The 55,745-nt window shown below is 32.0% G+C and overlaps 1 long non-coding RNA gene across 2 annotated transcripts; it reads right to left on the bottom strand.

Moving 5' to 3' along the window:
- Window positions 1-37,042: 37,042 nt before the first annotated feature.
- Window positions 37,043-42,459, bottom strand: LOC21406040. 2 transcript variants are annotated; one of them, XR_002902897.1, is made up of 5 exons: window positions 42,353-42,459; window positions 42,162-42,204; window positions 38,926-38,992; window positions 37,507-37,794; window positions 37,043-37,352 (listed from the first exon to the last, which is right to left on the bottom strand). It is a non-coding gene; the product is annotated as an uncharacterized LOC21406040 (long non-coding RNA). The 2 variants fall into 2 exon arrangements; XR_002902898.1 differs by lacking the exon at window positions 37,043-37,352 and having other exon boundaries at window positions 37,442-37,794.
- Window positions 42,460-55,745: the final 13,286 nt, after the last annotated feature.

Below are 55,745 nucleotides of genomic sequence, written 5' to 3' on the forward strand. Positions count from 1 at the left end.
AAAAAAAAAAAAAAAAAAAAACGAATAGTCTTATCACCCCCATCAAAAAATGACCAGTGCGGTGCTGATATCTTATTTAATTGTTAAACTTCTAATATTTTGCAAGAGTGAACGTATTCAACATAAATTTATGTGTTGTTAATATCCTATATATTTGTTAATTAACTTCTACTATTTTGAAGACTACGAAAATTAATAGCAATGTATAAATTAGCTGCAGCACACGTTTTCAATTAATTATTTGGTATTCTTTGTTAAAAAATATTCCAATACACACACAGATAAGTATTTATCAGCCTCATATAAAGTAATGAATGTAGATCCCACTCCAAAGTATATAATATATATATATATATTTCTTTTTTTTCCTAATTTCACCAACAATCAATTGATCAGGGGAAAACGAGGAATTTTCTATATATTTGATTTGGCTTTCAAAATTATAAGTCTTCTGATTAGTTGTTTTATAAGGTTGGTGGTTATATATATGGAATACCAAAACAAAAGTATATAATAACTTACGTCAATCATAAATAAGAGCTAATTGTTAAAGTATAAATCTATTGTTGGCCCACCTCCTAACAGCTTAAGTTTTTGGAATGAATTGGTAAACTAATATGGTATCAGAGAGGGAGGTCCTGAGTTCAAACCCCCGTAATTGCACTATTTATCTCCATTTAAATTGTCATCACGTGTTGGGTGTTTAATATATATCGGACTTAAATATTCACGTGTTGGGCTTTTCAATTAATTTACCCACACGATTACCTATTATCCAGCCCACACGTGAGGGGGAGTGTTAAAGTATAAATCTATTGTTGGCCCACCTCCTAACAGCTTAAGCTTTTGGAATGGATTGTTAAACTAACACTAATATCTTATTTAGTTGTTAAACTTCTAATATTTTGCAAGAGTGAATGTGTTCAACATAAATTTATGTGTTGTTAATATCCTATATATTTGTTAATTAACTTCTACTATTTTGATGAGTACCAATATTAATGGCAATGTATAAATTAGCTGCAGCACACGTTTTCAATTAATTATTTGGTATTCTTCGTTAAAAAATATTCCAATACACACACATAAGTATTTATCAGCCTCATATAAAATAAAGAATGTAGATCCCACTCCAAAGTATACAATATATATGTTTTTTTTTTTTTTTTTTGGTTTTCCCTAATTTCACCAACAATCAATTGATCAGGGAAAAACGAGGAATTTTCTATATATTTGATTTGGGTTTCAAAATTACAAGTCTTCTGATTAGTTGTCTTATAAGGTTGGTGGTTATATATATGGAATACCAAAACAAAAGTATAAAATAACTTAAGTCAATAATAAATAAGAGCCAAATATGGGTTTGAGAAGAATCATAATTTAATATAAATGATAGCCGGTTAAGTGCACAAATTAAGGATAAAAGGGGCGTGGGAGACGTCTATTTCACAAGGTTTTGGTGGTGTGATGTAATGATTTATATATAAAACATTTGAGTAAGTGAAGCTTAGATGGAGGATCAAATTTGTGGGTGGGGTTAGATGATTGAGATGGTGGTGATCACTTGGACTTTGATGTAATAATTAACCTAACCATGGTTCAAGTGGAAGTTGACCGGGTCTAGTACTTGAATTAATTAAACAATATGGAGAAGTTGGCCAATGGAAATAAACAATTCTTTTTAAATCATCAACAAAAACCATGGCGGAAAAATGGGCAAGTGGGAGATGATGCTACGGCGGATGGGCCCCACTCTTCTTTGTCTTCTTCACACACCACCCTAAAGGCTCCTCAACCATGGAGGCTCACAACTCACAACCCTCTCTTTGCCCTTTTAGCCACCGCTGCCTCTTTCTGTTTCTAGTCTAATCACGTTTTTGGAATTAACGGGTAATAATATGTGACCAACGTAAACGATCACATCATTGCATGTGATTAGACCAAATTTTTGTGACGTGTGGAGCAATATTATTAGTGTTTTCTTTTAAGCTTTTTCATATGTAATGTTATATAATATAAATTTTCTTGCGTAATCTCACAAATAGAACTTTATTTCCATTAATCTCATTTTGATCATTAATTTTTAAAACGTCTGAAATTCAATTTAATCTATTAATTTTAACCATTTTCATCCGTTTGGTATGACAGAGAGAATGAAATATGCATATAATGCTAACAGAAAATAACATTATATGTTGATAAAACATAACACATTATTTTGAAACATTACTATTTGAATATCATCTATATTTTCTTCTTTTTTCTTAACCTAATTGATTAAAAAGTCTAAACCTTAAACAAATTGGTAGACATGGATTAAGTTAATTAGGAAGTTTTAAACATTGGGACTAAGTGAGATTGACACAAAATTTAGGGACTATTTTTAGCATTAACCAATTTTCTTTTTAATTAGGTCTAATATTGAGACTTGACAAATCCTTTATTCAAGCTCTGATGAAAACTTGCATATATATGGGAACCGATATGTATCGTACTGTCTTACATTTTGAGTTCAAATTCAGAAATGAAATCTACTTTTACAATTTGACTTGACATATCTGAAAAATAACTCACCTTTTTTTCACTTTCATGTAATAAATTGCATCTAATAAATCAACATTATATATATAATCTGTAAATAATATTCAGTAGCGATTTGAGTCAAAAGAAATTTTGTTGGTTGAATGCCATTGTCAAAATTAACTAATTGCAAGAATTTCAGCCCCAATTATTATTAGTATGATATAATAATATGAACAACAATGCGACATCCACTCGATTTCTTTTGTCCCGAGCTGCATTAATATTATATTGCCAGATGTCCACTTATAATTATCTAGTTAATTTCACGATTGACTTAAACTCAAATGTGATCATTTTATATACACCTTTATTGTTTTTGGTTGAATCAGAAGAGGCCCAATGATTTTGCTTTATATATTTGGTACAACCAGTTACTTATATAAAATTCAGAGAAAAAAGAAAATTACTCGTACAAAAGATATCTATAGATATAGATAGACAACCAAAAAAAGGAATAAAAGAAGAATGATCGAATGTGTAAAACATCGATTAATATTTATAGATGTTGGAGTTTTCTTTATTACAACACTACTGATTGACCAAAAATGTATCTAGTAACTTATGTCTGAAATATTATTGTAGTAATTTTTATTCTCCGGTAGGCTTGGCTTATCAATAGTGTCAGTTTTTAATTGTTCAATTAAGTCAAAATCACATGATATAAAAAAATATGTAAAAAAGATAATTTTTAATGTAAATCTGATGACTGAAAATAAAAAATTACAAATAATTTATTTTTTTGATCATACTGGCTAGAAAAGCTTCATGTAACTTTTGCTTATCAGGACCACTAAACTTGATCTAACTTGACTACGTGATATGCACATGCCTAACTGAGAAAGAAATAGAATTTTTTGTACGGACATTTTTCTAAAACGAAAAGGCAACATAAATTGTATTGAAAATGAAAACTCAATTACTAGGGTGACATTAAAGACGTCTAGCAGATGAAAATACCTTTTGGTAGTGCATAATTCTAGAGATTAATTATATTTCATCGCATGATTCTAAACATATTAGAATAAGATAATGTAAGAATCTAATAAAATCTTGAAAACTCAGAATAACCCGTAACTCTTTTAAGGTGCATTTGATTACAGTGGTGGAATGATAATGAGAATGAGAATGAGAATGGTAATGGGAATGGAATAGAAAAGAAAGTTGATTCATTTGTTTGGTTGTAATTTTAAGAATTCTCTGAAATGGAACATGAATATTTTCATATTGACAAACTTACCCTTATGCTATATATAACACTAATATTTTATCTATAAATATAATATATAAAATATAATATAATATAATAAAATTATTATTATATAATTATGATATATAATATAACAATATTATTAAAATTGTTAATATAATTATAATATTATAATATATAAAATGTAATATAATATAATAAAATTATTATTATATAATTATGATATATAATATAACAATATTATTAAAATTGTTAATATAATTATAATATTATAATATATAAAATGTAATATAATATAATAAAATTATTATTATATAATTATGATATATAATATAACAATATTATTAAAATTGTTAATATAATTATAATATTATAATATATAAAATGTAATATAATATAATAAAATTATTATTATATAATTATGATATATAATATAACAATATTATTAAAATTGTTAATATAATTATAATATTATAATATATAAAATGTAATATAATATAATAAAATTATTATTATATAATTATGATATATAATATAACAATATTATTAAAATTGTTAATATAATTATAATATTATAATATATAAAATGTAATATAATATAATAAAATTATTATTATATAATTATGATATATAATATTATAATATATTATAAGATATAACTACTATATAATATATTTTAATTATATTATAATATTGAAGGGTAATAATGGAAAAAAAATAAATAAAAAACTTAGAATGGTCATTCCTCTCATATGAGGAAGGAATTATGATTCACCCAAAATGGGTGAATGCCATTCCTTTTGAATGATCATTCATTTCTTATAAATCTAACCAAACATCAAACTAGAATTCCATTCCATCATATTCTATTCATTTCTACCTAACTAAACACACCCTTAGAGAATTGCTTTTTCTTAACTTAAAGAGTCGATTTTTCCTATTATAACCTATCCTTGTCTACTGGGCAAAAAAAAAAAAAAAAAAAAAAAAAAAAAAAAAATTTTAAAAAGAAAAAAAAAAAAAAAAAGAAAAAAATTTATATAAAGTGAGCCGACATTGTTAGCAAGCAATTGCTAGCTAATCTGGTAAACTTATAACCAATTAATAATTCTATCGTTATAACCATTAATAGTACTAGTCCATAACAGTCTTTTTTTTCCCCAATTAACCATATTCTATAATCTGTGTTTCGGCCATAATACCACATCTGTTCACGAGTATAAATCTTTAGTAATTTCTAATTACTTTATTTTTTCTAAGTTTACTTTATTTTTCTAATTACTTTCTAATTACTTTATTTTTTTTCTAAGTTTACTTTATTTTTCTAATTACTTTGCTTTATTAATTAGTTCTCACCCAATTAATCCCTCAACTGCATGGCAAGCTAGATTCTGATGACTTTCATGCGATTTTCATAACTGCGAAGAAGATACTTATGTGGCTCAGATTGGTCAATAGTCACATTTTTTGTTTTTTTTTTTTGTTTTTTTAGGAAAGTCAATAGTCACATATTGCGCACTTGTATGGTATATGACTATCCAGTACATGGTATATAACTTGACTAGTCGTTAAAGGAAAAAAGTGTGAAATGGTGCAGACAAAAAGAGGCGAAGAAAAGATTTGAGGGTTAATTTCATTATCAGTCACCAAATTATGCACCTTGCCTTATTTGGACTCCTAATTTAAAAATATTACAAAAGCCTCACACTTAGACTTTCCGTCATAAAAGCATGAAAAAACTTGATGAAATTAACCACATGACTATACGTGCTTGGTTAATGAAGGATGTTAGACAAATTACACCTATAAAATAAACTTAACCCCATATGTTTGGCTAGACACTGAGCAACTGTGGAGAGAGCAAAGTTTTTTCTTTTTTATGTTTTATATTTTTAAATACACTCAGTCATGATTTGTTCAAAATACCCTTCATTTATTGGGCATATGAAAGTCATATGTTTGATTCTATCGACAAATTGCACCCCTAGCTTTTTTATAATACTTTGACCGGAGTGCAATTTGTAACATTTTGAAATTTAAGGATTAAAATGAAATAAGGTACATAATTTGAGGGGAAAAAATTGAAATTAACATAATAGATATGCCGACAACTTGTGAAACTCATGCTGTATATATATATATACAAGCAATGGAACAAGGGACGTTGTTTTGGCGTTTCATAGCCCTTTCTTGCTGTTTGTTGTGAAACTCACGCTTAAATCTACTACAATCATGCTACAGAATTTTCAATATTTTTCGCTCCTTTTACAATGACACCCTCAGAACAATTATTTTTTTTTTTTAAAAAAAGTTCTTTGGAAAAAAAAACGTGTACCATATGTCAAAGGGTCGACCAAGTGGATAACTTGTGTAGTTAGCCTCGTGATATTGACAAATCACCAACATAACAAAAATGGAAAAAACTAAAAAGAGTGCTCAAACGTACAAGCCACAAATGATCCAATCCAAGAAAATTCGACTATGAATCTAGGGAAGTTGTCAAAAGGAGGAACAGGAATGTACATTTGAAATTAAGATGGTGAGAAAGAGATATATATGAAAGCTAATAGGAAAAGGTCATAAAGTTCAAAATCGAAACAGAGGATGATTAACATGGCTTACCTACCGCATTAAAATAATATATAATCTCCCCAATAACGGTGAAAACATTGGAAAAGATACTAAAAAACGGAAGATTTTTCCACCTCTAAGTGTTAACATATAAAGAGAAAAGTAAATGATTTGTCATAATTTTGTGCTTGACAATTATTTATATCATTTTAAATAATAAAATATTATTGTGGCCTTTTATTTTTTTTTATTAATTGAATGATAATTGTGTATGATAGAATTTAGACTTCTTAAGAGTTTAGATTTCAATCTTAAAAGGTCAATACCTTTAAATGATATGGCCCAATATCTTTATTAGTTGGTGTTTATTATTGTATTCAAACAAAATGGGACTCGGGTTTCTTTTACCCGTTACGTCTTGTAAGATGGTGTTATATTTGAAGTCACCAATCCTGTATTAAATGGATTAAGCCTTTCATTTGAATTTGTTGAGCTCTGATACCATAAGTAATTTAGACTTTCTAAGGATTTAGGCTTTTATGTTAAAATGTCATCCTATTAAGTAAAGTAACTCAATATCCTCATAAAGGTAGACCTTCTAAGACGGAAGCCTAAATCCTTAAAAGTTTGCATCCTGTCTTGGCACCAGATCCCAACAAACTCAAACGTAAAAGGTAAAGATGATAATACATTGCACGGCTAAAAAAAGATGAAGGTGGGAAAACTTCTGATTCTTCACCAATAAAACTATCATTGTACACTTCCTCACGACTATTTGATCTCTTTACATCTATGTTAGCTATATTTGCACTATATGAGTAGGATTCTTCTTCATTTAGAGTGCGATAACGACAACTAGTGAGATAACAATCAAATTGGTGAATTTTTCTCGCACTAATGACAGAAATGATAACATGCTCAGGCTCCTCAAATTATGAGTTTTTTTTTTTAATGATTCAGACTTCTTAGGATAAAAAGAGCATAGAAAAATACCACTTTTGTTTCTAACATTACACTGAAGTGAACTTTCATGGGACGTCGAAAAATGAAGATGACCTTTTTGGCCATCGAAATTATAAGTGAAAGGTTTTTTGGGCATTATTTCAACTCCGTAGAAAGTCATTTTACTTCTTAGTATAACAAACTTGAAGAAGAAAAATAATTTAAATTGGTAGTGACTTTTTGTACAATAAAAAAACTCAACTCTACGCCCTTTAAATCAAATGGTAAACACGAATTTATAAGGACATTGAGTTACCTCACTTAAAAGATTGACCTTCTGATACGGAAGCCTAAATCCTTAAAAATTCTGAATTCTATTAGGGTAAGAGATCCCAACAAACTCAAACGTAAAAGGTAAAGCTGATAATACTTTGCACGGCTAAAAAAAGATGAAGGTGGGAACACTTCAGATCCTTCATCAATGAAACTACTATCGTACTCTTACTCACTACTATTTGATCTCTCTGCATCTATGTCAGCTATATCTTCACTAGATGATTTTGATTCCTCTTCATTTAGAGTGCGATAACGACCACCAGAAAGATAATAGTCAAATCGGTGAATTGTCCTCGCACTAATAACAGAGACGATTACATGATTGAGCTCCTCAAATTCTGAGTTCTTTTGTAATGATTCAGACTTCTTAGGATAAAAATAGCATAGAGAAACACCACTTTTGCTTCTAACATTACACTGAAGTGAACTTTTATGGGACATCGAAACAAGAAGATGACTTTTTGGGCCATCAAAATTATAAGTGAAAGGTTTTTTGGGCTTTACTACAACTCCTCAGAAAGCCATTTTACTTCTTAGTATAACAAACTTGAAGAGGAAAATAAATTTAAATTGGTAGTGACTTTTTGTACAATAAAAAAATCTCAACTCCACACCCTTTAAATCAAATAGTAAACGCAAATCTATAAGGACATTGAGTTACCTCACTTAAAAGATTGACCTTCTGAGACAGAAGCCTAAATCCTTTAAAATTCTAAATTCTATCGTGGAACCAGATCCTAACAAACTCGAACATAAAAGGTAAGGATGGTAATACTTTACAACGCTACAAAAAGATGAAGGTGGGAACACTTCTGACTCTTCATCAATGAAATTATCATCGTACTCTTCCTCAATACTATTTGATCTTTCTACTTCTATTTCAGCTATATCATCTCTATATGATTCTGATTCCACTTCATTTAGAGTGCGATAACGACCACCAGTGAGATAACGGTCAAAGAGGTGAATTGTCCTCGCACTAATAACAGAGAAGATAACATGATCAAGCTCCTCAAATTCTAAGTTCATTTGAAATGATTCAGACTTCTTAGGATAAAAAGATGAAAGAAAAACATGACTTTTGTTTCTAACATTACAATGAAGTGAACTTTTATGGGACATCGAAACATGAAGATGACCTTTTGAGCCATCAAAATTATAAGTGAAAGGGTTTTTGGGCTTTACATCAACTCCTCAGAAAGCCATTTTACTTGGTAGTGACTTTTTGTACAGTAAATAAATCTCAATTCCCACACCCTATAAATCAAATTGTAAACGCGAATTTATAAGGACATTAAGTTACCTTACTAAAAATGTTGACCTTCTATGACGAAAGCCAAAATCCTTAAAAATTATGAATTCTATCATGGTACCAGATCCCAACAAACTCAAACGTAAAAGGTGGAGATGATAATATTTTGTACGACTAAAAAAAGATGAAGGTAGGAACACTTCTAATTCTTTGTAAATGAAACTATTATCGTACTCTTCCTCACTACTATTTGTACTCTTCCCCACAGCATTGAGTTACCTTACTTAAAAGGTTGACCTTCTGTAACGGAATTCTAAATCCTTAAAACTTATGAATTCTATAACGGTACCAAATTCTAAAAAACTCAAACGTAAGAGGTAAATAATATAATACTCTGTACGGCTATAAAAAGATAAAGGTGGGAACACTTCTGATTCTTCATAAATGAAACTATTATCGCACTCTTCCTCGCTACTATTTGATATCTCTCCTTCTATGTCAGCTATATTTTCGCTATATTACTCTGATTCCTCTTCATTTAGAGTGCGATAATAACCACTAGTGAGATAACGGTAAAAAAAGTGAATTGTCCTCGGACTAATAACAGAGAAGATAACATGATCAAGCACTTCATATTCTAAGTTCAATCGTAATGATTCAAACTTCTTAGGATAAAAAGCGTATAGAAAAACATGACTTTTATTTCTAACATTACATTGAAGTTAATTTTTGTGGGTCATCGAAACATGAAGATGATCTTTCTAGCCATCAAAATTATAAGTGAAAGGTTATTTGGGGTTTACTTCAACTCCTCAGAAAGCCATTTTTCTTCTTAGTATAATAAACTTGAAGAAGAAAAATAATTTAAATTGGTAGTGACTTTTTGTAGAGTAAACAAATCTCAACTCCCATACCCTTTAAATAAAATTGTAAATGCGAATTTATGAAGACATTAAGTTACCTCACATAAATGGTTGACCTTCTGTGAAGGAAGCCTAAATCCTTAAAAATTCTGAATTCTATCATGGTACTAGATCTCAACAAACTCAAACGTAAAAGGTGAAGATGATAATACTTTGCACGACTAAAAAAAGATGAAGGTGGGAACACTTCTAATTCTTCATAAATGAAACTATCATCGTACTCTTCCTCACTACTATTTATCCTCTTCCTCATGAAATTGAGTTACCTCACTTAAAAGGTTGACCTTCTATGACGGAAGCTTAAATCCGTAAAAATTATGTATTCTATCATGGTACCAGATCCCAAAAAACACAATGTAAAAAGTGAAGATGATAATACTCTGCACGGCTATAAAAAGATGATGGTGGGAACACTTCTGATTCTTCGTAAGTGAAACTATCATCGTACTCTTCCTCACTACTATTTGATATCTCTGCTTCTATGTCTACTATATTTTCGCTATATGATTCTGATTCCTTTTCATTTAGAGTGCAATAACAACCACCAGTGAGATAACGGTCAAATAGGTGAATTGTCCTCGCACTAATAACATAGAAGATAACATGATCAAGCACTTCAAATTCCAAGTTCATTTGTAATAATTCAGACTTCTTAGGATAAAAAGGGCATAGAAAAACATGACTTTTATTTTTAACATTACATTGAAGTTAACTTTTATGGGACATCGAAATATGAAGATGATCTTTCTAGCCATCGAAATTATAAGTGAAAGGTTACTTGGGGTTTACTTCAACTCCTCATAAAGCCATTTTACTTCTTAGTATAACAAACTTGAAGAAGAATAATAATAATAATTTAAACTAGTAGTGACTTTTTGTACAGTAAAAAAATCTAAACTCTCACACCCTTTATATCAAATAGTAAACGTGAATTTATAAGGACATTGAGTTGCCTCACTTAAAATGTTGTCCTTCTGAGATGGAAGCCCAAATCCTTAAAAAGTCTGAATTCTATCATGGTAGCAGATCCTAACAAACTTAAATATAAAAGGTAAAGTATTATCAAGCTTCTCAAATTCTAAGTTCATTTGTAATGAGTCATAGTTCTTAGGATAAAAAGAGCATAGAAAAACGTAACTTTTGTTTCTAACACTACACTGAAGTGAACTTTTATGGGACATTGAAACATGAAGATGACCTTTTGAGCCATCGAAATTATAAGTGAAAGGTTTTTTGGGCGTTACTTTAACTCCTCAGAAAGCCATTTTACTTCTTAGCATATCAAAATTGAAGAAGAAAAATAATTTCAATTTGTAGTAGCTTTTTGTACAGTAAAAAAATCTCAAGTCCCACACCCTTTTAATCAAATAGTAAACCTGAATTTATAAGGATTTTGAGTCACCTCACTTAAAAGGTTGACCTTATGAGATGGAAGCCTAAAATTATAAATTCTTTTGTAATGACTCATAAGTATTAGAATGCACAGAGTGTAGAAAAATATGCTTCTGTTTCTGACATTACACTGATGTGAACTTTTATGAGGACATAAAAATATGAAGATGACCTATTGAGTCAACTAAATTGTCAGTGAGAGGTTTTTCATTCTTTTCTTTCACTCCCTTGAAAGCCATTTTACTTGTTAGTATAAGAAACAATCTTGACTCGCACATTTTTAAAATGCGGGAATAAACATGAACTTAAGAGGACATTAGGTCACCTCACTATAAAATGTTAAACTTTTGAGATGAAAGTCTAAATACTTAAAAAGTCAGAATTATGTCACGGTATCAGATCCCAACAATCTCAAAAGAAAATGGAGAAGGTGACAACAGTTTCCACCGTAAAGAAGAAGAAGAAGGTGGAAACACTTTTGATTCTCTATCATCAATGAAACTATCGTCAATGAAACTATCATCACACTCTTCCAACTACTATCTGATCTCTTCGTATCTATGTCAGCTATATATTTACTATATGATGCTGATTTCTCTTCATGTAGAGTGCGATAACGAACACCACTGAGATAGTAGTTAAAGAGATAAATGGTCCATGCACTAATGACAGAGAAGGTAACATGATCAAGCTCCTCAAATTCTAAATTCATTTGTAATGACTCAGACTTTTTAGGATACACATATCATAGAAAAGCAAGAAATAAGAAGATGATGTATTGAGTCATCAAAACTAAAGTGAACTTTTATCTAGACATAGAGACAAGAAGATGACCCATTGAGTCATTAAAACTATCAGTGAAAAGTTTTTTAAGCTTTGCTTTAATTCTCTAGAAATCCATTTTACTTCTTAGTATAACAAACAATCTCAAATCTTATATCTTTAAATGCAAGAATACACACGGACTGATAAAGAAATTGAGTTACCTCACTTGAAAGGTTGATCTTTTTATATGAAATTCTACATCCTTAAAAAGTTTGAATTCCTTAAGGTATCAGATCCTAACAAGCTTAAACGAAAAAGGTGAAGGTGGCAACACTTTCTAGCATTAAAAAAAGATGTTAGGAACACTTATGATTCTCAATCATCAATGAAACTATCATCATGCTTTTTGTCACTACTATTTAATCTCTATGTATCTATGTCAGCTACATCTTCACTATATGATTCTAATTCCTCTTCAATTAGAGTGTAATAAAGACCTCCACTTAGATAACAGCCAAAGAGGTGAATGGTCTTTGCTCTAATAACAGACATGATAACACGATCAAACTCCTTCAATTCCAAATTCATTTGTAATGATACAGACTTCTTAGGAAGCAATAGCATAGAAAAAATATGTTTTTGTTTCTGACATTACGCAGAAGTGAACCTTTATGAGGACAAGTAACATGAAGATTTATTATTGAGTCATCAAAATTATCAATGAAAGGTTTTTAGGCTCACTTTTAACTCCCTAGAAAGCCATTTTACCTCTTAGTATAACAAACTTGAAGAAGAAGAAAAATAAGTTAAATGCGCACTGACTTTTCGTATGGTAAAAACAATTACTACTCTCATATCTTTAAAACGTAAGAATAAACATGAGTTTATAAGAACATTACGTTACCTCACTTAAAAGTTTAATATTTTGAGATGGAAGCTGAAAGCTTTAACAAGTCTGAATTCCATCACGGTATCAAATCCCAATACGATCAAATAAAAAAAAGTGAAGATGACAGCTGTAAGGCCCTCTACCCTTATTTGTTAATTTTCATAATTAGCTTTTTCATAATTTTCATAGTTTTTGTGTGATAAATGATTTTTATAATGACTTTAATGAGATTAGGGGGCGTTTGGTAGAGGGATTCGTTCCCTGATTCGAATCATGATTCGTGGTTTGCTACAGTATTTTCTCTCACAAAAAATACATGTAAATCGGAAATGGTTCGAATCACATGGTTTGAATCCTCCAACCAAACGAACCATAATCTCCTTGTTTCACACGCAACCTATTAAACATATCATTCGCTGACATTTTCCCATGCCAGTTAAATAATTGAAGAAAAACTCATAAAATTAAATTTTGAATGGAATTTGTAACAGCATAATCTTGATCAGAATGTCGAAATTAGTTAAGAAGGAAACTTCCACAAAATTCTATTTCGGGTCAACTTTGCGAATTTGCCAAAGTTTGGTGTCGAAAATATTATTTTTTTGAAAAATGAGGTTGCCCAAAATATGAATTTTGAAAATGGTTGGGCCACTTTTTGAACGCTAATAGGTTTTGAGAAAGTTTTTGGTTGAATGATTTTTAGTCACCACCCAACACCACCAATATAAAACTATCCCACACTAGAATTTAATTAAAAAAATGAAAGAAAAGAAAGTGAGAGAACTTGTCGATACTTGAAAACTTCATCAAACTTATTCTCTCTCATTCTCACTTTCTCCCTCTCTCTTTCTCTATTTCTCAGAAAAAGAAAACAAACCCACAAGTCTTAGGAGAACCCACATAAACCCTATCAAAAACCCCTCAAAACACTAATTTTACGCCTAAATCTTCCCCCCAACACATGGGTCTAACACCCCCTTTGATTTCTTGGAGTTGGAGATGAGTTTTGAGCCCTAGAAACCTCTCAAAAATTGGGTTCAAAACTAATCCGAGAATAGGAGTTCTTGCAATCCGTTTCTCCTCAAAACTCATTTTTTTACTTGATTTCATTTGATATTTGGATTCTAACTCAAGATTTGGATGATCGTCTCATGTTTTCTAACACCACCAAATCCATCAATGAAGTGAAAAATGATTTCATTACTCCGAGTTACGAGTTCATCAACAAACAAAGTCAAACCTCGTTGTTTAGGCAAATTAATTAATTCAAAATCTTTAGTCCAAGTCTAAGCATTATATGTATACATTAGTATGTTATGTATGTCTTTCCGCAAGATTAAGCTAGTTGTTAGGCGGCGGGTCGTAACAGTTTTTGGTATTAGAGCGAGTGTTTAGCTAATTTTGTAGACGAACCCACATGTACAATCACTGCGATCACACTCTTGCCCACTGTATGTATGATTTAGAATTTTAATCGTGAGTATGATAATTAGTTAAAACAATGATTCTATCTTGTAGATATGTCGAGTAGTCAAAGGGATTCTAACGTGCCCACTGCTAGGTCACACGTCCGAATAGAGGATTGTATTGCCGCCAACCCATTAGGACTCGATGCGAGAGACTTTTATATGCATGTTGGAGAGAGAGAGTGAGAATGAGAAAGCATGAGTTTGATGAAGTTTTAAGGTATTGACAAGTTCTCTCACATTATTTTCTTTCCTTTTTTTTTAATTAAATTCTAGATTGGGCTTATTTTCTATTGGTAATGTTGGGTGGTGACTAAATTTCACCCAAACATAAACTTTTCAAAACCCATTAGTATTCAAAAAGTGGCCCAACTACTTTTAAAATTCATATTTTGGGAAACCTCATTTTTAAAAAAATCTTATTTTTAGCACTGAACATTGGCAAAATCGTAAAGTTGGCCCGAATTAGAATTTTATCTAAGTTACATTCTTTACTGATTTCGACGCTCCAATCAAGATTACAACGTAACAAATTCCATCAAAATCTAATTTTATAAGTTTTGCTCTAATTATTTAACTATCACAGGATTATGTCTGCGAATGATAACTCTAAGAAATTAGAGTTATCCACTGGTTTTGTAGCCTAAAAATTGCGTGTCCATGAGTGATTGTTCTCGTTTATTATTTGTTTTAAGTTAGATTTGTAGAGTTGCATGTACTTTGGCCTAATTCCGTATTGCTGCACCTCTTGCTGGTAATTTGGAAGTAAAATAGGTGAAAAATTGGCTAATTCTATGTGAATTCCTTGCAGGAAATTGCTAGACTAAAATGCTGCAGCATTCTGGGCGACATTCTAGGATTAGCTGGCAGCTGATTGATGTCAGCGCACTAGCTAGGCAATGCAGACAGAAAGGAATCCATGTGAGCTGGCTGAGGAGGTGTCAAATGGGTTCACTGTGCACATCAGCAGTGGCACCTCAGCCCTTGTGTTGCCCTAGAAGGGAATGTTTCTCTTAGGACAAGTTGGCAGCCGCCAGGGGGAGAAAAAGAGGAAGAGAGAGAATCGGGCATTAATATAAAAAGAAGACAGTTGCTGTTTCACAAAAACAGAGAACACACAGGGGTAGTACCAAGACACCAGAAAACACAAAAAGACACTATTCAGAGAGGAAAAAGCTTCGGAGGAAAGCTAAAGAAACCAGAACATCAAGTAATATTCATCCTAGAAGGAAAACACAGAGACGTGAGAGCTGGAAGTTGAAGGACATTGTTGGCCGGCCACAGAGGAATCCAAGATCCAGCTGAAATTGTTCTTCTTCTGATTAGCTTAACTCTTTTTGTTGTCATTTAGCTACTAATTCTAGATATGGATTATACTGGAGCTTTGGGTTTTGTAACTATCATTATGAACTAAGTTGATGTAGCTAGGCTTGCTAATGGAACCAATATTGTAAGAATGATAAGTTGTTTATGAAATGCTATTATTCCTGTTCATTCATGTGAGCTAATGTTTATTTCTATTCTTGATTGGCCATCAACCTTAGGATACAAGATTGAGATTAATACTGGAAGGTAGTTTTAATCAGATTAGCATGAATGATGTTTGTTCAATGAACTTGCTGAGTTGTTGATTAGTGGATGGGATAGGAATATATTATCCACCTTGCATAACTTAATGAAACCTGAGCTTAAATCTGCAGTCCTAGAACTGGATTCACATAGGAATGTGTCAAAAATAGCTTAAAGGACCACAGTCATAATCAATTCGGAAGAACTTTATGCATCAATGAGTTTCTGTTAACAGGATAGGAGAATGCTGCAGCATTCTTGGTAACATTCTAGTCAGACTTGCAGTAGAGGGGAAATTAGCAGGCCTAGCACATTTACACCACTGAATTACATTCCATCACTACATTATTGTTACTCTTAGTCACTTTAGACCGCATTTAGTTTGCATTCATTTTATTTACATTATTTTAGTGAATTTCTCACTACATTCATCATTTACTTGTTTTGTTGATTATACAACTCCAGGCACATATTTTGGTGATTCATTCCTCGTGGGATCGATATCCGTACTTGTGTACACTTTATTACTTGTTAGCGACACGTGCACTTGCGAGCATAATTATCACGCAACAGCGAACAACATGTTTAATAGGCCGCATGTGAATCAAGGATATTAAATCTCATTAGAGCCATCATAAAAATCACATATCACATAAAAACCATGAGAATTACCAAAAGCTAATTACAAAAATTAACGAATAAGGGTAGAGGGCCTTACAACAACAATTTGCACCATAAAGAAAAATAAAGTTGGAACACTTCTTATTCTCCATCATCAATGAAACTATCACCGTACTCTTCATCACTACTATTTGATCTTTCTGCATCTGTGTCAGCTATATCTTCACTATATGAGTTTGATTCCTCTTCATTTAAAGTACAGTAATGATCACCATTACAATAGCAGCCAAAGAGGTGAATTGTTCTCACACTAATAAACAGAGAATATAACATGATCAAGCTCTTCAAATTCTAAATTCATTTGTAATGACTCATAATTCTTAGAATGCAAATAGCACCGAAAATTTTACTTTTGTTTCCTACATTTACACTTAAGTGAACTCTTTTGATGACATAAAAACATGAAGATGACCTATTAAGTCATCTAAATATCAATGAAAGGTTTTTCAAGCTTTACTTTTACTCACTTGGAACCATTTTACTTCTTAGTATAACAAACAATCCTGACTTCATATTTTTAAAATGAAAAAATAAACAAAAACTTATAAGGACATTAGGTTATGTCACTTAAAATGTTGATCTTTTTAGATGGAAGTCTAAATCCTTAAAAAGTCTAAAATCTGTGACGGTATTGGATTCCTACAAGCTCAAACGAAAATTGTGAAGGTGACTACAGTTTCCACCATAAGAAAAATAAGAAGGCGGGAACACTTATGATTTTCCATCATCAATGAAACTATCATCACATTCTTCCTCAATACTATTTGATCTCTCTGTATTTGTGTTTGCTATATCTTCATAATGTGATTCTGATTCCTTTTTGCTTAGAGTGCAATAACAACCACCACCAACATAATAGCTGAAGAGGTGAAAATAGTCATCATACCAATAGCAAAGAAGATAATATGATCAAGGTTCTCAAATTTCAAATGACTCAGGACTTCTTCAGATGCAAAGAGAATAGAAAAGTATGAACTGTTTCAACATTATACTGAAGTGAATTTTGTGTTGTTGCCTTGCCCAAAACAATGAGGACATAGAAACATGAAGATGATCTTTTGAGTCATAAAATTATGAGTAAATAATTTCTCGGGCTTTACTTCAACTCTCCAGAAAGTTAATTTAGTTTTCAGTATAACAAATTTGAAGAAGAAAAAGAAAAAGAAAATAAATTAAATTGGTAGTAGCTTTTTGTATGGTTAAAACAAACTCGACTCCCACATACTCAATGTCCTTATAAATTCGCGTTTACTATTTGATTTAAAGGGTGTGGGAGTTTAGCTTTTTTTACTATACAAAAAGTCAATACCAATTTAAATTATTTTTCTTCTTCAAGTTTGTTATACTAAGAAGTAAAATGGCTTTATAAGGAGTTGAAGTAAAGCCTAAAAAATCATTCACGTATAATTTAGATGTCTCAAAAGATCATCTTCATGTTTCGATGTTGCATAAAAGATCACTTCAATGTAATGTTAGAAAAAAAGTCATGTTTTTCTATGCTCTCTTTATCCTAAGAAGTCTCAATCATTACAATTGAACTTAGAATTTGAGGAGCTTGATCTTGTTATCTTCTCTTTTAATAGTGTGAGGACAATTCACCTTTTTGACTGTTATCTCACTAGTGGTCGTTCTCGCACTATAAATGAAGAGGAATTAGAATCATATAGTGAAGATATAGCTGAGATAGATGCAGAGAGATCAAATAGTAGTAAGGAATAGCACAATGATAGTTTCACTGCTGAAGAATCAGAGTGCTCCAACTTTCATCTTTTTTTTAGCCATGCAAAGTATTATCATCTTTACCTTTTACGTTTGAGTTTGTTGGGATCTGGTACCATGATAGAAATCAGACTTTTTAAGGATTTAGGCTTTCATCTCAGAAGGACAACCTTTTAAGTGAGGTAACTCAATGTCCTTGTGAATTCACGTTTACTATTTGATTTAAAAGGTGTGGGAGTTGAGATTTTTTTACTGTAAAAAAAGTCAATACCAATTTAAATTATTTTTATTCTTCAAGTTTGCTATACTAAGAAGTAAAATGGCTTTCTGAGGAGTTGAAGTAATGCCCAAAAAACCTTTCACTTATAGTTCTGATGTATCAAAAGGTCATATTCATGTTTCGATGTCCCATTAAAATTCACTTCAGTGTAATGTTAGAAACAAAAGTCATGTTTTTCTATTTTCTTTTTATTCTAAGAAGTCTTAATCATTACTAATGAACTTAGAATTCAGGGAGCTTGATCATGTTATCTTCTCTGTTATTAGTGCGAGGAAAATTCACCTCTTTGACTGTTATCTCAATCGTGGTCGTTATCGCAATATAAATGAAGAGGAATAAGAATCAGATAGTGAAGATATAGCTGACATAGATGCAGAGAGATCAAATAGAAGTGGGGAAGAGTACGATGATACTTTCATTGATGAAGAATCAGAAATGTTCCCAACTTCATCTTTTTTTAGTCGTGCAAAGTATTATCATCTTTACCTTTTACGTGTGAGTTTGTTGGGATATGGTACCCTGATAGAATTAAGACTTTTAACGATTTAGACTTCCGTCTTAGAATGTCAACCTTTTAAGTGAGGTCACTCAATGTCCTTGTAAATTTGCATTTACTATTTGATTTAAAGGGTGTGGGAGTTGAGATTTTTTTACTATACAAAAAGTCAATACCAATTTAAATTATTTTTCTTCTTCAAGTTTGTTGTACTCAGAAGTAAAATAGCTTTCTGAGGAGTTGATGTAAAGCCCAAAAAACCTTTCACTTATAATTTCGATGTCTCAAAAGGTCATCTTCATGTTTCGATGTCCCATAAAAGCTCGCTTCAGTGTAATGTTAGAGACATAAGTCATGTTTTTCTATGCTCTTTTTATCCTAAGAAATATGAATCATTATAATTGAACCTAGAATTTGGGGAGCTTGATCATGTTATCTTCTTAGTTATTAGTGCGAGGACAATTCACATTTTTGACTGTTATCTCACTGGTGGTCATTATCGCACTCTGAATGAAGAGGAATCATAATAATATAGTGAAGATATATCTGACATAGATGCATAGAGATCAAATAGTAGTGAGGAAGAGTACGATGATAATCAGTAATAGATATGGAATTCTAGAAGTTCTGATACCGTGTTAATTTACTAATCAATCTTAAAAGTTTAAGCTATTAAGAAGCGGTCTAACAGCGGTATTTATATTTTTATACTTCTCCTCATATGTCAGTTGGATGATCGGCAACTGTATAGGTATATACTAGTTGGAAAGCCAATACGTGAATATTAAATAAAACGATTGAAATAAATTAAAGAGAGAACATATAATGACAACTTAAAAGGGGATAAAAGTATAATTGTAGAGTTTTGATCCCAGATCTCCTTCTTTGATACCATCATGTAGAAACTGTACTTTTTAAGGTCTTGGACTTTCGTCTTAAAAGGTTAACCTGTTAAGTACGATGCCTAATATCCTTATTATTTTGGTGTTTATCCTTGTATTTTACCAATATGGAACTTGAGTTTTTTTTACCCTTTATATGTCCTTTCAAAATGGTACTCTTTTTAGAGTCACCAATCTTGTATTAAATGGATCGAGTTACTCATTTAAGTTTAGTGGCCTCTAGTACCATGTAATTTGGACATTTTAAGGAGTTTTGCTTCCATCTTAAAAGGTCAACATGTTCAGTGAGTGAGTTGCCTTAATGTCTTATATATTTGTTATTGTATTTAAAAGATATGGAAATCATGTTTCTTTTACCGTTTATAATTACTAGCAAATCTTATCTATTCTGATCTTCTAGTCTGTGAAGATAAATGATTATGATCATGTAGATGATCTTCTCTATTCATTGTAATTGAGCACTTTCGTCTGCACCAGCCAAGATCAAATCGCCTGTTATGCCCTAAGAATGGTTTGTTGCGGGTTATCATATGTATCTTAATCAACAGTTGAGTTACTTACATCAAAAGGAAATCATTAGTCCCTTATTCTTGAACAACCTATTGTGATTCATTTCCCTTCAGATTACCCGAGCTTTTGTTCTTACTTGCAAGCCTTTCTTCCTCTTTTCCCCCAACAAAATAGCATTAAGAAAGTCCTTTGCCTACATTACTAAACGACCAAAGTAAGAAAAAAGACCCGACTCAAAAAGATAGGTTAGTATAAATATCTCCCTAATTCTAAACCAGAACAGAAAATTTTCTTTCTAAAATGTTTATACGAAAAATATGTCATGAATTTCAGACCCCATATTTCCACTAAAAGATCAATCAAGAAATATATGTCAATATATATATATATAATTGATAAGTAATATATACAAAATAAGTTAATAAAAAATTTAAAAGTGCCATACAATTATGATATGAATCTATAGATTCAGCGGCGAAGTTACGAAATTGTTTTTGTCTTTAAAATTTTTGTTGAACGTTAGTTGTACCCCTATTTTATAAGAAAAAATTATAACTTTATCCCCACTCAATAATTAAATTATATAATTATGTTTTCACTCAATAAAAAACTTATCTCTAACTTTTTTCATAATACCCCACTTAAAGAATTTCATACATTTTACCCTGAGCAGGACAAGGAGCTGGGAAGTAACCCTCTATTAATCTATTGAATTTTTAATATATGGAAACTCCTAACTAAATTTCACGTGGCTAACTGTTTAAAAATTTTAAAAATAATTTGCTTAATAATTTTAAGCATTATAAATTTTAAAAATAATAATTTGAAACAAAATTAATAGCAAGTCTAGTATTACTGTTTAAAACTTTCGTCTCTAATACTGGTACATCAGCAATTGAGAAGCCCATACATCTACTCTGTCAAAAATATCAATAATAATTGATGTGGTAGTGTTAAAAATGAGAAAATTCTCAAAAATAGGACTAGGTTTGCTTTGAAATTTCTTAGAAGTGTTATTTTTTAAGATAATCCTATATTTAATCCTGATATGATTTAAACTATACGAGTAGGAACATATCAAACTGTAAAAGTTCAGGATTGTTTTAACTCAACTAGAAACTATCAAGTGCTTCCGAACTTTGCATATATGGAATGTTGAGGTTTGAAGACAAATAAAGCATGTACATGAAAAGCTTGCCAATGTCATATATGGTTAATCCGAAAAGATTTTCTTTACTCACTCTTGGGAAAATGCCACCTACTTTTAATTCTTTAGTACATAGTCATAATAAATCAACCGAATTGCATGCATGGAGCAACATCATATATATGTGTGTGTGTGTATATATATATATATATACATACACACACACGCATTATATATATAATATAAGATTTGCAAAAGGCAAATTAGTCAGATCAGATCAGGGCAGAGAGGAAAGAGAAGAAAAGTATTCACGTGAGGTGTCCAAGCCAAAGAAACGCAGAAGTTAAGGGCCACCGTATAGCTGTCGGCCACAAGGCAATTCTGTCACTTTTCATTGGGAATTGTACTCATAATCTCCTCAGTTCTTCTAAACTCATTTACAGTTTTCGTCCCTTAAATCCCGGGGGTCTCCTCTTCAATACATATGGTACCCCTCAGTACTTCACTTCAAGTCCCAATTATTAGCCTTTTTACCCTAAAAGAAACCCAACTATTAGTTCATTAGAAAACCTCTTTTATATCAAAAATCAATTCACATTGTGTTAACTTTCAGGAAAACAAAAAAAAAAAAAAAAAAAACACATTGTACTGAAATGTATTTTTACTACAAGGTCTTAATTTGTATATTAAGAGTTTAACCTAGTTCGTATTTCTAAAGATCAGATATCTAAGTTAATACATACATATATAATATAAAAGAGGCAGAACCTAATAGAGATCTAACTTTTGAAGATAATCCATTGATAGAGTCTTTTCTTATTGTATAATTCTAGGGAGCGTTGGGTATATAGTAATTTTGAAAGTGGGAATGGGAATATTGAAGATTTTCGTGTTTAGTATAAGAATTGGGGTAATCTAAATAACACCAAGAGGGTGTTATTCACATTCTCTAGAATCTCAAAACCACAGCAATCTCACCAACACAGCTCCACTATCACCGTCGCCACTTCCGCAACCCTGACCTTACAGATACGCTCCCCATCCTCGGTCGTCTACCGCCATTTACCGCCGTCTGCCGCTTCCCGTCGTCGTGCAAGCTCGCCCACCATCGCACTCCCTCCTCTATTTCAAGCCTCAATCAATCTCAAGCACTCCCCCACCGACGCACTCCCACATCTGTTTCAAGCCTCAATCAATCTTAGGCACTCCTCCACCTTCGCAAGCTCCTCCATCGTCGCAAGCTCCCCCACCGTCACACTCCCTTCCTCTATTTTAAGCCTCAATAAATCTTAGGCACTCCCCCACCGTCGCAAGCTCCCTCACTGTCGCACTCCCCTTCTCTATTTGAAGCCTCAATCAATCTCAGCGTCTTCTTTAGCTCCTCCACCGAGTCCCCGATTTGCTCCACCCAGTCGCTCAACGCCGCCCTCTGCTTCTTCGACGATGATCCGGACGACGCTAAGGCCGCCACCATCTGGGTAAGGTACTCCAACACTCGGTTGGTTTGGGCCAAGCTGACATTCACGGCGGGGGCGGGCGGGGAGAAGAGTGCGAAGAGGAAAAAAGGAGAGAAACGATAGAGAGAGAGAGAAAGAGAGCATTTTTTTCATTTTAAAAATTTTTTGTTTTAAAATTTGAGAAATTCTTTATTTATCAATTTATTTATTTTCTATTTTTAATTCTTTTTAAAAATTCGTTTTTAAATTTTGTATATACTCTCGGTTAAGATTTTTCTTAAAATAGATTATTAAAATAATAATTATCTAGATTAATAAGATCCAATTAATTTTAAAATACTCAAAATTATTAATTTTTTATTAGAAGTAAAAATACATTATATTATCATGCACAACCAAACACAGTGATTAAACATTCATAGGAATCTGAGAAAAGATTCCTTCGTGCAACTAAACATGATAATATTCATTTTTTAAGAATCATAATACCTACTATCTCTTTCTCAAGAATATAATTACTATTGATTATCGCATACCAAACGCCTCTTAAATAATTTTTTAAGACTCGCCATAATCACATTTGAATTTTTTTTTTTTTTTTTTTTTGCGCTAAGTACTTTCTATCCATGTTTAATAGACCCGTACCGATCAGGTGGTTACAGGTAGCACGTATTGAGGTACAAAAAAAGGTTAGTAATTACTATATAGTAATTTTGGTTTGCTTGGGGGAGATAAATTTATAGACAGGTATCATGATTCAATTACCTCTTCAATTTCGATGTCCAAAATAATACTTAACCAATCAAATTATATTACGTTATTTAAAAATGTATTTTAAATAATATTTAAAATGTATTTTAAATGATCTTTTCATGTCTTTAAGTACATTCGGTTGAAAATTTGTAAATTTGATATGAATTTTAAGACTCGTTTAATTCATTCGTTTGAGTTTTTAATTTGAGTTGATATATCATTTTATGTGAAAATTTTTTACTGTAATAAAAAAATTATATGTAACTGTTTTTTAAAATTTATTATTATAATAAAACTTAAATTGATAAAATAAATAGGACTTAAGAGTCTTATTATTGCAGCAAAGCTTGTCCGCATCTGTCCGGCCTTTTCCAGTAGTTTTCCAGAGTCATGGAAAAAGCCCCACGAATTTTAGGCCAACCCCCAAGCTGCTGCAGAGACTGAGAGAGATGACTCATAGATAAAATTAACGTTTGGTTGGAGGATTCAAACCATGTGATTCGAATTATTTATGATTTACGTGAATTTTTTGTGAGAGAAAATACTGTAGCGAACCACGAATCATGATTTGAATCAGAGAACGAATCCCTCTACCAAACATCCTCTAAGTCTGAGGCACTTTTCTGATTCTCATTCTCAATACTCAACCCGTAATATCGTCATAAAAAGACAAACCCACGAGGTCTGGCTCTGGCTATTTTTAATAACTTTCAGAACAAACAAATACGCAAAAAGAACCAATTAATGAGCCAATGTATATGCCCCTCATAAGTCATAATCCCCCCCAATTGACTTGCTGATAAGACCCCTAAATCCGTCCATTGGTAGATCCACCACCAACTCTCTTTCATAACCCCATTACCAGATCCTTCCTTTAGTACTTTCCACACGTCTCTCTCCCACCCCTTCTCTCTCTCATACATGCATACATACATACATATATATATATATAGCATTTATGTGTGTAACAAATATATAAATCATCACCTGGATCGAATTAGAATTGTAGCAAAGTTTAATGATACATACAAAACTTTTAGTTCACATATGCAATGGTTGAAATATAACTATATTATACAAATTAATTAAATGGTTGAACTATGTATTAATGGAAAATGTTTATAGGTATATGATCATGTAAATATGAATTACAAGATGCAAAGATGAATTACTTCTCAATGTTCAATTTTATATAAGACTGTGAATAATCAAACATGTAAATGTGGCTGTTTATATATAGACGAGTTTTCAATAATTAAGTTTTCATCGATAGTTACCATTAAATATAAAAATTTGATGACATGACATGATAAAAATCTAATTTTAATAATTGTAATAAATTGTTTTAATCCATTATATAATTTATTACAATTGTTGGATTAAATATCTTATAGCTAAAACAATGATACACATTGATGAGTAAATATTAGAGTAACCATTAAAATTACACTTATATATACATATATATATATATATATATTTCTCTAAGTTTATACTCATATCATATAATCTAAATATATCTACAGCCAATAGGGGTATATATGTATATATGTGTGTATATGCATTATATATATGTGTGTATGTATAAGGCCATGGCCGGCATGATTTCTTTCCTGCTGTCCAGGGTTGCTGTTGGAATTTTCTGTATAAGAAAAGTGATTATATATGGGGCCAGTAAACATGTCAATGCCATACTCAGAGAGTTTCTGGAGCCCCCCCAAAAGGAATTTGCCGTGAGTAATTAGACTTGCTATAAGTTGCTAGGCTAGCTTGCCTTGAGCTGTTTTTACACAAAATCTCCATTTTGACTGCAGTGATACACCTTGAACATTAGCTATAGGTTCAGTACTACTACGTACCATACCAATGGCTAAGAGCATTTAGCAAATTAATGTGCTAAAATGCTGAATTGTAACATTTTATTAGGAAAAGCACCCCGTCAGAGATAATCTCCGATTCAAATGCTAACATCTACTATATATTTGACAGTAAAAAAAATGTGAACAAGATGTATTTCTATTTTATACTCCAATATATAAATTGTATTTCAAATGTTATATACAGTATTAATGTTTTTTGGTGGTACTTAGTTGAATCTCTTAGATATTAATTCGCTTCAAGCTTAGATGTGATTATAACTATATATATATATTTGTAAATTTGTACATTTTATGCAATCACAACTCAAAGTGAAGATAAATACAGTGATAGCGACAAGGTGAGAAATTCAACTTGTAAAATGGATCGATTGATCAAGTTATCTCTATCTCAATTGGCTTTCTGACCAAATAATTGTTTAGAGCACTCATGTAATTTCCCTTTATGACTCTCCAATGGCTTCCATGTACGTGTGCAAAATTGTCGTACTTTCGTATATAATATTGATAAATACGATTTTGGTAATATCGAAGAAAACATCAATATTGTCAACCAATAATACATCATTAGCGTGCGTCTTAAGATGCTAATGAGGTCATTTACAACTTTCATTAATTTAATATAGATAATATGTTTATCCAAATTGATCCCCACTACATGCTTTTGTTTTGAAATAACTTTGTTTTTCTTTATTTGTGTTTTTCTAAAGAATACACCATCTTTAGCTCTTGACTTACTCAAGGCACCAAATTAACTGCTTAATTGTCTTATACATATTATATTAAGAATTCCCGTGAAAAAATAAAAAGAATAAGAAATGGAGAGTTCTTTAGCAGGATTTTAAAAGTACACTACTTGTTAAACACATATTTAAACTGTGATTTTCATCAAATTCTGTTAAATTATTATATATATTAAATTTGATATGATTATAATTGAATTATATCTAATGTTTAGAATCATATTGTATTAATAAAGTATTTGAATTATGTCTAATGGTTAGAACCGTATCTTATTACTAAGGTATTTGTTTTTTCCTATTTGGAGAAAATTCTTCAAAAATGTATTATGTTAGCCAAGTAGTACTGTCAGATTACCATTCCATATGTAGCATCCAAATAAGACAAAATCTCATAGTTAGCATAAATTATTGCGTTTGCTTCTATTCCACTGATTTCGAAAACAGCCTGATTGCTCAAATTGTTTAGCACTAATTAGCAAAGTTATCAGATACAAAATAAATAAAAATATTGTAATAATCCAATTCAAATACGGGAATGAAAAGGGTCCTTATGATTGAACTTTAGCTGGTAATTTCAAGAGGCATGGGATAAGTAAGCACTTCTTTTTTGAAATATTGAGATGACAATGAGAAAAATGCTCAGATCTAGGATAATTAGTTTTTGGACCAACTATTATCATATATTTCGAGCTTCATCAATAAGTTCACAATACAGACTTTAGTTAGTATCTATTTTTTTTTTTTTATCGTGATCATACTAGAAAATTAATTTTACATGCAGCTTCTTCGATCTTTATATTATATACACTTTCATAAATTTTTATTTTTTTCTCTCTCAATATATATATATATATATATATATATACACACACACATAAGTACTTAATTAAGTAATATATATAATAGTTCTTTTCTTCATTATAAAAGAGTATGACCTTGAGATAAATAACATATGGTGGACTATATAAAAAGCGATCATATTTCTTTTAATTAACTGACATAAAGAACATGTGGATCACAAATAAATTTACAGGGTCAAATACTAAAAAATTTCCCTGTGCTTGCAAAAAGTAATCATAATTTGACTGAAAATGAAGGAAAGTGATGCTTATAATTTTAAATAAGTCAATTATTTAACCATAAAATACTAGATATCCTTGTTAATCTTCACTAGATATTATTGTAAAAAAACTTAAATATTATATTCTACAAATTTCCTTCTTGCGACTATATAATAACATTTAGCTAGTCTCATAATTAAGTATACACAAGTTAATAATATATTAAGATTCATGCATTTGCGACTTTATATGGAAAAATTTGTTAGAGTGACTATCTAATAAAGTGAAATTGATAAAATGACTTTTTTTTTATTTTTAATGAAGAACGACTACTCAATCGTTTTTATAAAAAATAATTATTTTTTATCGTTCCATAATCATTTTACAAATAAAAATTTTTAAAAAATTATTTTACAAATAAAACTTTCATTTTTACAAAAGTACTCCTTTATATGTCTATACATGGAACATGATAATGAAGGTTAAAAGGTGTGACAACTTGTCCTTTTGTTGGCTATTGTTCTTGAATATCACATGAGCAGAATGTGCAGCTCTCAAAACGATGTCAGATAATTTATTTTTAATTTCCTAAATACTTTTCGGCCATATTTAATTATTAATTACAATAAATTAAGCCTTGCGATGAATATTAATGACGCTGCTTTTTTTTTTTTTTTTTTTTTTGCATATATATGTCTGTGTATGTTTCAATGTCCTCTTTTTTTTTTTGGTATATATATGTTTTTGGATCATACATTTTGTTCCCAACACTTTCATTTGACCAAATTATAATGTCCCAAAATTAAGGGGAAAAAACCGTTGGAAATGGAAGAACTTTGTTAAACCTAGTTTAAATATGACGCTTAATTAGAGACAGAAAAAAACAACTGTACTCCACTGTAAAACATTGTATAGTAATACAAGTTCACTATGTAAAAAAAATAAAAATAAAAATAAAAATAAAAGTTATGCAATTAGATCACCAAACTATGTAAATTTGATTCCTTAATCATTAAGCTACAGAAACTTTAGGAATACTAAATTGAACACTGTTTACTTCCAACTTTTTCAAAGTTTAAACTGAAATATAGTTGCTACTTTAACCAGCTTTTAGAGGTAACTAACATAAAATTAACATGTAGATTTGATTAAATTCGGTCGCTTTACCTTTTTTTTTTTTTTGTTTCTTTTCTCATTTAATAATGACCGGACCTCAAGTACAAATCTTCGATTAGACCTATAACACAATTTACTAAAATTAGATCCTTTCTTAAGATTTTTGGACATGTACTGCTATAGGTATTTCTCTACAAATCATTTTCATTTTTGGACACGTACTGCTATAGGTGTTTCTATAAATGAATTATGAATGTAAAAGTAATGTATAATTTTGAGATAGTTTAAGAATATGAGTTTTTAATTCATACATTTATACCATTTGACAAAATATGTCAAAACTCAAAATTATCATCCCCAATTGGTGGCAATTTGTGTTCCCGTATCGTGTTGACCTCCTCAGTTGACACAGTAAGACCTGATACGAACACAACTCATTTATTATTCGTGAGGTTAACACGACACGACATGACTAACTTGTTTATTAAATAGGTCATAATAGTATCGTGTCAACCTGTTTTTAATCACCCGTTTATAAAATGAGTGATAATAAGGTCGTGTCAATCTATTTCTCATCATGTTTTTCTTTTAAAAAAAATATATTTGTAAACATAGGTAACAAACGGGTTATAATTGTGTTGTGTATTCGTGTTACCCAAATATGACACGTTTAATAAACAGGTTACGGCGGGTCAATTGCGGGTTGGCGGATCACCCTGAAAATGACAAGCTATTTAATCGTGTTTTACAAATTCGACCTGATTTTAGCCCAAACGTATTTATATTAAAGTTAAATCCGTTAATTTCGTGTGAATTTCGAGTCGTGTCATAATGTCGCTATCCAGATTGTCAGCCCTACCCCAAGTATGATGTTTACCATTATAAATGACCAACTGAGCTCTCAAATTAAGAGGCCGGCAAGCCATATGCTTTGAGGCAAAAGGTATAGCGATTGATTCATTGCACTGTTGCTAGCTGTGTTACTTTTGAATTATGAACTTCAAACTCATCACAATCATATATTGACAAACATAACCAAACCAGCTTTTGAAAAATGCTTACGCTAAAACCAACTTATAATATACACAATAATATTCTATCACAAAGTTTTCTTGTTCCTATCAATGTGTCCCTACACTTTAAAAAATGATTTATATTGTAAGCGCAACCATTACGGAATAGATTCCCTATTGCTTTTATTTCTATAAGCAAAAATAATAAAATGAAAAATAAAAACAACAAAAAATGTCCTTATAATCCTTAACTAGAAAACATCTAAAATAAAAAAGAAAAGTAACATAACAAAACTGATAAAAAAAAGAAATCAATAAATAAATAAATAAACAGCCTGTGAGAAAACTTAATTAATTATTTACTCAATTTAAATCTCATCCCACTCAAACTCAAGTTTGTAAGGTTGTTTTTTCACAGATCGTCCATTTTTTTTTTTTCAATTTAATCAAGTTCTGTCAATTTGTTCCAAGAACTCGATGCTATATAGCAATAATCCGATTGTTGATTATCAGGATGTTGTCCACTTCAATGTTCAAAATTCCAGAAGATTCTCTACTGCTTAAAATGTAAACTGATTAATATCACGATTGTCATGAGAGCCCCATGCGGCTGATACATGACAAGTATATTAGTGCCGTCTTATTATTTTATTAAGTTTGTGGACTCTATTTTCATGAGTTGTTGTATTTTTGTATCAATTTATAACTAAAAAATTGGCTGTTTTTCATTTGACAGGGAAGTAATACATTCCATATCATATAATTAATGCCTACTAACCCTTAAGTTATATAAATGCGTGAAATGTTTCGCACATGTTTTTGTTTTTTGAATCTTTTTTTTGTCTTTTGCCATTAACTTTTTTTTTTTCCGTTTTCTGTCTTTCTTCGTTCTTTATTTTTTTCTAATAATTTGTATAATCATTATTTTAAAGGATGTCGCGCCCATTCTGATTAGAATTTTATATTTCACATAGAAAAAAAAAAAAAAGCAGAAGCAGAACTAAGCTTCAAACTACTCATGATATCCAAAATCAGTAGTTTTTTCATTATATCACGAGTGGTTGGAGACCCAAATTTGCAGAGCCATGCCATGATCTTTATGATATGAGAAGGGCAGGTTTTGGTTAATTCAGTACTTAGCCAGTCCACCAATTTATTAAGTTGGTCAATCTTCCAAGCCGTGCAGATTCATTTCCTGCGTGCAGATTCATTTCCTGACACAAAATCTAGTAGATGAACGCTATAAAAGGATCATGAACACTAGAAATATTTAAAACCCTAAATCAGCTAGCAAAGAGAAAGAAGATAATATTCTTCATTTTTAGTTCTACATGGGCTTGCTTCTTAGTTTCTCTCTAGTGTAAACTGGAAAATTAAGTGTATGTATCTAGAAAAAGAGTTTCCCAATATCCTTAAATGCGTGGCATGAAAAGGGAAGAAAAGATATGATCAGTGGTAGATATATATATATATATATGCATACATACATACATACATATATATATATATATAACGTTAATTTTGCCTCCTTGATATATATAGTACTAAAAAAATTTTCTTTGAAAACCAAATTAAATCCGTAGTGGCTTTATCATTATGATCAGCTGGTTAGGAGGCCACCAACCTTGCAGAGCCATGCCATGTCTCTGAGTCTGATATGATAAAAAGGGCAGGTTTTCGATTCAGTACTAGTTAGCTACTCCACCAATTTAGTAAGTTTTGGTCATTCTTTCCAATCCGTACAGATTCATTTTCTGAGACAAAATCTATAGTAGATCAACACTATACAATTATTTAGTACAAGTATTTAGTACTACTGGCCTAGCATGCGACCTGCGATAATATTGTACTTGCAGCCTAGCTTCTAACCAACCAACCAACCACTCTCTCTCTCTCTCTCTCTCTCTCACATGTTTTTTTTTTCCTTTGCTATAGAAACTAAATCAAATATTAATGAAGAACATAATTCATGATACATAAGTATACTAATCATCGTCAAAAGGTCAATTACTACCTTTCAAAAGAAGGGTCAATTAGTATATAATATTAGAAGTTGTTGCATTAATTTGTTCTCTATATATTGTGACATTGCCGGGACAGAATAATAAAATAATAATAATAATATTAAGGGAAAGTCGACACATCATAGTTGAGTTGCTAACATATTAATATTAAATTTTTATATTTAACATACATACATATGTAAATTATTCTAGTTTAACTTATAAAGCCAAAGACATAGATTGAAGACGTGAAAAGACACACACACACACACATATATATATATATATAATGTAGGCAACACAAAAGCTACTAATTAATGTAATTTGTTGAATGGATATATAGAAAGATGGACTACAATTAAAATTCAGTGCCCACGTGAAACCCAAGAAACAGCTAGCTACATATCCGATGCTTTGATTTTTCGGAATTAATGAAAAACCCTAAACTGCAGCACCTCATTTACTCTGTCTCTTTGTTAGTACCTCTTTATAGATTGTCTCCTCTATAGGGCGACAGGCAGTTTATCCCATGTACCCTATGCATACTCTTTAGTTTGGTCTCCAACAATTATAGAACATTACCAATGCTCGCAATATTTTGCTTTGTCATTTTAAGATTGTCACTCCGAAAAATAGTAGAGTTGTCTCGCTTTGTCCTCCTTTAACTCAAAATGACACAAAAACATTTTTTAAACTTATTATGAATGACAATTAATGATGTGAAATTTTTAACAGTTTTAATCATATATGAGCCACATGAATACTTAGTATGTAAGAGTAAGAAAAAATAAACTTTAAATTTATTAAAAAATTAAAGCTCTTTCTTGTTCTAATCCTAAGTGTCGCCTCCTTTGCTTACAATGTCTGCATCACAATCGTATTCTTACATTGTCTTTAACCAACTACTCAGTGTAGCCATGTGATCCACACATGATTAAAACCGTAAAAAATATAAATGTTCAATTGATGAAAGTATTAATTAAATTACAACTTATGATAAGCTCTGGGACAAATTATACCATTTTGAGTTGTAGGAAGCAAAATAAAACAAACGATATTCTTCAAGAACCAAATTTGAATTTAAGTCATAATGAAAAAAAAAAAGTTTGTACTTGATCAATCTATCATCCATAAAACTTTGTTATCTACATGTATTTTTTGATTTCACAATTTAAATGGTAAATGTAGACACAATTGTGTTACAGAAAATTACAAAGTCAAGTAACTAGTTGATGATTGACATCTAGGCGATTCCTCCTTTTACTAGTTTGCCATACCAAAAAAAGCCCAAGGCATGTGGCAATATTTGACTCAGTTAATCAAAATCTGGTGCATTTTTACACATTTAAAATTTACTTTATCCATGATTCTCTGGTGTTGAATGAGGAGACGAGGCATTATTAGTGTGATTTTATAGTTATTCCCTAAATTTTGCAAACCAAAAGGCTCTAGTTTTTTTTTTTTTTTTAAAAAAAAATTAATATGGTCGTCGATAAATAATATATATACACACACGTGTGTGTTTGTCTGTATGTATTGTTCTAACTGCAGTATTAATATGGATATATGTGCTTGTGGAGGGAAAGGGAATTAACATAGTATAGCTTTTTTTTTCTTAAAAAAAAAAAGAAAAAAACCTAGAAGCTTCTCGAAATATAATTTTTAGGACTGCAAGTGAAGCAGACTTAACCTTATATTACCAGTCATATCTTCTTCCCTTTTCCTGCCACACCATTCAGAATATGGAAAACTCTTTTTCTATATGCTATATCCAGTTTTGACTTGTGGAAAATTAAAAAATTAAGCCAATGAGAGTTAATAATTTGGGAAGAAACGAAGAATATTCTTCTTCTTTTTGCTAGCTGGTGTTATTCGCATTATGGTGATTAAAACATATGGGAGTGAATGTGTACATATATATACACACATATATATAATGTATGTGCATATATGGCCACCTTTTAAGTACTTTGGTGCATTTTGCAGTTATAGCTTCACTAGAAAGAATCAAACAAACCAACAATGATATATAAATGCAGCACTGCTTTGCCAAACTGGGTGAAACTTAGGCCCCGTTCAAGTCGTGAATTCAAGTTTTTAATTCGAGTTGAAATGTGATTTTACGTAAAATTTTTTTACTATAACAAAAAAAGTTAGATGTAACTTTTTATGAGAGCTTTTAATTGTAACAAAACTGGAATTGAAAACTCAAATTGGTTAAATAAACAAGGTCTAGTAATCTTCTTAGACGTTAAGTTTTTGAAAAATTCACAGATAAATGAACAAGTTTTTGTTTTTTTTCATAAGTGACTACCATCTCCTATCAAATTGATTAGAGTACTATTATATTATATGATACAGTCAAATTCACATACTGCACATCATACAAAGTAATCTGCATGATATAGTCAAATTCACATTCATATATTACTGTTCATAATGAACTTTATTCTCTTTTTCTCTCTTTTCTTTCACAACTTTCACTATGTGCTTTCGGTTCAGTACATAAATAAACTAATAAGAGATTCACATCCTGCAACTTCTTTTCCCTTGCAGAATGTTTAAAGATATTATACAAGTTATAACGAGGAGCAATGTTATTAGGCACTAGTAGAGCTGCTAATAAAATATAGGTTCCGCAGTTCTATAGGTGAAATTCACTTTTTATTAATAATAGGAATTAACACTGATAGTGTCTCTAAACATTTTTCTATAATGCGTGAATATGTGAAATAATTACATTTCTTGTAACATTTGCTAAAATTGGACTTTACAGTAAAAGGAAAAAAAAAAAAGAAAAAGGAAAAGGACAAATTCGAAGGCTCCATTCTCTTAAACTTGACAATAGTCAAAAGAAAGGTTTTTTTTTTTTTTTTTTTTTTGATAATTGTAGTCAAAAGAAAGTTGCATTCTAGTATTTCACATTAAGGCACTTTTTGTTGTTGTTGTTGTTTTTTTTTTTTTTTTTGTTTTTTTTTTTAATAGAGCACACCTAAAGACAGAATGAGAAAAATAAGTAAGAAGAACGAATTTATAATTTTTAGATTTTCAAGAGAGTGCAAACTACAAATTTTAGCTAAATATAAAAACAGAACAAAAAAAAAAATGGGATGGGACCACCACCTATCTCGGCCATGTGTAGTTCCGCCCCTGGGCACACCCGATCTAAGATCTACTACTGCTTGTTAGGACCACTAGGCTAAGAGAGTGCATTTATAAATCACTAGAAAAGCTTGATTACATCCTCATTCATTTTATTAATTTAAGTTTTTAATTTTAAATTTTTACACTTAAAAGCTTTAAAAAAATATCACATCTAATTTTTTCTACTACAGTTAAAAATTTTTAAAAAATGCATTTCAACTCAAATTAAAAATTCGAATCCGCAAAGCGAACAAGACCTTAGTTACCATGTTTTGGCTATCAACAAACCTCCTTATGTGAAAATACAAAATTGTGCTACTAGTATTCGATGACATGTCTGATACAATATTTTGAAGTTTGAATCACACATTGCTTTTTCTTGGAAAAAAGAAAAACTATTTTTTTTTTCTTGTTTGGAAATAGCTTCATTTCAAACTATAAGCCAAAGAGGTTAAAGAAAAAAAAAATCAATTAGCTGAATCGCGTGCACATAAAACTGAATAGTAATGCAAAACAACATTCCTCAAGCATTAAAGTCCAAGAAAATGATAAGGACATTTTACAAAAAAAACAACTCATTTGAAAAAGAACTTTAGAGAGAGAGAGTTTCACGGCAGGTGGGCCGGCGTGTCACTGGTCCTCTAGTCGCTGTTCTCCATCCGGGGGTTCGTCATTGACCAATCTGCACGCTGCCAAGGTTCATGCCGCCAGAGGAGGAAGTTTGGGCCTAGGTCGAAGTTCGGGTCATTCGTAGGGACAGGGCCAACCATCGCCGATTTGGGTCCGGTTTCGCGGGGGTAAGAGCAGCTGTCGTCCGCAGAGGACGAGGGAGGCTCAATTCGCTGCTGGAACCGGGCTAGGTCACTGAGGGGCCGATGTTGGCTTGGCAAAGGGCTGTTGTCTTGGGTTTGACGGATTTGGTTGCCATTCGGTGTCCATCGGCATTGAGGGGCCCTCCCGTGATGGTGGGAGGGTTCGTGCCGCCGACAGTGGGTGAGAGTGGGTGAATCTGGGACGCCCGAGGGTTTTTCCATAGAAGGGCTTTCGAAGCTCTCCAATGGTCAGGCAGTCGGAGCTGAGTGGCTAGGGCCCGTAGGAGGTTGGCGTGGAGGGAATTCGGCTTCACGGATCGTTGTGGCGGTGGCGCTCAAACTTTGTGTTTTCTATTATTTTTGTGCTCTGTGTTTGGTGTAATAAAGGTGATGGTCTCCCCACCGTCTCTATGTGCTGTGTTTAGTGTTTTTGTATTGTGTGATGGGCTTGGCCTAGAGGATGGTTTTCCCATGCCTCTAGTGTTCGGTGGTGTCTTGCGTCGGGAATGGATCAGGGTGGGGTGTTCTATGATTGTTAGTATCACTGACAGTAAGAGTTTAGCTCCGTTCAGGATTAAGGTTGAGTTTAGCTCCATCGATCAATGCACAGACTCTCAAATGGGTCCTTCAAATATACTTGTATGCCCGATTTTTGGTCCATGGACCTTTGGTTGTACCTCGGCTGTTTTCAGCTCATTTTAATAAAGTTTTTTACCTCCGTTTGGAGGCCTTACTTAACACCCACAACCCCAACCCCCTCCCCCCCCCCCAAAAAAAAAAGAAAATCCAAGAAAATGATCGTTCAAAAGGTAACCCACGTGAGCAAGTGCAAGTCACGGGGCCCAATGAGTAAAGCATGTGCAGATGTTTATTAAGGCTTTTATTCCTCCCACGCTCCCACGTGAGGCCCCCAATGTTTTAGGCACTCAGATTTCATGCCCGTTAGGGGGGACCACTATACTTGTCATTGACATGCCATTGGTATTGCCATTTGCTTCTGATGCATGCCAATGCATCACTGCACCACCCCATAGCCATACTAGTACTGATCCAAAGAACTGTTGCATTTTTTTTTTTTTTTTCACTTTTTTCTTGTAAAAAATTGTGAAAGTAACAACAACCCGGTTTCGAATAAGATCCGGGGTAGGGTACTTCAAAGTTCAGAAGCTGGGGCTATCGCCAATAAGCTGTTTCTACAGGATTATTTTTGAAAAATGCTTGAGATCATCACCACTAATAGAAGGTGGGCTCCATGCTATAGGACCCACCTTCTATTAGTGGATAGTGCTAAGCACCATTAGTGTCATATAGCATTATTCATGCACAAGTGTGAAGGAATGTGGTCCAAGAGAAGAATTTCATGCACATCTAAGGTGAATAAAAGGAAAGACTGAAATACTACAGAAAATTCAATTCTTTCATTAACCCCCAATAGAAGTGTTTAACAATTAATAATGTTTCTAAACAAACTATATGGCTAAAATTGTGCCCAATTCTCTAATTTTAGAGCTCCACAATTCATCTACTTGCAGCACAAATCTGCAGAACATATCAGTGGACAGAAGTTGGCCCTCTTGGTCCTTAATTGGTCCCACTTCTTATAATAATTAAGATTCAAAGCAAACATGAACTTATTGGCCTAAATTATTCAGGAAGAGTGCTCATATCATTTCCTACATTTGTGGGGTTAGTGGGGTCAATTTCTTCATATGCATTCTTTCTAAAGAGGGTCAGCACTTCTTTCTACAATGGAAAAGGAAATAAACCCAACAATTATTTTATTTATTTGCTCATTATAATAAGGTTAAAATAATAACCACGAGCCAGACGAAAGAGAGTTGTATTAATTAATTAAGTAATTAGAAAGCATATAGAAATAAAGCAAAAGATAGCATACATTTTGGAGTCAAAAGTCTTCAAGGAACAGGCCTCTTTGGAGGAAGAAATATGCAAGTGGGCGTGTGGGTGGTGCCAAGAGTGGGTAGAAAAGTGACAAGCCGCGAGAAACGCTCTCGGTCTAACCACTGCTATGCGGGTGGGTAGCTTATCCAAGGAGACTCCTTTCCTTCCCAATTGAACCCAAACAATCAAGCAACGCATCCTCAAGTCAACCCTCGCAATAAACTAGTATTTGTTTTTGAAGGCGGCTCACGGAAGCACCGGTATCTATGGAGAATGACCTGTCCTAAATTTGGGATTGTCAAGATGAGGATGCATCACAAATGAGCGAGTTAAAATAAGAAAATTGATCAATATTCAAGTAAGAGGATGCATTGACTTTATAGCATTATGTGTAGCAATGCCCGCAAGAAAACTAAGAATTGAACAGCAATGACATGGATTAATTAGAAAAAAAAAAGGAAAAAATAAAATAAAAGACAGGCAACATATACTTTTCAATTCAAACTTGCAATAGTAAAACCTAAAGAGAAAGCTATCATATCTAATGTTTTTGTGCCAAAGTTCATACATGAACTACAAATGTTAAAAGCAAGCTTCCTTTGTTGTATTGGTCTTTCTTTCTGCCAAATAGAAAATCTTCATTTATAACACGTTTCCAAGAATCCAATGTACTTTAAAAAAACTCAGAAACAACTAAGATTGATATCTGATATGGAAAGCATGAACAAAAAAATAAGAAAATAAATCTACTGGTCTATCAAAAGAACATGCATCCCATAAAATTAGCGTAGTACCTCTCTTTTCGGGCTCAATGTTTCTATGTCATGCAACACAAACAAAAACAAATGTGATAGAAAACTTTAGAACCTCTTTTAAAGGACACTATTACTTGACACAATATAATAAATCAGAATATTTAATCATCAAGCTTTGCCAGCTCATGTAGGGCCTTCATACGAAATAAAATAGAAAACAGCATCAAGTTTCGTGGAATCTCAATAACCCAAACGGCAAATGAGAATGATAGTCAAATATTTGGTTTATTCTGCCTCTCTTTCTGGCAAAACAAATCATGTCAAAATAATTAAGTAGGGACTTCAAAAAGTCGTTTCTTTCTGAATTCTATTCTACCTAACAGAATGGGTCAACAATGGGCTATTCAAGGACATGAATTATTTGAGTAACCGTGGCCCAGTCTTAACTTTGGCGAAGCTGCAAAGTTCGGCCAAAATCACAAAAGCCTGAACTTCAAAGAGAAAACCTAGGTTACAGCAGCTCTATTAAGGGCTATGCCTTATTCCCATGGTTGAGTTAGATCAAATGGCTGAAGCAAGCTCAATTTATAATCATTAAAAGAAGAAAAAATCAAAGTAATAAAATGTGGTTACCTTTATCAGTGACTTAATAAACTTACTTTTGTTTGGCTATGATCATTTTGTTTCTTCTCCAAAACTATGGCAGCTCAAATCTGGAGCTGATTCCTGCAAGGACACAAGTCTGGCCAAAAGTTAGAGATCATCCCAAGTAATGCATATAATCAGCAATGACAAATATTTATGAGAATGCAAACCATAAGTTGCTTAATTTGAAGTCTAAAACGAAAAATAAACCCTACCAAAAAACTGAGACCAGTAAGAAAGTAGAGAAAAGAAGATCGGAAAAAAGAAGAAAAAAAAAGTGAGATATAAACTAATTGCAACGTAAATGAGTTCAAATCCATCATAATGGCTTATCTATATAGGCAATACAATGTAAATAAGAAACAGTTCCATGATTCATAGGGAACCATTCTTCATGGAAAAGTGGAAAATGACCTTAAGTGGCATCATTTTCGCTGCCCTAAGAGTGCGTAGAAAGTCCCAGCTTTCGAAGAATGCTATGGCACCAAGTATAACATATGCCAACTAAATTTGACATTAAATGTATAACATGGCATTGGAGAATGATCTCTCATTGAGTCACTGGCATAGAAATTTGGCATTGCTTAGGGACACTCTAATGTGTATACAACAGTGGCTTGCGTTTTTGGGTTTATAAACGTACCAAGTACAGTAACCAATAGAGTAAAGTGTGCATCATCAAAGTTTGCATTCATTTAAAAGAGAGGATGAACCGCAATTCATGAATATGGGTCCAGTCCAAACGATTCTGTACATTGCTGTGATCAATACGCAACTAAATAGACTAGTATTTTGAAAATTAAGTGAGAACTGCAACATAAAAATAATAGTCAAAGTTAGTGTGGAACTGCACGATCTATGGATAAAAGCAAGCCAAATAACAATAACAACACAAGAATCCCCACCTTACGATCCCATTGACAAGCCTTATTTGGTTCCTAGCTGAATATAAATCTGTAGTTTTTTAACATATAGAAGCTCTGCTAAGTTGAACAGCACTTGTATCTATTGCTTTCTATGAAAATCAAGTATGCTATATTATTTCAACTTGTAACCCAACAAAATTAAAACCTAAAAAATTTTTGCACTGGCTTCACATTTGTTTCATATATGGAAATAATCCTGGTAACCTGATGCTAAATAGTTAAGACACAGCAAATATTAATACCATTAACCTGGCAGACACAAATTTGAGTTGTGATAGAGGTTGTCTAAGAAGAAGAGAAATAATAAGAATATAAAAACCAGAATAGTGAAAGGTTACAAAATTAAGAGAAAATACAAAGATAAAAAGAGTGCATCTGTGCATGTAATCAAAAGCCCAAGGTTTAGTTAATTAGAATGGAATACATTTACATCAAGGGAACCTATTTAAGAATTATAACAAATTTTCATAGGAAAAAAACATCTCTGCCAAAGTAAAAAAATAAACAAAGATTAAAACTAAACAGGACTTAAGATAGAACAAATTAACACTAAGTGCACTAAAAACCAAGAAAGGATTATAGGAAACTCTTCGAACTATCTTGTTAAGGATAGAGCAAGTTGTCAAGAAAAGAAAACTCTTTCATTCTTACATATTATCGTCAACAACCAAATATCCTCCGGCTCTCCCGCCATATAATCCTACATTGCTCCTTTCTTTTAAAATTTTGCAAACTTATTGGCCCTCATGAATTGCATAATGACATCACAGACGTCCTAGGAAACCTTGTAGACGAACTAAACAATTTCCAATTTTCCTACCCATTGACAGGTTGAACTTGGCCTACGAGAATACCAAAGAGTTTGATATTTGCAAACTGTACATATATCATGACTTTCTACCAAAGCATGGAAAAAAGGGATCAGGATTTACAAGAAAGGATTAATGCCACAAACAGAAACTTATTGAAAATAATGATGCAGTTGAAGTATAGGCCCCATTCGGTATCATTAGTAACTGAAATAGCCCCTTAGTCATCTGAAGCACTGTAAGCACCGTAGCAGACAAATATAGGTAGTTCAAAAATTGCTGTTACTCTCATCTCAAGACCAATCAGAGAGAGAGGATCTTTCAAAACAAAACACAAAAAAAAAAGAAAAAAAAAAAGACCAATCAGAGAAATAAAATGGTTGAAATTCAATTTTTGACCATTCTAAAATTGCTTATAATTACATAAAAATCCATGACTTGATACATGCCACACTGTTTAGGATGTATAACAAGATACAACAGATCATAAAGTAAGGATCTTCCAAGTATATCATCAGAAAAGAAACATGGTTGCTTCCACATGGTAATCACTTAAGGATGAATGCCAAGCAGATTTTCCTAGAAAAAGTGACATCCAAAAAGACTATTGAGTGACTATAAACTTTGTTACTGCAAAAAAATCATTTAAGAATGTTCAAAAGCCGTGTGGGAAAATAATCTATGTGCAGAAAAAAAGGTTAAAATATTTCTGCAATTAGGAAGAACATAGAAAAACAACTAGATGAAACTTCTAATTCTTTGTAACTCACCAACAACTTTAAGCTTCAAAAGCATGGTCAAACAAAAAATCCCATTTGTCCAACTATTGCATCTTTTCGAACTCAAAAACTGTTGGGAGAAGTATTTGCTTTGATGCTTATACATACACTGTTGGGAGAAGTATTTGCTTTGATGCTTATACATACACATATATACAATACAATGCTACACAAAAAGTCCACAAGTGAAAAGAAATTACACCAAATAGAACAAAACACCAGTAAAACCCCATTCTTTAAGAGCCTGTTACATCTTTCTAATTCAAAACACTCAAAGAAAAGGAAGAGTTTTTGAAAACTTCATCAATAGAAGCCCAAACAGAACCTAAATATTTTGGCTTTCTAGAAAGGAGAGCAAAAATCTAATTCCTTTTTCTTATAACCCTGTTTCTCTACATCCAAATGACCCACAAAACTGAAACACCACACTCATGCAAGAAAAAGTATATCAAAATACGATTATAATTTGCTTTGATGCTAAAAGACCAACAACAAAAAGGTACCATTATGATAATTAATTTCATGCTACATTGAGGTTGGAAAGCAATCATATGATTCCATATCTTCTCTGAAATTCTGGGAATAATCGACCAAGAAACAATACTTAAAAAAAGAAAAGTTTAGAAACTACAAAATTCGAGTCAAATTACACGAAAAAAATAGTAATAAAATACTTGCACAACAAAAAGGAAAAAAATGAAATATGAAGAATTAGAGGTGGGAAAGAAAATTTTACCAGAAAAAGGACAAAGCTTGGCGAAGTAACAAAGCTCCATTGGCTAAACAACCAAACAGAATTTTAGGGAGGAAAAAATAAAAAGAAAAAAGAAAAACTTTGTATTCAAACAGTATAGCATGTGCAAAACCCATTTCGACCCCAAAAAAAAGAAAGAAAAAAAAAAACAAAGAGGAAGAAGAAGAAGAAACCTGGAGAAGTGTGCAAATAGTTGTCGTACGGAAATAAATGTGCCATCGTGCAAAAGAAATGTACGGGAAAGAAGAAGACGCCATGAGGATATGGAGAAAAAACGACACTCTAGAGCGAAAAAAAAATGGAGAAAGAAGATGGGACTGGATGGATAAACGAAACGACATGCAGAATAGTAATGTTGAGCTGGCAAGGACATCAGGCACCGCTTATTTCATTAATTTAAATTTTATTAGAGTAAAAAATTTTAAAAAATAACTACATTTAATTTTTTATTATAATAAAAAATTATTATATAATATTACATTTTAATTTAAATTAACAAAGTAAATGAGTCAAATATTTAAAGAGAAGAGGACGTGTCACCTTGAATGAGACGACAAGTGAGATAGATAGAGAACAACAAAAGGGAAATGAGCTAAATAGCATTTACAGAATGATTCATTTACGTGAAATAAACTTGAAAAGATAAAGGTCCGTTCATTTTGTTGATTTGAGTTTAGAATTTGAGTTTTACTACAGTAAAAAGCTCTCATAAATAATCACATCTAATTTTTTTGTTACAGTAAAAAGCTCTCACATAAAATCACATCTCAACTCGAATTAAAAACTCGAATCAGCGAACTAAACGAACCCTACTTAACGAAAATATGCTTAAAAAATGACCTATCTCTCTTGCACACGCACGTGTGATGTGGGCACTTGTCGCTTCGGCAAACGTGACATGCGGTGCGTGGAGAAAATATTGCTTAAAATTAAATTTGAATTTTAAATGAAATAGATTAATTTTATTTTAGGGTATTTTACGTATTTGCCCTTTTAAACTTGTATGATTTTAGCATTTTAACAATTTGTCCCTAACCTTATAATTTTAGCAAGTTGTCCTTTTCAACTTCTAATCCCTTAAAAAAATTTGAACAAATTTAGTAAAATATGGCACATTGTAATAATTTTACAAATTTAGAGGTTTGATTATTAAAATTAAAAATTTAAGGAACAATTTGCTAAATCACAATAAATTCAGGAGCAATTGTGTAAAAACCCTTTAATATAATTTAAGATTCTGAAAGGTGATAACCTTTCCGAAATAGTGTAAAATTCTGAATTTTTGAAATTTAAATTCAAATATTCAGAAAAGTTAGAACCATTTTGATTGGGCAGTAGTTATTTCTAAAGGGTGTAATTAAGGGTTGTCATTTAAATTATAAATAAGAAAAAAAGTGATCAGAAAATTTTATCTGATATACTCGTTTTTCTTTCTTTCTCCAAGAAAACACATTTTCTGTTCTTTACTTTTTTCACTTTTGTTTCACGCAGAAATACACAGAAAGCTATTTCTTGTATAAACTTGTAAACAATCTCAGAGAAGAGGGGGCAAATAATGCTTTAGGAAATCGTATTCACGACGTGTTTCAAATACCCAGATTTCCAACACAAACTTCATGCAAAGGGAAGTTAGAGAAAATCGCTAAAATATGAGAGAAAACAACACTATTGTTCACCTCATATTACAGCTAGCAAAACTACTAAGATCATATGACATATTATATAAATAATTATGAAAAGCTAGCAAAACTAAATTGACAAGTTAAAACAAACGATAATGTAAATTCCCAAGCTTAAATTTTTAGCAAGCGTGCCTAGATCACTCTAAGACTTTGAAAATGACTATTCCAACTCTTTCTAAGCAATTGCATGATTGTCGATCTTCATCAAAGTACCAGATTTAGGCGCTCTCTTATTGACAGAGAATTTGTTTGGTGGATGGTTTTCGGTTCAAATAGTATTTTCTCTCATAAAAATTTGAATTAAAAAATATTGTTTTATTTTGATAAAAATTTGAATAAATTTGAATTCAAGTTTCATGAACTAAACAGGACCAAAATTTTGACCCCTAGCAAGTTGAAATGTAAGATCTAGCCCGGAACCTCCTTGAACTACTTTAAAGAAATGTGAACAGTTTCTGGAGCTGGAAAAATATCATGGACAATGTTTGTGACATGGCTATTCATGATCCGATCACTTTTTATCATTTCAACATGGTTTCCTTCATCAATATTCTCACTATTCTCATATTGACAACAGGAACATCTAGTTTTGTTTTGTTTTTTGTTTTTTTGATTAAGTTGAAAGAGAATTTTGTGATAAGGGGAGCCTCATTTTTAACATTCTACAATTACAAAGCAACCGTTTGATCAACTAAAATTTTGATCAGAAAAAGTCCAACAAAAATAACATTCGATTTTTCTCCTTCGATTTCTGCTCTCACTCTCTCCCTTTTTGCCTCTCTAACTCTATGCTATCTCTGACTCTTTTTTATCTCTAAAATCACTTTCTACTCTGCCTTTAGTAAATTTCCTTCCCACCCACATTGTTTGATTGTTATTTTATTTTTTATTTTTTTGTAACGTTCTATTTCGTTTTTGAAATTTTAGTTTTGCTATTTTTCTTTTATTTTATTTTTGTGTTTCACTTGTTTGGCCGCCACCACTGAAATTTTTGAGAAACGTTGTTATTATCTGATTATCTATGTGATCAATTTGTTGGTTTTTAGGAGGATTTTAAAGTGAGAGTATGATGATGATAATTAATACGATGATGATGATGATTAATTTGATGATTTGATGATGTATTAGGTTTTATGACAAAATATTATGGTGTCGAATTAAAATATTCTTGGATGTTTGAAAATTTTCAGAGTTTCGATTTGTATGATGATGTATGAAATATGAAAATTCTTGCGCGGATGATCTTTTTTAGGGGGGTAACGTTATTCTTTTCAAAGTTGTCTGAAAAATTGTTAGTTTAAAATAAGGTTTTGATGAATTTTTATTCCTAGATATTAAGCATGATCATTGATAAAAATATATGTTAAAAATGTGGTTCCATTTGAAAAAACTTTTAGCTACAAGTGTCTAGACGAAAAAACTTATTTGTAGTAGTATGTTACTATATTACCCTTTAAAATTAAGGGCGTGCAAGTAGTGAACATTAAAGAGCAGGATTTGGTAACATTCGATGATCATTACTTTTGGCATTAACCAAAAATTAAAAAAAAAAAAACTAAAAATTTTATGGCTCCGCTCATGTATGTATAAAAAATAAACGCAATTGAATTAAAATTTATAATTCCACAGAACATTTTTTTTTGGGGGTAGAATTCCAGAGTAATTATCATATATGAGTTCCCCTAAAGCATTCCTAGCTGAGAATATTAAGTATGTTAATACACAATCTTATATGTGTGTATGAGTTCGAATTCACTAAAACTGATTTTATCAGCACATAGAAAAGGGAGCATATATATATGAGGCGCCAAAAATGATGCATGACCCTAAAATCAACATTCGGATTTTATTTAGAATACTATGAAATGTAAGAAGGAAAGTATAATTGTTGTGTGGAAAAATGTTTTTTATTGACGAGAAATTACCGTCAACAATAATATTTATAATATCTTAACGGATTAAATTAATCGGATAATTAGTACTCTCAAGTAAATAATTAACAGATACTTTTCATTTTTTATGTTTGATGTAGCTTTACAATAGATATGATCATAAATAGCCAGATAACAAGACATAAACGAGTCATATGAAAATACATTAAATCTCTATTAAATTTCTCTCTCTCATAGTAGATTTTTGTGATTATTCGAGTATTACTGTGTAATAACCACATACACATATACTATGAGAAATCAAGGTAGTGGAGCATGAAGATCATGTTAATAACTGCAGTATTATGAGTCTGTTTCATGAAGATAAGAGCATGCACCAGTGTTGAATTAAAAATATGACACGACATCACTTTAGATGCTTCCAAACATATACTAGATAGGTTTTTTCTTTCGGAACCAATACTCCCTGGTAATAAAAATTGATAGTTTCATTCTAACGATCAAATTCCTTGATATGATATTCATAATTGTCTACTACATACATAGAGTTAATTGATTGGTGAACATAAAATATACAACCTAGTGAGTAGCGAGACTTTTCTTTTTACCCTACATTTTTATCATTTTATGAGTGGCCTTTTTTCTTTGTCTTGACTGATCAACATATGATCTCTTATCACTCTTATACAGACTGAACAAGGGAACTTAATTAAGAAGTTAATGTTCATTAGCCAAAAAAAAAAAAAGTAAGTTAATTAATATGTTTTGACACCCCAACCAATATATCAAGAATATCCTTCCACCATACCGATAACATCAACATTTAATAAGTGGTCATGAATAAGACAGGTTTTAGCTTTATGACTAATTTTAATCCGAAAACCTTGTTATGCACACTACGCATGTATATAATAAGAGACGAATAAAGGGATTAATTAAGGTGATAATATAACTTATAACCCGATTTGTTAAGTAGTAAGCGACTTCAAGTCAATGCGTACATTCCTAATTAATTTATACAAACAGTCTTCCAGTTAGTGAGATATATTTGATGCAAGTACAATGCAAGTAAGAGGTTCTATGTCTTGGAATTTGGTGGCATAAATTTGAGACGATGCAAACAATGTTAGGGGGGAAAAATAGTAGGATATTTATATTAGTTGTTTCTTGGTCAGATCGTTGGCGAGAAATACTATATGATTACAGAGATTTGGTTAAATGGTGAAGAGAGAAGATAATTTATATCAAAAGACATTATTAACACGTGCTAATTTGATTATCACCCACCGGAAGTTTTTTCACGCATGAAATCCCTCACTTTAATTAATTACAAATAGTTATCTTTTTATTCTGTTTAATTTATGGGAAATTTTCATTTTAAAATTAACAAGTTGCATATATATTATAGTCGTAAATGACCACCAACTACAAAAAAATTTCAACCGCGGATATTAATTGGATCTAACACTGAAGACAAATAAAGCGTATGGGCAAACAAAAGTACTGAGACCCAAGAGAAAAAAAAAATCACTCAACATATACAAAATTGAACGTGACTTAAGCTCGTTAGAAAGAACCACTATAGTCGATGAATAAAATAAGTGACCGAAACCAAACCCCAAATACTGGAGACACAAGCGACACGGCCTAGGAACAACTCTAACCGTAGACCAACACACACCATCGATAATCAATTCAAATGGTGAGACACACAAAAGAAATCAGAATGTGAGAAAACCACACCTATTTTAGAACTCGTAAACATAGCAAAAATAACATAATCTTTATTATAAAAAAAAAAATGAAGATAACATCATCATGAAAGAAGGACATCAACTACCACAACCATCGAACCATCTCCCACCGACGATCAATGGTGCGTCCAAACATCTGAAGAAGATACCTTCCTCCTCTCAATCCGATATCCCTCAACCATGAACCCATCTCACCAAGGCCCGCTCCACCGACTGAGACTCAGACACACCACAGCCGATCGTCTCCATCTCTAACCACGATGCCCTCACACAGAGGTGGTCAATTATATCTTCACCGGCCCCAATGCTCTCTCACCCAAGCAGCTAGTGTTGGGCCTCTTATCTGGTACCATCTCTACAAACGGTAAAGTCTGTCGCCTTACTTTTTTAGACCAAGGCATCACAACTAGCCTAAGGAAGTGTTGGACTCCGACCCTGGCTAATTGGAGAAGGAGGCGGCGGCTCGAGAAAAATAATAGAAACCCTAGTGATTGAAAGAGTGAGAATTTCTAAAGCCACGTTTTTCATGTAGTAGTTAGTCAGAAACATATTACAAATAGTTCTAACGAAGCAAACAAAAACTAATCAAATTGAAGAAGCAAATCTCAAATAAGGGACCACAAAATCAAGACATATATAGAACCTTTTAGAATCCTCTGTAAGTTCTGAAAATCATAACCCACATTTTTTGTAGAACCTTTAGTGGCTCTGTTAATTTATATTATTATCTATTCATTTTTGTTTTTTTAACACTAAATGATACCAATATTTCTATAAATAATTATAGTTCGCTTTTATTTAAGGTGCATGATATAACACTGGAGCTGTAAATATGGTCAGACGAAATGGAACGGTCCGCCCGTCCCACTTCTTTGGCTTGGTGTTGGGACTACAGGTCAAGCTGGACTAGACCTGAGTTTCTAGCCTATAGAAGCTTAACGAGCTTGGCCTGCATAGCCTTTTTTTAAAAGGGAAATATAAGAGAATAGCATAAATTTAAAACTCAAAGAAGCAAATAGCATGTGAACAAAAAAAAATGAAGAAAATAACAGTATCTTTCTCTGAAGATGACGAGCCCCGGCTAAGATCGCGAGGACCGTCATCGGAGAAGACCATCTAAGATTGTCTCCTTTGTCATCCGTGATTGCGAGTTGTCTAAGATCGGCGAAGCTCGTACAAGAGTCGCTGAGATCGGCACCGTCGATTGTAGTATTAGAAATGGTATCTTAAAAGCGTGAGATGTAATATGATTTTAATTATTTATTTAATAAAAGATATTTATTCGTTATATGTGAGAGGATAATATTTAGGGATAATAATCAAAACGATGTTAGTAATGAATGTTAGTAATGAATTTAATTAAAGTTCAGAATCTTTAATTAAAACATTACTAATATAGGTTATTCTCATTTAGAATGGAACGGTATTATCTGCACTGTTAATATGACGAGATATTGAATGAGTGTTTACGCATAATGAGATTATGTGGAACTGGGATACAAACACAATATTAATTTCTAATAATTTTCGTTACGTATAGAAATTCTCTATCGATGGTCATATATGGACGATCTTAATCATAAGTTCTTAGTATACTCCTATTTATGGATTTGTGTCTTTTGATTTACTCGGTACGGATTTCAAGATCCCGAATCCTATTCTTTGTATTTTAGAGACATGATGAAGTAGGTAGTCGGGAATATTATTATATGAGATGGAATCCATTCCTTCTTGAGAAAAAAGTAGATAAATAATTCTCTTGAGGGTTAATTCCATACTTAGACCAATAGGAGCTCCGATTCATGAATTTATTTTATGAATCACTGTTCATTAGACAATCAATGGTACTCAAGGATATAGATGTAATTAGAGAGGTTAACGGATTTCATCCAACTCTAATTATGGATTAATTATGGAGGATTAATCTATATGCACTGATTATATCAAATGGACACTTCACAGTTTATAAGTACTTTATGTTTATAATTATGAGAGTGCAATTCTAAGTTTATAGTGGAGTAACTATTAGAATTAATATAATTAATTAATTAATTAAATTGTTTAATTAATTATTAATTTTATTGGAGCACAAAATTATAGGTCCCTGAGTCCTCGCGTCGTCCTTGTAATTCTACAAGACACTTAAGGCCAAAATGAAAATTTCAGAATATGGAATTCTAAAATAAAACACTCAAGAATAATTAATTGAGAATTAATCATAAATTAAATAATATGATAATTTAAGTTTAAATTTAAATTTGAATTTTAAAACACACATGTGAAGGTGTTCACATAGTGTGAACGCACAACACAATGTGAATCCCTTTGGGATTCAAATTGCTTGCTCCTTATAGTTATCCAATTAACTTATTTGACAAGTTGTTCAATTTGAATTTCAAATTGATTTAAGTTTGACTTAAATTGAAATTTTAATTTAAGTTAAAAATTAGACTGCAGGATAAAATCTTTTCCTAGTTTTTATCTACAAAATTGTGCCTACGACAGGGAGGATATCCTTTAGTGGTGGCCGGCCCTATTGGATAAGGGAGAGAGAATTTTGTTTCAAAATCAAATTTGAAGTGAGAGATAATTAACAAGCTTTACCTTGGAGATAAAGAGAAAACTCCTTCTGGGAGTCTAATTGTTATTCTATAAAATAAGATATTGTAAAAAATTGTGAGATACAATTTTTACTCTCATAAAGCTAAAGTAGCCGAATTTTATAAAGTGAGGAAGAAGTAAATTTTCTCCAAAAATTTCACATCGTGCATGTGTTGGTATTTGTGGAAATCTTGACTGTTCTTGCTAATCCCATTTTGTTTCAGTTGTGTCCACATACACGTCTTCGTAGATTCAAGGAATTGACAAGGAAGATTCGGGTTTTCTAAACTAGCATTGGAGCGAGGAACGTTCGAGGTCAAAGAACACAAGTTATCATCCTGCTTGGTTGCTAGGTATATTTCATAATCCGGTTCTTGATAAATAAATTAATGTGATTAATTTATTCGTACATAAATTAATATAATCTATAGAGTATTTCAAATATTTTATGAAAATTTTTGTTATACACGATCCGCTACTCACGCACTTTCGCATCCGAGATCATTTCAAAAACCAACATGTAGGACATATGTCGTCCTTGATATCGCTATCGGAGATTTCATCCTTCTAGTCCTCTTCGTTCTTTTAGATCTCGCTGAGGCTGCAAACTCTGAGAGCTTTGGGCTGCGACTGTAGATTTTCCCGCAAGTCGCGATCCCGGAAGGCGGCGGCTCACGATCTCCTTCAGCAAGGATATAAAGGTCGACGTTGACGCAGTGCATGCCGACGGTATTTGCGACGGAGTTCGGCTGGAGACGAAAATGTAGAAAAGAAGAGGAACAAGGGTATTTTTGGGTTTTTCAAAAATTTTAATGTAAAATTGATTCTTGATTTCTATTTCCCAAATCCTTGCTATTATTTTTAATTTCTGCTCCTCAAATTACTATTTTGGTCTTTCTCCCTTTTTAAAAAAATAATTCAAAACACATGGGCTATAGGGTCGTCCATATGTTTCTTCAACGTCTCGGCCTAACCCATATCTCTGGCGCACGTGGACCTTGTCGGACGACCCACATTTACAACGATATATATGCTATTAAGAAGTAATTGTAGTAAATTGCATTTATTTTTCAAACGTGTTTGAAGGTAAATGTCATATTTTTTTATTGAAGTAAATAACATATTAACGATGAATATTTCTTTATTAGACATAAATAATTTATTTATTGGTAAATATTAGGAGTAAATAGTTTATTTACTGATAAATAATCTATTTACGCTAGGTAAATAAATATTTAATACTAACTCTACTATTTACTTCAATCTTTTTAAAAAGAAAAAATACTTAAAATACCTTTTGTGTTTTTTTCAAAATATCACTTTCAACTCTCTTATTATACAAATGTTATAAAAATATACTCAAAACACCTCCTAAAGTAATTAAATTTTTGAAAGTACTATGATTACGCTTCACAATTTATATTAAATGCTATTTTAGATATTATTTAAAGAGTCTGTCAAACCTATAAATATATGTGTGTGTAGAGGGTGAATTATATAATTAAATTTGTTTAGAGGGTCAATGGCCGCTTATGGCATCGACCGTGATTGATGAGTCGATTCGAGTTGATAGAGCGCAAGAACAAGAATGTAAAGTGCAAAAAAAAGAATACACATATTTATAGTGGTTCACCTCCAATTTGAAGGTTACGTTTATTGAAGGTTACGTCTATTGTAGGGTTTCGGAGTTTCACTATATCTTGTAAAAAATACAATTACAAAGGTCAAAAAGAGAGAAGAAGATTTAGAGAGAGAATCTAGAGAGAGAGAATTTGGAATATAGGGTCTGTAAATGAAGAATGAGAGGCCCAATTCGTGATCTTCATCCCTTTTTTTATAGGAGAATGCTAGTTTTTCTTTTTCCTTTGAGTTGACTTTCCCTTTCCTTATTTCCTTATTGGCTTGTGGCTAGTTTCCTCTTCTTTATTGATTGGAATCGTGCATTTAATGTGGGAATCGGCTGGATTGAATTTCGTGGCTTTCAAGGAATATTCTTTCCCATTTTATCCACGGTGATCCCCACGAGTCTCCCGTCGTCATGTTTTTCCAGTCGTCTCGAGTCGATTTTGTCTCCAGTCTATTTCAGATGACTTTCTTCTCCAAATGTTGTCCACGTATATGGTGATGATCATGGTGTTAATTTTGACTATAACAATATATATGTATGTATATATGTATATATATTAGTATATGAGAATAAGGATGAGCTTCTTACCCGTGGGTATGGAGGTTATTAAATGAGGGGCGCGGGGTGGGTATAAGTGTTTATATTATCCCTCAAATCGGGTGCAGAGCCAGGCCGGACGGGGGAAGCACTCCCCCAACCAACCCCAACCCAAGATACATATACTTTTATTTTTCTAAAAAATATGATATATATGTATTTCATGTTGCTTCTTGCTACAAACTTGGAGTTTTGTGAACTATGATGCTAAAATGAATAAGCAAGTAATGAAGTTGGTGTGGAGGGAATAAAAAATTAGAGCTTGGTGTTTTTAATGTTTTATTTTGAAGCTACTTTAATATGTTAATTAGGAGTTGCATTGAACTTTTAGAATTTAATTTCTTATGATTTTGAGATTTGATTAGTTATTTTTTAACGTTTGGATTTTCTTTTAACGCTTTGGTTTGTTTTCATGGTATATTAATAGATGTTGAATTTTATATTTAATTTGATGCAATTTATTTTATATGTTAATAATGTCACAAGATTTTTTTAATTGCTAAATAAGAAAGGTATAGAGAAACACTACAACAATTAAGCCCATTTGCGACGAAATTATTTGCGACGACATTTGTTGTCGCAAATAATACTATATTTACGACGACATGTCATCACAAATACCTACCGTTAAATAAAATAATCATGTCGTCACTAATAACTTCAATGTCGTCACAAATAATATTGGCGCGCAAATTTCAATGGCGCGGATTTTTGGTGCCAAGGTAATCTGTTTTTTTGCGACGACAAGTCGTCACTATTTGCGACGACATTTATCGTCGCAAATAGTTTTACCTTATTTGCGATGACATTTTTTACTGTCGTCGCAAATAATATGATTTGACAATAAAGTAGGCGCGGGAAAAAATCATTAGTTGTGACGACTTTAAAATATTTGCGGCGAGAAAATATCGTCGCAAATATTTTTAGTATTTGTGACGACATTTATATTAATTTGCGACGACAATGTCGTCACAAATATTTTAGTATTAGCAACGACATTTTAAATTTATTTGCGACGAATATGTCGTCGCAAATAACTCTGACCTAATATACCCATATTCTTCTTCTTCATTTTCTCCCGACGCTCTCTCTCTCTCTCCTGCAAAATCTCTCTCTCTCTCCTGCAATATATCTCTCTCTGCCTCCTATTCCTGTCGCCGCCACCACCACCGTCGGCCTCTCCTTATCTCTCTTCCCTTCTCTCTCCCCTTGTCTCTCTTCCCTTCTCTCTCCCCTTGTCTCTCTTCCCTTCTTTCTCTCTCTCTCTTCCGAGCGGATCTCTATTCTTCCACTCTCCTTCCGCCGCCACCGCCGGCCCTCCCCTTCCCTCTCTTCCCATATCTCTCTTCCGTTCTTTCCCTGCCGCCCCGGTCCCGCCGCCCTGCCCCTGTCAGGATTGCATAGAGGTGAGTTTTTTTTTTCTTAAAACAATTCTGGTGACGAATTGCATTCACAATAAGTTGTTATTAGAACTAGATTATACTTAGAACTTAGAATCATTTCCTAAGCATTATATTTAGAACTAGATTATACTTAGAATTAGATTCGAGCATGAAGAGCATAGCATTTTTTTTTCTAGAATTTGTAGTTGTAGCCTTTCATAAATTATTAAGCTTCGTCAAATTAGACCGGACTTTAGATAATTATCTTCGTATATTTTCGAGTGATTGCTTAAATTTTCATATTCGTTAATTTAAATTTAACTTTATTGATCAATATTTTCTATTTATATGCATCATATAGATCAACATATGACTCATTAATTAGTAACAATTCTATTGAGATTAAACTCTCATTGAATATCAATGTGAGAGATATATGAGAACATTTAATATTAATCTTAATGCAAAACTTTTTATGAATAAGCAATTAATTTGTTTGTGTATCAAATTTAAAACTATAAAAAAGTAAAGTATTCATTCTTTTTTGCGTTTTTTTTACTGTAGCCCTTTTTTTATACAAGCGGATCAAGCCCATAATATTTTTTTAAAACTCTCATTGTGTCTATATGTTACTCTAGATGTTAATAAAATGTTAATTTTGGTGTTTGAAAATTATGTTTGATGTTTGAATTTCATGTAGGCGTTTGAGTAGGCGTTTGATTTTTCACCTTCATCCTTGTTTGCACGGTTCCTCTGATGTAATCCTTCTATTTTCAGCTCCCGTTTAGTGGGTTTGAACTTTGTAAGTTTTTTATATTTATTTAGTTTAAAATTGTAGTAGTTGTATGAATTCAGGATTATGATGACAATATTTGAATTATGATTTTGTTATATTGTTGAAATTTAGTATATGTTTATGATTCTTGTTCTGGGTGGCACATCTTGTAGTTATGGTGTGCTGAAATCTTTTAAAGTTGTTTTTCTGTAGGTTTTGATTTTTGGATTATATGAAAAATAAGTCATTATGCTGCCGAAATTTAGTTAGAAAAAAAGAATTTTAATAACTTCATTAACACACTTTAATTAATAAAACTTAATTGTGTTAATTAAGAGTAAAATTAAAATTAATTAAACACATTAATAAATTGTTATGTATGTTGTTGTTTATAGTTGAAATGCCGATTGACAAAAGTTGGATGATGAGGGGTATTTCTACCAACAAATCAAGTACTTTTAAGCATGAATATTTGTAAGTCTTCAAGCATTTTTGTTAGTTTAATGTCTTTTGTATGCTTTTTATAGGAATTATAAATAAATGCGAACTTGGATGATTTTGCATGAAGAAAAGAAGAATATTTGCCCAACTTGTGAATCAATGTCAAGAAGAGGCGAAAGAGGATTTTAAGGCACAAAAGAGGAGGCTTTGGAATGCAAGAAAGCGGGCTGCAATGCGCAAAGGAAAGCGAAGTCAGAATGGGACGCGCGCCCGCGCCCGAGCCCGCTGCACACCCGCACCCACATCCAGGGGCGCACCCCACATCCAGGCACACGCCCGCGCGCCCAGAACAGGAATGCGCGCTGCAGCGCGCCCAGATGATTGCCCCATGCGCTGCAGCGCGCCCCAACCCGCAACAGCGGGATCCTCTTCCAAAAACGCACGCCGCAGCGCGTTTTCACGCAGGCTGCAGCGCGCGTATGAAGTCCTAGCTCCGAAATGTTGTAGTATAAAAGGAAAGAGATGCCATTTGAGAAGGGAAGCTCGGAAATCTGAAGAAAACATCAAAAGGAGGCCGAAATCCTTCATCTTGGAGGTCCTTGGAAGCTCTTCAATGGATATTGGGTTTTATCTTCTTTCATCTATTTTTCCATGTTGAGCTAGACATTAAATCTAGGACTTGATGTAGTTTTATTTGAACTATGTTTTGAATATTTTGTTGATTGTTAATTTAATTTCGTTTTCAATTCATTCATGTTTTTCTATGCTTAATGCTTTTAATTTATTTGGCCAATGAGTTAGATGATTTTTAGATT

Source organism: Morus notabilis, unplaced genomic scaffold (genome assembly GCF_000414095.1).
Source record: "Morus notabilis unplaced genomic scaffold, ASM41409v2 Scaffold69, whole genome shotgun sequence".
In the NCBI taxonomy this organism is placed as follows: domain Eukaryota; kingdom Viridiplantae; phylum Streptophyta; class Magnoliopsida; order Rosales; family Moraceae; genus Morus; species Morus notabilis.